The sequence below is a fragment of the Euprymna scolopes genome, chromosome 35, assembly GCF_053919585.1.
Source record: "Euprymna scolopes isolate OS-2025 chromosome 35, ASM5391958v1, whole genome shotgun sequence".
NCBI lineage: Eukaryota > Metazoa > Mollusca > Cephalopoda > Sepiida > Sepiolidae > Euprymna > Euprymna scolopes.
The window spans coordinates 6,495,800-6,567,888 of NC_136516.1; positions in this window are offsets into that span (position 1 = coordinate 6,495,800).

The window sequence follows — 72,089 nt, forward strand, 5'->3', positions numbered from 1 at the left end:
TAAAAAGAAGAAAGCAATTTAGAATGAGTTTCGAAAGTAAAGATTTTATTCCGGATGTTTTTTTTTTGTTGTTGTTCCACGGTATATCAACCCACTTTCAATTATTTAATGTCGAATCCAGTTATTTTTGGGGAAAAAATCTTATCAACTACATTATGATATCTTAAAATATGTATTAATAATGCTTGATTAAGTTTGTATGATTTTTTTACAGCATGTCAAACTTTTATTTATTGCTGTTTATTTAATGTGATTCAGTAATTGTTGAAAAAAAATCTTTTATGCTTCAAATTCTTTATAACTTCTTATATTTATTCATAACGTTTGGTGCGATTTTTATTATGGAATATCAACACCATTAGGGTAATATTATGCGTAATCCACTAAATGCAAAAAAGCAATTAATTCTTAAACTTATATATCTTTTCAAATATTGACTTAGTATGATAAGTTTAGTTGTTTTTTACGGTATTTCTATCGTTTTCTGTTTTTTTTCTACAAATTTACCACCTATCAAGGCCTAGAAACGGCTCAAGAATAAGATGTGACAATTTGTGTAACACTCGATGATAATCAGTAATGGTGAAATGTTGGGTAGGGCGTCGTTAATTAAAATGTTTATATAGGGCTTGAAAAGTTATTGACATCCCAGAAGCAGCTCTGCCCTATATTCTGTTACAGACAAACAGTGACAGTTCTAGAAAAGAAACTCTGCTCATGGAATTTATGTGTAGTTTTGGGCACGTATAGAGAGTAACGGAAACTGTTGCATGTTGTAGATAAACAAGTATTAGTAACAAAAAGTTTTACAGGGGGTCCTTGGATTTGAGCGCGGTTGAGCAGCTGTTATGAAAGTTGCAATAGGGAAGACTCTTAATATCTATTCTGTGAGAAAGAAGCATTAGGTGGGCGAAAAGGTCATCGTCAACTAAATTTCGAAAACAATTTTCGATCCTCTCAACAAAAGAGAAAGTACCCTTATGAGCTTTGTTGTATTTGATTTGAGCAGGGGTAGATGATAGCATCGAAAGATGAATATATTTGGAGCGGTAGAATGATCTTACTATTTCCCGGTGATTCTAACGACGTAGCTGATGTGGGAATTCTATTTCAGGTCATGACTGAAGTTCAGTATCAGAGGGTTGTCAAAGAAAGGTAAAGTAAATAAAGGAGAGTCGTTTATTTCTACTGAGGTCAAGTGGGGATTTGAGCGTTAGTAGTAAAAAGATACAAGTTTTGTTTTAAATACATTCAAAAGAACTAACCATTTTCACCACATTGTGCAACATGCTCAAGACCAGAGGAGAGAAAATCACAAAGATCCTCGTCATTGCCGGCCTTTGAGGTTTTTCATAACTGGTAGTATAGCCTGCGTAGATGTCGGTGAAAGATCTCAGAATGTAACTTGGGAGATATTTGATAATGACCGAGGAGTAAGTTGAACCCAGGATGGATCCCTGATGTACGCCTGTGTTTATATTATGCTTTCGAATTTTGCTCATTTTTTACATGGATTTCACCATGTATCAAGGCCCGGAGGCCACTCAGGGATAAGGGTTATTGCGTGTACAGTAATAAATGAGATAGTATTGTAGAAATCATTAGTATTGGAGATTCGATAGAATGTCTTACTTAAGGGGGCGTTTTGTCAGGAATTTGTTTACGTTGGTCATCAAGGACATCATTAATAAACGTATTGAAGAGAAAGGATCTGATGGCCAAGAAGAGATTTCGAGCAAGATCGTAGCTGGGAATCTTGTGAAGTAGACATGTGTGCCAAATCCGGTCAAATGCATTAGATATACCAAAAGCTATTGCTTTAGAAACAAAGTTATCGTAAATAGGTTCATTGATCATGTGTAATATTACCGTCAACACAGTAGCTGTTGATTTGTCAGAACGGAATATATCATACATGTCGCTGAGTAGGAAATTTTTATTGAGGAGGTTGACAATCTCTACATTTATCACAGACTCATGAAACTTACTGATGACGCATAGGAGACTGATTTGTCTGTACCAAGAAGCAAACGTATAATATCCTATATCTTTAAATGCTGGGCAGACTGTCGAAGGTTTTCAGAGGGTTGGAAAATATCACTCTTTGGTACAGCGTTTAAGTAACTTTTCTAGTATAGAAGCTAGTTCCAGTTATTTTTTGGGTCGCTATGATTACAATGTTATCTGTTAAGATCTGTTAGGAAATTCAGTTGGCATAAGGCCCTGGTCACTCAGGGTGGTATTAAAGCGAACTTTTTCGCGAATAGTTTGGATTTCTTGGTTGCTTACAGCATCTTTTCTTAAACGTTGATTATGGTTGAGATTGAAAATACTTATTTGTTCAGAACCCTTATTTTTTATCCACCAGAATTTGTAAAAAAAAAATAGCCTCTGCTTAGCTTATTTAGTTTTTTCGTTGTAAGCAAACGACTCTCTCCGCATTTATAAAACACTATGACAGTCGTTGCGACCATTCGTGAACGAAACTTTAGTTTCTGAACATATATTTTCTTTAAAGTAATTAAAATCCTGATTACTGTATGCAATGGCAGAGCAAATCTGGAAATGTAACACTATTGGCTGTTTTGTTTCGATTGAAGTTTTTTATTAGTATATAAATTTTAATACCATCTGTTTGTCAGTCTCTTAAATCGGATGCTATATATGGCACGTAATTTTTTTAATATGAAGCATAGTGTTATTACATATATATGTGTGTGTGTGTGTTAGGAAACTGTCACAGTCGGGCATCCAGTAGCGATACACAGTGGGATGGAGAGTGTCATTTGATGTCTTGTTAATCTTAATCTCGGCAGTCAAGTAGTCGTATGATCCAAGCAGAAACGGAATTTTAAAAAAATCACAGCTCGGAGCAATTTTATTTTTATTTCGGACTATTAGTCTCATCTTTATTAGTTGTTGTTTTTGGATCTTTTTATTGGTTCACAACGTTTCGGCCAACGTCCTCTGGCCTTCGTCAGGTGGTAACCGCGACGGATAGGAACTTCGAATCTCCTAACTGCATTCTCAGCCATCACTGCAATCCGTAGTTGTCGTCTCACCACATTTTTGACCAATTACCTCTGGCACGCTTTGGGTGGGATTGAAACCGCTATCTTCAGACAATGTTCATCTGGAACCGTAGAGATTCAACGTCTCTATCAACTGAGTCACGGGCCCCGAAGGCCAGAGGAAGTTGGCCGAAACGTTGTGAACCAATAAAAAGATCCAAAAACAACAACTAATAAAGATGAGACTTATAGTCCGAAATAAAAATAAAATTAACATATAATGCTCATCTCAAAAAAATGAATTCCAATTAAGGAATAATATATATATATATATATATATATATATATATATATATATATATATATATATATATATATAGCTCGGAGCAACTTTTCAGAAAATATCCAGAAGACTGGCAAGTGAAGTTTGAGCATTGTGAATGGAACTGCGTTCGTGAACAATCTGCGTCAAATCATAAGCAAAGAAAAAAAAATCACGAGAAATCTTTCATCATTTGTCTTGTTTGTAGTAGCTACTCAATGGTGTGACCGTTTAAGTCTCCACGGACATTAATGTTGGTAGTGGAGTGGACAGGCAGGGTATAATCAGTTCTCTTCGCGATACTCTCGAAGACAGTTGTGAGGGCGATACAGTGTAAATATGAAAGCGGTGCTGTGAGTAAGTTCTATTCGGCATCATATGTAAAGCAGTTAAGGATGTTCTTTGAAGATGTCCCCGCAACAATGGAAGTAATCTTTAATGTAGGCACAAAGTCCATGTCTGTGCCGATCTTTAATCTTCGGCTGTGAGGTTTAGTTAAAAAAAATTAATCGTTTTAATTACGATCGAATCTAGTAAGGTTGGAAAAATATTATCCTTCAGTTTCTTTATGTATTCAAAAATGAGTCTATATGTTTGGTTGGGTTGTTTTGTATCACGTACATCTTTAATGTTTTTACTTTTCTATATAATAATCCATCATATTTAGTTTGATGGTTTGTAGAGGACAGGTTTATTTTAGTTTTTACTTAGCAGAACATGACTTAATTTTGCAAACAGAAGAGAAAACAGAGAGCAACATCAATTTAAGTGTATTTTTGGTGAAAGTGCCAGTATCATCAGATAATCTGACCTGGTAGCTCATAGCAGACTTTGGACAACGCTAAAAAGAATGCAATGATAATGAAAAGGAAATAGAAAATACGAGTGAAATAAAATAGAAATTTGCTGAGTCAAGGGATGTTATAAGCGAGATAAAAATATCACATGAGAATCAAAATAAATAGAAATAAACATCTGTGAAATTGAAGGCTAAGAAAATAAACTATAAAGAATTCGGAGGATGAAAAAATAAAAGAAAGTTCAAAAGATGGAGTTTGGAAAAGAAGAAAAGAAAATCAGGAAACGATAAAAGTGATAAAAGAAAATAGAATTCTTTACACAAAATAGCAGACACAAAAAGAAAAATAATAAACAGAAATAATAAAAGAAAAAAGACGGAAAGAAAAGAAAGGAAAAACAAAGGGGGGGTAAACTGTTGCCTATGAATGTTAAGTGCGGAATTTTTAAGGACGAGTTATCGAGAAACGTCTTATTTATCATGGCAATATATTACGAAACTTAAAATTTCTGTGCAACTAGGACCGTTTTCCCCGAATTCGTACAGTGTTCTGCACCCTTTCACCTGTTCTTTCCTATAGAATGCAAACTGAGTCTTTAAGATATCTAAGATCTTTACAGGTTTTCACTACTTATGTTACATAGGGTTATCATTGAGGGGCACCATTTACGTTTGGTGTATAACATAAAAAGGATTCCGTGTGCGTATGATTGTCTCTAATATAAATGGTTGTGTGTTTGATTATCATAAAGGGAATCGTGTGTGTGACATGTATTTTCAGAACCTACCTCTGCTTCTTCGATGTTGGACCATCTGGAAATTTCTCATCCTGGAGGGAGACTTGATACCTGTTTTTTGGATGAAGATTCAATCACTCCAAGACAAGGAATTAGTTTTATAGTTTTTTTTATTTCACTTTCCACAGAGGTCCTGCAGAAGGTGAAAGTGAAATCGGCCTGTGTGGGTTCTTCTTCTACACACGTCAGCGTTCGTCCCCCCCCGTTGAGAGGAGGAGGCAACGGGAAGCCGTCCGTTGTCTTCTGTGTCCAAATCAAATCTCACAGATCTAGCCAACCTGACCACGTCACTCATACGTAATCTGGTCAGCTGACCCTCGGTTCTGGTAAACGTGTGTACACTCCACGTTTAATTCTCTCTCTCTCTCTCTCTCTCTCTCTCTCTCTCTCTCTCTCTCAATCCTTGTGTAACATTTAGTTTAGCTAATTGACCTGGAAACCCAAGAACATATTTTATCCTGAAAACTTTTTATTATGCCTTTTTCTCTTGCCTGTCTTCTATTATTTCTATAAATACCAGATAAACAATCGATTGACTTATTCGAGATAAAAACAATCTACAATAAAAAAGCTGATCAGTTAGGCTAGTTTCGAAAGATCCATGTTTTTCGTCGCTCAATTATAGATCACTTGCAACATATTTGCTATTATTTTATTTTTACATAATTAATTTTTGGGGGATGTATTTATTAACGTAACCGTGTTTTTTTTGTTATTTTTCATTTGTAGGGCCCTAATCTGTATAATGTAGTTGTAGACTGACAACATTAAATACATGTTATTATCAATATTTGCCAATAGGCTGAGACATAGAACAGACTGAATATAAAGAAATCAAAATTCATGAACCAAAATACAGTTATACTAAAGAATGATCGATGCCTCCGTTCAGACGAAAGAGATAATAGATACCTCTTTAAAGCGTAGCTGTGTGTGCAATTTTGAGGTAAGGCCTGCGTAATCCCTCACTACACCTATCCTGGATCGACCTTCGACCTTGCTTGAGTCCAGTGGAAAGAAAGAAGTGTTAGAAGATTAGAAATAGTGTCATTTTAACAACTCTCCTCATATCAAGTGTCATTCAGCATTTTGGTTGATGTACTCCTCGGTCTTCTGTAGGTGTATTTTGTTGAATTTTAAAATTTGCACGGAAATTCAAAAGACCCGTTTATTTAATGTGCGAGGGTAATATCATATGAATGTCTGGCAACAATTGAAATTAATGCCTCTCGTTTTGGGGAGACTCTATGTTTTAACAAGCTTCTGGGTTTGATCATTACTCCTGTTCTGAACTGAAAACGTACATTAAATCCGTTGAGAAAGTAGCTGCAAAAATGGTGGGATTATTCTACCGCTCCCGTAGATACCTCACTGCATAAAAGCAAAGTACATCCAAGGATGGAGCCCTGTTGCCACATTTGGGTAGGAGTTGCTAGAAAAACGTTATCCCGCCTTGACAGAGTTTAAAATAGGGTTGATAGCCTAGTGGAGGATGTCTTGTTTCACTTTCCTGCAAGCTTTTTCCAACAGAAAAGGCGTTGCGAGCTTGTCTCTGCTTCATCGTTATTTTCATGTCAAGTGCTCGTCTGAGTTCAAATCTATAATCCGTTCTTGCCAAACTTTCACGAAAACTATTCGTCTAACTGAAACCATTATCAACAATTATTCCCAATCTTTATCTGTGCCTAAACCTAAACGTAGATTCCTTGAACAAAGCTTCTTTTTATAACTGCACGCCTGTGGAACTTTCTTCCGTTTCCCTGCTTTCCAGCTTACTACAATATAGTTGTCTTCAAGTCTAACCTAAAAATGTTCTTGATGAGGTGTCCCCTTAAGTAATCCAATTTTTCAAATTTTCACCATTAATAACTATTACGATATTGTCCTATTAACAACTTTAAACTAATTAAACTCATCCTCGATTTGCCTCCGGGCCTTAATAAGTGATGAATTCATTGTAAAAACAAATATGCGATCCTTCTGTAATACAAGACTTTAGGAATGTTCTAATTAATTCTGCAATTGTATTTTGAGCGTCGCCTGCACTGACGATTGTATTTCACCGTCCAGAAAATTATAGCTTACAATTGAATGTGGGTGTTTGTCTTCATAATAAACGTATAGCGTTATATAACAGCGAGTGAGTTTCTTATTTGTTCATAATTGTTTCATTCTTTCATCATGTACTGCAAACACACCCACGTGATATCTGGACATCATGTTGTAAGATGTTTTATGTTATATTGATCCTAACGCATCTCACTATATAACGAACTGAATTTACTAAGTAATTAATTCATGACTGGATAGAGATCTTAAGTAATTCGAAAGTATTTTTCAACAAAAATATGACTTTTACAATTGATTTTTTCGAAGTATTCTAATCACTTTGTATCAGGTCTTTGCGGGCAGTTCGAGAAACAATTTTTGAAACATGAAACCTATTTTTTTTTCATTTTATATTCTTCTGAAGGTTGAAGATTCAAGTCTCAGTCTGGGCGACCGAAAAATATAATTGCGAATTACTTAGGACCTTTATCCAGCCATGGCTCACTTAACACGAACATGCTACCCCCGTGAAGTAAATAAAGGGTTACGTTCGAAATTCCGTCCAAACTTGTGCAAATAATTACAAATTACAATAACCCTTTTAATTAATGGCGAAAAAATTAGCATCACAATTTTGTATAAATTTCTTTTAGAAACAAACTCAGTTTTCTACAAATCTTTCAAAGTGCTGATGAAGCTAATTCAATTCATCATATACTAACAGGCCGCTCGGCGTTGCCCGGTCATAAAATACACAAAAATTTTATATTTTAATTCATACAAAAACTGAGACATGTGCATGCGAGTATTACGTTTTTTTTATAAACAGTTTACTTCTTGTAAGTAAAAAACAGTTTACTTCTTGTAAGTAAAAAAAAATATTTGAACTGAAATCAAAACCAAAACCGATAGATAGTGAGCCAACTACGATAAACATTAGGCCAGCTTGACATAATCTTTAAAAATTGTTTTCAAACCTACATATTCCGAGTCTGATAGTCTACATCTGAAGAAGATCGGAAGTTATATCTACCGAAACCATGTGAAAATCACACTAAAGATGAGAACAGTGAATCAAAATCAGACGAATTATCTATCTTCATCTCAAAAACTCAGAAACGTCAGGACATTCTTAATCAATATATGTATTTTTTCGCTGACATTTATTTTTATAAACTGTAGCATGGTGAACCGACAGACCGACGAAGAGAATAGTATAGATTGAGGGACGTATATTACAAAAGTAAAATCTATGAGGAGAAAAGGGAAATAAAATCGAATTAAAACGAGTTGAAAGGGAAAAGAAAGAAAAAAGCAAGTGGTAATACTGTTTGCAGAGAAACAAAGGAAGCTGCGCACCGGATATAAGGTTTTGGTTACTCTGTGCGCATGTCAGATTCGTAGACTTCTTGACGCTGTGCCTTCGAACAGTGATTGATAGATTTCGATAAAGATTCCCTCCGACCGACAAGAATGCAATTTGGCAGTTTTAAACAGTCTGTGGAAACGGTGTATTTGGACGAATTTCAGAAACAAAGACGAACAACATAAAAAGAGAGGCAGGGTCAGGTGGAAACAAATAGGAAGTCAACGTCGGCCAAACTTTCTGAATTGGCCACATTAAACCGGTAAAAAAGGCTGATGAATAAATAAAATAAAAAGCAATTAACGTAGAGTTTCCAAAATCTCACTGACATTGAAAATACGCTGTCTATATCTGAGAAACAAATAACCCTTATTCGTTTCAGGTGTAATTCTACATTCTATTTCATTTAATATACAAGGGTTGTTTTATAAATAAAGTTAATTAAAAAAAACACACATGTTTGAGCTGTTTTCTTATTCATACCAACATTCCCATCCTTCGCAACGTTTCGGCTTATATTACCTATTTTTATATATACCTTTTTATGTTTGTTTTTTTTTTACACAGGTATCACCACATTATCAAGACCAAGAGGCCACTCAAGGATAAGGGTTAAAGAGTGTACGGTAGAAATAGTATAGTAATCATCAGTAATGAAAATTCGGTAAATTTGTTAACTTATATGGAACGGCTCATCAAGAACTTATTTACTTTAGACTTGAACACAACCATATTGTAGTCAGCTGGAAAGCAAGAAAACAGAAGACAATTCCACAGGCGTGCAGTTCTAAGAAAGAAGCTTTGTTCATGGAATCTACGTTTAGGTTTAGGCACAGATAAAATAGTTGGGGAGAATTATTGATAGTGTTTTCAGCTAGACGAGTGTGTCTTGTGAAAGTTTGGCGAGGGGGGACCATAGACTGAAGCTCGGTCGAACACTTTCCGTGAAAATAACGATACACCAGAGACAATTCGCAACATCTCTTCTGTGAGATAGAAGTTGCAGGGAAGAGAAAAGGGCATCTCCTACGAGGCTACGAAGTCTATTTTGAACTCTATCAAGGCAGGACAAGTTCTTTCTAGCTGCTCCTGCCCAGATGTGGCAACAGTATTCCATCCTGTATATCTTATATCATTCAAACACTACCGTGTTTTGACATATGGCTACTTGGCAGTTTTAAATCATTTAGAACTGCTTTAAAAGCTTCATCGCTCACTCATCTTCCAACCAAATTCCAAACAATTATAACAGTTTATAGATCACTTTCTCAGCTATATTGGTAAAAAACGTAAATTTTATTCATTAAAACAGAAGTTATGATTAATTTACTGGTGGAAAAATCGTGAAAAAAAACGTAAGGAGGTGAACGTCATTTTTTATGATTGGTTTCCATAGCAACCACGTCGCATCAGAGACCACTATTGCTACTAATTCACTAATGTTGCGAAAAGAGAAATAACAAGTGAAATGGACAGAATAAAAGCAGGAAAGGGAGATAATTGGAGGAGGATTTTATTGGAAGCAGACGAGTGCCGTACATTATTCTTATAAATATGTGTATTTTATGTTTTTGGGGGGGGGGGCAAAACAAATAATACTGGAATTAAACAAAGAACAAATAGATTTATTGGAAGCCTGGAAAAATCGTGGATTACAATAGAAAAATGCAAGCATCAAAAGTAATATGTTTAAGCTTAAAAATGAAAAAGTAAAGGACTAGTTGTTAAAACTGGAAAAGAAAATGACAAGATATTCTAGTAAAATATATTAATAAATTTTTACTTAAAATATTGCAGCATTAAGAATCTTTTTAAAAATTATATTTGTAACATCATATAATCAATTTTTAATGCTGAAATATTTTAAGTTATGAATTTATTAATATTTTTTACTATAATATTTTTTCCATTTCTTTTCCAGTTTTAAAAACTAGTCCTTTACGTTTCCATGTTTAAGCTTAATCATATTATTTTTCATGCTCGCATTTTTCTATTGTAATATATATATATATATATATATATATATATATATATATATATATATATATATATATATATATATACAGGGTGACCCCCCTAAAAAATAATAAATGACAAAAGCATCCTAAAATAAAATTATTGAAAACAAGAAGAAGTGTTTTGATGGGATGTTTTGAATATTATAAATTAGTTATGACCAAAGTTTCATTTCATTCGAACAAAAAACTAAGAAAGAGCCTAATTAGAGCATGAGCCCGTTTCTTTTAGGTCACCCTATATATATATATATATATATATATATATATATATATATATATATATATATATATATTATGGCAGTGTAGCTTAGTAACCTAGAAGTACTTCTACTGAAACAATATGTGTCTACCAAAAAGTGCTCAATGTGTGAAAACCGAGCAGGTATATTAAATGCACATATGTAGACATCAATGTTTGTATAATGAATTTTATATATATATATATATACATTTTAAAATTTATATGCCAAACTCCATTATCTGTAGAAAGTTTTAAAGTTAACGCTGTATTTAGTTGTTTTTTTTTTAATCGTTCTCGCACTTGGTTCCCAGAGTATATTTGCTAGGAAATGTTTAAAATACTTTTCAACAATCTCATTAATGAAATCCTTTGAGATCAGTAATTTTTTTTTTTTTTCGGATTTTTATTTTCATAGTCGTTATTTCACCACGTTTTGGCCCTATTATTTTGGTCTTCGTTGGGTTGTTAACCGCTACGGTATATTAGTGCTGAGGGTTTTTTTTAACAGTGTCCTCAGTAATTACTGCCTTCCGTAGATTCTGTTGTCTCACCAGACGTTGGTCATTCAACTCTCTGACCGGCTTTTGTTAAGATTGAAACTGCTATCTTCAGACACTGTTCACCTGGAACCGTAGACATTCAACGGCTCTATCCACTGTGCTACGAACCAACAACTCTGAAAATGAAGATAACAGTTTGCAAATAAATAAATAATGTGATTTTTAATGAGTCCGATTGATTTTATAATTACTGGAATGGTGAAAAGATACGTTTCTTTTGATGTCGTTCACAGGACGTTGCCATATTGTTATCTTTTCACCCTCAGTATCATTCGGTAGGCACTTATTTTATTTCTACAGCAAAGATCAACACAGCAGCAGTAAAAGTAGTAGAGTAAACGAATGGAAGCCTGTGTTCATCAAACATTGTGATCGGCACAGAGCTATATAGACTTGTATTTGTATTGGCCTTTTAACATGGACTTCAGAATGTCGTTGTAAACAGTATTATAGAAAATGACATAGATATTTTAAGAAATACTGTATTTCTCGAGAAAGTAGTGGCAGAACTAGCGGAAAGTGAAGTTATTATATTTGCATTATCGTAAGGAGTGAGAAATATATTTAATTAACAAGTGTTTGGATAGAGCTGATATGTTTTTATGTGGAAAGATTTAGATTTTTTAGACAGTAAAACCAATAACACGTAGTAAATATGAATTTATGGACATTTCTATTAAAATAGTTTCCATTGTATTTGAAATTTAAAACGGACCCAAATAAGAGTACTCAATAACTAGTAAATACGTGTAGTCGACGTTTACACATCGACACACACACAATCAAAATTCATAAATGCGTTTGTACGCATATCGTTTGCGCATCCATTATCCTGAAATGAAGCAAATAATTATATTTTTGACCAATAAGAAACCTTTCTGAGTTTATTTGAAATGGTCTTTCTTGTAACTTAAACCTTTTAAAAGGCAACTGTTTCTTCAATAAACCAGTGGAACCCAGTCGACCAGAATATGCGGATTGATGTCGCTGGACGCACAATGGGTGGCCGCCTTGCAACATGTCTATCCACTGACACGCACATAAACATTAACGAACACACAGCCACTCATACAACTCATCAAAATTATTTTACTCAATCTGTTAAACTTTTCATTAATATGGTCCCAAACCTTTATCACTGAACTATTTTCTTATATGATGAACTAATGAACGTTATCTCTTATAAACCAAATTCAATAAATTCTAATGTATAAAAATAAACAGATAAGCTTTGAATACGATTTTCCTGGTCCTGAAACTCGCGGCTTTTAATATATCACCTCTGACTCCATCTAATGTCACAGCAAATGAATCCCTTTTTTTTACAAGATTCCTAAAAATATTCACGAACATTCCATGTTTTTTCTATTGCTATAAACCTTTCATTTTAAACACATATAAATGATGTCTTTTTGAATATATGACTTCTGGATTGATTATTTTGTTTTGTGTGCTCACATTTGATTATAAAACCCTGAAAACAATTTCACTGAAAATATTTCTAGGAATCCGGTTTATCCCAACAATATCCTCTCCCATATCAAAACTCCCTAAAGTAAGCCTCTATCACCGGCGTGAATCTATTCCTACATTGCTACACAGTATACTAGTAAAAATAAAATCACATTGTAAAAGAAAATATTTTATTTACAAATTCAGTCTAGCAGTCTTTTCTTTTTACTCTTTCTTTCGGGTGTTTAGTTTATACGTTTCTTTTTGTTAACTCTTTTCTTTTGTGAAGATCCGCTGAATTTTTACAAGTTTTTTTTTCAACGATGATCATATATTAAAATAATGATATTCGAAAACAAATCTACCCCTTTTTGCAAGGAATTTTTTTCAAAGACATCCGGTGTTAAAACCGGAACTGTATTAGATTACCTGAGGGATGACAAACCAATGTTATTTTGAATAATAGGGCAGACTTTATGGATCTTTATGAGAAAGTGACATGACAATCGCTTGTACAGAGCGTGTCTAGTAGGAGTTCAATTTTTCTCAGCATTTTATTTTTAATTTTCTTATTATTTTTTCCAAACTTGGTATTGGGGTATCTGCCTTGATGTCAGACATTCATCTGCTATCTCATAAATTTTAATCAAGAAATCACTTAAGACTTTTGGTATGATTTTAGGCTAGGCGTAGCGGAAGCTTTCCAATAGGGAAAACACCCAAAATAAAAATTGCAGAAAAGACAACCTGAGATTAGATTATTCCTTTGGATGGAACTTTCATTACAACTGTTTCTGGGGATCTGCTAATCAAGTTAAGGGATTGACAGGTATATTTCTCTGATTATCCTGATGTTACAACCTTTTGTTACATATATTTCTCTGATTATCCTGATGTTACAACCTCAGAGAATGTTATTTGTACCTTTTCTTACATATCTGTTGTTAAACTGTATCTGTTGTCATAATTTTCGTATCACCAGACATTACACGAGTTTAACACACGTATGTAATATATACACCCCTCCATGCGATACACACACACCTCGACAATACATATTCCTCCTAGTGCCGTATATACACGATCATATAGACCCCCCCCCCGAAACGTAATATTTTGACTGCGACACCATTTTCTGGAAATAAGACGAGAGGGGGGGGCATTAGAAATGTTTTCGTAAATAATGACTTCATTTGTTTGTTTTTATTTCTTAGTTTAGCGTATAAAACCTTAAGCTTTTCAACTACAGAAATTAACTTTGTAATGTAAAATAGAATTAAAACAATAAAACTTCTTGCAGTATTTTGTACAGACCTGAACCAGATGTCACAACCATGAGTAAAAACTGCAGTTTGTACAATGGATAGTTGTTAATATCGAAATAGCATAGAATGCTATCATGATTGTTGACAGCCTTGGTAATAGAGAGAAGCTGTCAACAAATATTGCCATGTCAATATTTATATGGCAGTAAACTTCTTAAAAACTCTTTCGCTTTAAATGCAATCTTTTAATATTTTTTGTTGTTAACCCATTGGGTATGTTATCCAGTTATTGTGTAAAATTCTTTGTTCTTGAGTCCGAACGCTTCTATAATTATATATGATTATCATAGTAGTTCGTGTATGATTGGTTTCCTGCTGTTCTTTCCTGTGTGGCAGATATAGCAGTTGTAATAATTGTTGAGCCAACTTTTTTTCCTAAAAGCATTGTCTATCAAGCCTTAATCGCAGATAGATATTATAATCCAATCCTGATCATAGTGGGTAGATTATTATTTTAATCATTTATTAAGTTTTCCTTATCAATAAAATTCTGAGTGAATTCATCCAGAAAATATTTAGCACGCTATTTTCTGGCCTATTCTTCCAGTATTTTGCAATGGAAGTTGTTGGTGTATTTTGATCTTTTTCCTATGATAGGCTTGTTTTGTGTTTCTGTCGCATTTACAAAACGGTCTTCTCAAATATGATTGCTCAGTTTTGTGATAGAGGTTATTTGGTTTACTTTTGTTTTGTGATGTTTATAGACGATCATCAGATTCTGAGAGATCATCAGATGAGTCATGGTGCTCACAATAATTTTTTTTAATTACATTTTCACCCCAAACAAGGCACATTGCCACTTTGATGTAGAGGTCTACTATCAGGGACATTATCTACAGGGGTACTATGTGGGGAGGTGGGCAGCAAGATGTCGGTTCACGTTACGCTTAAACTTCTGCATGTCAGTACAGTTGGGAAAGCAGGAACCCGGAAGGGAATTCCGAAATCTTGCAGTTCTGGAGAAGAAACTACTGGAGTAGAAGACTCTCTTACATCTAGGGATCTCTACTGTGAAGGGGTGGGATTTAGCTGCTTGTCGAGTTTGTCGGGGGTATTTACGTCGAGGGGGTATGAGTGCTTGCAGTTCGTCGGAGCATTCACCGTTAAAGTACTTGTAGAACAGGCAGGGGGATGCTACATTTCGTCGATAGGACAGAGGCTGAGTTTTAAATGACAGTTCAGGTTGGCTACTCTCTTTTGAACCTTGTCTAGGAGCAAGAGACTAGTAGCAGATGCACCAGCCCAAATATGGCAACAATACTCCATACATGGGCAACTGGTGCCCTTATATAGGTACAGGATACTTTCGGGCGTAAGTCACTTTCAAGCACGGCAGAGAAAACCTACCTTCTTCGCGGCAGTTCTGGCTATACTCTCAATGTAATTGTTACAACTCATGTTTCCTGTGAACGTTAGGCCGAGGAGTTTAAAAGATGTACTTTCAGATAAAGAGTTTTTGGATATTTCTATTTGTGGTAGAGAATGTGTAATTATTGAAGGAAACAAGGTTAGTCTTGGCAGCATTGAATGTGGCCATCCATTTTTGTTCCCATTCCACTACAGATTGGAGGTCATCCTCTGTTTTCTCTGCCATTTCTTTAGGTATGTGTTCATTTGTTTTCCTGTCGTGTCTATAATCGCAAGATATAATTCTTGCTTATTTTATTGCGTTATGTGCGAAAGTACAAAAGCAACGATCAAAACAGACAGCAGTAAACGTAATAGATGTAAGGAAAGAAAGCCTGTGTTGCTCACCGGTTAGGAGTGGTGTACAGCAACACAGACCCGCATTTGTACGGTACTTTTAACATGGAATTTAGAGCGTCGCTATACACAATGTTATAGCCTATCAACAGATTGAGTATCTCTTGAAATCTTACAAATATTAAATTTCTATCAGTAATAGCTGTGATTAGAAATCAGTACAAAACTTATTTGTGCAGCATGCAGTGTTCGCGCCAAGCAAAGAAAACGAAGAAATAATGACCGCTGTGTTTAGTTATAGGCTAACGAACTTATGAGGAAACTAGACTTTAGGGCATTTAACATGCATATCAAAGATCTAGAGTTTTAGTAAAATGTTTGCTGGTCAAAGAAGGTAGAGTTGTTTTGGAAGGTGTGTATAGAATTTTGTTATCAAAAATTGTGAATAGAAAAATTAGTTGTGCATTGAATTAGGATATCAAGAATTCTATAGAAGGAATAGAATAGTTTATATAAAGTGTTGAAAGACAGTAGTAGTAGTAGTAGTAGTAGTAGTAGTAGTAGTAGTAGTAGTAGTAAGAAACACTAGAGGATGACTTCCAATCTCTAGTTGAATGGGGACAAAAATGGACGGTCACATTCAATGCTGCAAGACTAAGCTTGTTTCCTTCAATAATTACAAGAAACCCTCTCTACTGCCAATAGCAATGGACAAGAACACATTACCTGAAAGTACTTCGTTTAAACTCTTCGGTCTAACGCTTCCATGGAAGAAGAACTGGAATAGATACATTGAGGGCATTGCCAAGGCGGTTGCGAAAGAAGGTGGGCTCTCTCTATCGTGCTAGAAAACTACTTACACCTGAAAGTATCCCGTACCTCTATAAGGTCACCATTCGCCGATGTATGGAGTACTGTTGTCACATTTGGGCTGGTGCATCTGCTGCTAGACTCTCACTCCCTGAGAAGTTTCAAAAGAGAATCGTCAACCTGATAGGTCCTGAACTGTTATCTAGGCTTCAGCCTCTGTTCCAATCGACGAAATGTTTCATCCCTCTGCCTGTTATATAAGTACATTTATAGTGAATGCTCTTACGAAGTATACGCACTTGTACACCCCTCGACGTGAATACCCCCGACAAACCCGACAAGCAGCTAAATCCCACCCCTTCACTGTAGATATCTCTAGGTGTAAGAGAGCCTTCTACTCTAATAGTTGGTTCCCCAGCACTGCTAAGACTTTGGAACTCACTTCCGGGGTTCTGCATTCCCAACTGTACTGACATGCAGAAGTTCAAGTGTAATGTGAACAATAATCTTGCTAGTCATCCCCCTTCATAATACCCCTGCAATTTATGCCCCCGATAGTAGCCCCCTTCTTCAAAGTTGAACTGTGCTTTGTTTGAGGTGAAAATTGGATTACAAAATGTACATGAATAGAGAAGAGGTAAAATAAGGGTAAATATAATAGCAGTAGTAATAGTTGTCTTTCAAATTCTAATAATCGTCGAGGCAATCGACATTTGAAATATTTGTCAAATATTAACAATTTTAATTAAAATTTCTGGAAGCAAGAATGCATGAAATACAGAGATGGGGGAGAAATTTCAAAGAGAAAGGGTTAATACAATAACGGAAAAAAATATTGTTTTCTTTTTATTTGTGCGCAAGCTTAAATTTAAATTCTCCACACGTTTTGCTCTGACGTCTTACCCTTCCGAACCCCTCAAGCTTCAAATCATGACAATTAATGAAAAAGTTAATCACAACACGTTTTCAGAAAAAAAAGGCCTTCATCTTTTTGCGAAATATTATTTTCAAAGATGGTCTCAACTATTTCTTTGCGTGCCGTATTTTACACAAATGTCGAAAGGGGAATTGCATACTAGTGTGGCCTCTTTGCAGAGGGCGTTATATATTTTTTTTTAATTTTTGGCAAGACATTCGGTTAAGTACAAAAAATTCTGTACACAAAGTTATAACGCTGAAAGTGAACTAGGTTGTTTTGCTAAATGTGAAGGGAAACGGAAGTAACTAAACATTAAACTAAATACGAAACTATATAGAAATAATTTATTTCTTAATTTCCGTAAACACTTACAATTCTTTAAAATAATTGTACAAAATGGCGTAATGTTACCTTAAAATAAGGTAATTTCAACTTCGCTGTTAATATTCGGACTTTGTATTTATGTCCAACTGCAGTTTATTTCTTTTGGTGGAGTGATATTTGCTACTTTTTTTCTGATGAGTTAAGGGGAAAATGATTCAAATGAACGATTTTGTGATACGAAACAGTTATTGTAAAGAATTGTAAGTGTATACGAAATTAAAGGAATAAATTGTAATATGGTCAACATCATAAAATTTGGAATATATACTTTTGCCATTTATTAGTTATATGCTCTGTAATCATATTGAGTTGTTGAATTAAGGATTTGTGTATATAAAAGTGAAATATAATTGAAAAAGCATATTTCCATGGATATATATATATATACATATATATATATGTATGTATCAAATTTTAATCATTTAATGAATTTAAAAATTTATGACTTGAAATGTTTGAATTTCAAATCAAAAGATTTTTATTATTCTATGTAAGACAAAGAATACATTTGAAATATTATAACTCTTTATCCTATAGGATTTCGATGTCTACCGTCTGTTCAGAGGCGAAATTATTAGCAAATAGTTATAATGGTTTACACCTTATTTGCTAAAGCCAGTGATACATGGAAGATCACAATTAAAAGTTGGTTAAGTATATAAATGCAATAAAGTAAGAGAGGTTAATGAAAAGGATATAAAAATTCACATCCAAATTGCATGGTAATTTGATTTGAAATTCAAACATTTCACGGCAGAAATTTTTAAATTCATTGAATAATTAAAATTTGATTTATTTGCTCTTTGTGTTACATGATAAGGGCTGTCCCCTGTTCATGTAAGTATAAAAATAGAGAGATTAGTTAAAGTGAAAATAAGAGAAAGCAGAAATCGAACCCTGAACATAAGTTTTAAAGAACAATAGGTTTAAATGGAATGTCCAGTAAATTGTTAATTCGGATGAAATAAATAATAAATAAACTATTCAATTGTTAAAAGAATGTGGATAATAAAATATGGGTTAAATAAATTACATATGAAGGTTGAATTCCTTTGTGGAAACAACACAAGAAAAAATAGGTTATTGGGAAATCAATGTCGGAAACGTGCAAGTCGCGCATGTTGAAACACGTGAATTTTGCTCATGTGGCCGGGATGCATGGATTTCTCAATATAGGAAGTGAGAGTTAGTTGGTCGGGGAGACGGTCAGTGAGAAAACTCAGAGACAGGCAGACGTCTGAAGCGAGACGTCACTTCAGAAACTAAAATGTGAAACTTTGAATTCTTGATGAGGAAACCCCGACCGGTCGTGAAGAAATAAATTCATGTGTTTTGTGATAAAGCTCATCTTTGTGTTTGTGATTTCTACAAAAAGGTAAATTGTATTGTTATTATATGTCTGTGTTATAAAATGTCATTACAACAACATCTCTCTCTCTCTAAGATACAACATCATATGTAATAAGACAAGAACTCTCACTAAGACTCATATCTTTACTAATAAGAACTCACGTAACATACGCGCACAAGTGGTATCGTCTAATACTAATAATAATAACTATATAACATTTGTATATTAAGCAATTCTCATGTAGGTGCGATAGTACTTATAGAATATTACTGCCAGTAATATCTTGTAAAATGTATAATCACAGGTCTCCATACTAGTTGATTATTAGATAATTTTATTCTGAAGTATATATGTATATGTATTTGTGTGTAACAGAGCGCGTATTAGCGTGGCAGAGAATCTGTAGCAGCTCTGTTGCAAAATTACGAGTAGCAGCAGCTGTTAAAACACGTCTGAAAATTAACAAGTGTGCGTGAGCTTGCGTCATAAGAGCGGAAGAGAGAAAAATACTCCACGTGGTCGATGGAAAAGAAAGGTGCGTCTGGGGGTGATGGACGTGTGGTGGCGGCGAGAGACTTTAAAGCTAGTGTCGAGACGGAAAGATATTTTTAATCTTATTGCAAACAAATTAAATTGTAAAAAATAAAAAAGAAGCAGGCATTGTTTGGAAAGTTACGGTAGTAAATATATATATATATATATATATATATATACATATATATATATATATATATATCATCAGTGCTTAAAAAACCGGACTACAACCGCTTACATACACACACACATATATGTATATATATATATGTGTGTGTGTGTGTGTGTGTGTGTGTGTGTGTGTGTGTGTGTGACTATAATGTTCCCTACCTTCGGTTGAGCATATTGGGAATCGATATACAAACTGCAACGCTCTTTGTGTAAACAAATCGTGCAGAGGCATTTGGACGATGTCAATCATCGTTAATTCATTGCCCCAAAAAGCAGCAGCCGTATAGCGCAATAGTGAGAAGCCTTGACTCTCATTTGAGCGGTCGGATTTCGATCCTGGCGTGAGACAGTTGGCTGTCTAGCCGCACTGATGAGCTGTGAAACACCGAAAGAGTACTGTATGTGGATGAATATAATATATATATATATATATATATATATATATATATATATATATATATATATATAGTGAATGAATGACAAAAACCTATATCCCAAAGTCCATGATGCTGACAATCTTATAATTTATTCGTTTAATTCAGTTGACAATTTTTGACATTATCTGTTTCCTAGCACAAATTCAATTACTTAATTCTTATATCAATTAGTGAATCTGTCTTGCACTTTACTCATCAGAAGAAATAACAAGAATTAGCCCATCAATAGGAAATGTGACACTTTAAAAAGACAACTCTTTTCAATGGACCTGTGTCAGAAGCAAAGGCGCGTTATGGAATTCCTGGGAAAGTGCATTGAGAATGTCGCAGATTACGTAGAAATATAAAATCTGGGGCAGAATTCGTCAACATTCTGAGAAAGGTAGGGGATTTTACTTGAGGAGCGGCCCTCGTATGACACAGCTCGCTCAAGATGTACATTGTTCATCACTGTAAAAATTGCATTAGGAATTGTGGGTACAATTTAGAAAATAGAATTCTGGATTACAATGAGAAAGTATTGCACAGTGATTGTGTAAATTAGCGGTATATGGTAGCGGTCGACGCGCAAAATCGTTAAGAGCCATTACGATGCACATGTATCCACTGCTGTCGTCACTTCTATCTTTTTATCATGTGTGATATTTGCCACAAAGGCCCTTGTAAGATAAGGCTGCTCTATAGTATCCTTACTTAAAGAACTACAACATATTATCCTTAAGGTAAAACAATTCGCGTGAACGTGTCTTGTCTATTTCGCAGGTGACCCTGTAAGGAGAATCATTTGATTAGTTTCATTATAAAGATCAGTGAGAAACAATGTTCATATGAATGATTTAACATTACGTAGAAATGGTAGAAATTTGATGGAAAGACGACACGAAGACGGATGTTACAAAAATATGAGATGTTCTTTTATTCCAATTGACCGGTTAAAATGATCACATCCAGGAATTCAAAGTTGTTTCTACATGTTTAAAACGAATCTGCTTTTCTGCCATGACGTCATGTATGGCTCTCAACGTGACCCACTCACGTGGCCTAAACATACGTGGTTCGCACATGTCCCTAAACATTTCTACAGACAAAACTTCTCAATAATCTATTTTTCGACCTAACCCATTTTTCAACATATTTAAATTGCATTGTTCTTTATTTTCTCTGACCTTATTTTAATTCAGTTTTCATAAAAAAAATTGAACAATTAAAATTATTTTTCCAACAACATCTCTAAACTATTTTATGTGAAACTGAACAATGCCAAATCCCTTTCTGAATCTATTTCTGAACCTTGCTTACAAAGTTCGAATCTCGGTCTATCTAATGTTTTTCTTACAAGAAAAGGGCTCTTTTCTTGTAACATAAGAAAGTCAATCTGATTATAGGCTTATGAGCGTTCAGAGAGTATAATTAATTCTGTATCAAAAAGGTCTGGTGTGTGTAATAAGTAATACATAGACGTTGTATCAAAGTTTACAGTTGCCCAAAGGTGCTGAGTTCAATCCTGAAGAAAGGCAGTGAAAAGTAACATTCAAAACAGAGAATCAGCAACTATGTCCCTGAGCCTAACTGGAGTCCGAACACGGTACCCCCGTAATAATAATAAAGGGTTGGGTTCGATACTCCTAACAAACGGTTCCCCAGTTCGATACAAAACACCTGACGAAGGCCGGAGGGCAAAACGGCCGAAACGTTGTGACTATAATATCTAAGATGAGGAAGTCAGTTCGACAATCTCAATAAATGAAAACACCTCATTTCAAAAATACAGACAATTACTATAATTCATAGAGCATTATGTTTCTGAGTTTCTGGTATATGTATGACATTATCGATTGGCGAAAAGTTTCTTAGTAAAGGAAAACAACTCCCCGATAACCGATATCAACCGATAGGCACATGGAAACCTCAACAGTCGATATGACGTCGGCTATAACTGGCTACCATGGGTCGCTTCTTGAGTCTCCATTGCGTGCAGTATTTTATTTTTGATAACAGCAACCGTTGAGCCGCAATAGAAAGCTGGGTAGGATAAAGCGAGCAATATTTTTTATATAAAAATAAAATTATTTTTTCTAACCATGAAGGAGCATATTTAGTTAAGATATGTTGAGAGCCGACGCGTGCGGCAAAACTGCTATTCGCGTCCGTCGCGCTTCAAATCTAAGTCTCAACTCTTAAAAAATAGAATTACAATTTAATTTCCTTCTTATTCTTTAATGAAGGGAAAAGAAATGGAGTGAAAGAGAGAAAGAGACGATCGATAGAACGAGAGAGAAGGGGAGGAGAGAGAGATAGAAATATATATCTTTTCGCCAATATTTTGTGTTTTAGATTCAGATATCATTATAACTTAACTCTCACTGTGCACCGAATTCATAACAGCTGACAATTTTCGTGTGGAAAGTGTCAACCTTTAATCATGTGTAATTATTGAAATGCATGCATGCTGCCTCCTCAAAAGTACAAATCAAGTTGGGCTCAAGGTTAGAAGTAAGGTATAAGGTTTATTAATGCAAAGGCTATAGCTACCTTAAAGGGGGGGCTTTCTTATTGTGCCACATTTTGCCCCTCCCTTCTTGTGACCTTTGCACCGAAGGTCATAACATCGTCGAGTTGTTAGCACAATGATTATTTCAAAAATTCTTTTTCTCTTCTCTCAATAATTTTTCAATATTATTCACGCTTTTTCTTTGAACCATTAATTATTTGGATGATTTTTTTTTCAATATATTTTATTAATTTCTTTTTTTTTGTTTAAGAAACGTTAGTCGTCCTTTGTTGATTTTTATAGTCATATCATTTTTATTGACTTTCATATTTCTTTGTTCTTCCTCTTTCTTTTAGAATTAATAAATCATATTGTCTTGATTGGTTTCGATTATTATTATTATTATAATTATTATTATTATTATTATTATTATTATTATTATTATTATTATTTTCTTTTAAATCATTCGATACTAGTGATTTCTGGTAAAGCTTTACTTATTCTGACTTTTTCAACATGTGTGTGTGTGTGTGTGTGTGTGACAATTTCTCTTTGCTCCTGGATCGTTTTTTTTTCAAATTTCTTGGCCGTTTTCACAAGGTCTTTTTTTGTAGTCTGCTTCTTATTATTATGAGGGGGAGGGGTAAATTCGAGAATCATCTAGGTTGTGGGGTGTCCAGATATTCTTTACGAATTCTAGAAGTACAAGTTCCATAGAATGTGGCACTATTTCCTTGTGCCACTATTTCTAACACACTCTGCAGCATGGACGGGTGGTAAATTGTCCATGAGCGTTGAGATACAAAGAAATCCCTTCCCATAATTCCCTTGCAATCTTTCTGTCTCTTTCCTTCACGACCACCATGATGTGAGGACGCATATTTTATCTCTCCGTAAATGAGGGGGGCACCCCCTCCCTCAACACTAGTTAGGGTAGTTAGTTTTGAAAAGCCAATCGTCCAATTTTAATTGTAAAAATTAATTGTAATATGCATTGTAATATATATTTTGTAAAATAAAATAGTTAGTTATACCTTATGTATATTACAATTGTGTCGCGTGTCATTTTTCTTGTGTCTGCCATGAATGCCTTCATAAATGTCTGAAGTCGAAAGGCGGCCCTGAGGACAAAGAGATGAAGATTCCCACCAGAATGCCACCAGGGTGAAGAGATCATCTTGAGAAAAGAAAGGAGCCACACCCAGATCCAACATCTCAGGTATGATTTTCTTCTTACTACACAGACCCTAATGACTGGCCCATCTTTATATCTTCATGAGACCGCTTTAAGACATTTACTATAACACGTCTGTCGGTCACACCTCAGTGACCGGCTGATAGTGGTATAAATGGTGCCGTGACCAGGATATATTGTTTCCCAGCATGGAAATAATTTCGACCCTTAAACCCACGGCACAACCAAAAATAATGACCACTAGACGAATCGAATAAAAAAAATTGTCCACGGTCTTTAAAAACGGAAAAAACTATTATTTCTGGCAAAATTTTAAAAAATGGCAGACCAGTACACACGCGCACAAAAAAACGCACTCAAAAAGAAAATTCAGAACCTGAACAAAAAATTGTCTTGCACCTACAAAAAAAAAACAGTTTACAAAAGATCGATTTTAAAAAAAGAGTATTGAAAGTAACCCTTCGAAAAAGAATGTAAGAAATGTGTCCTACACAAAAAAACAGAGACAAAAAGAAATTGTCTCTAAAATATGCAATATCTCTTTCTCTCTCACGCTTTCTCTCTTTCTGTCTCTCTCAGGATATATATCGATATGTGTGTATATCTATGCATCTTGGTATTACATGAAAGAAAAAGAAAAAAAATCCTTCAAACACGAAGCTCGAAAAATAAATTTTAAAGAGAAAAAAGGAAAGAAAAAAAGGATACCTAACATTTTTTATCTGATCTTTATTTCAGGCTTATCAGAATATAGGACTTTTAAAAATGTAAGAACCTTGTGGAATGTTGATGACTTCTTCCGTTTGGATTTGAGAAAGTTTAACTCTGTTTCGGCACTGTGTCATAAACAGTTGATATATCCTTTTTCAGGTTAGGTAACAATTAACGCTGAAACATAAGGGACATTTTTTAATTGATAATGTTTTTTTATTGATGTTTTGTCTGTTTAAAAAGAAAAGAAGAAAAAAATGTTACTGGTAAAAAAAAAATTGGGGTTAGATAATATGAAAGTTTTGTGTGAGAATGGATTTTACAAAATTGTTCAAAATAAGATTGTTTTTCTATTTTGTTATTTTTTTAAAACTCGTAGAAATGTTTAATGTCTACCTGTCACTCATTTGTTTAAAACAATGACCGCGCATGTGAAAGATAAGCGAAGATGACCTCGTCAAGGTGTTTGCGTGGGTGTTAAGGAATGGGTGGTAGAACAACGCTAGCTGCCTCTCTCTCTCTTCTTCTCTCTATCTCTCTCTCATTCCCTTACCTGTTAGCGTCTGTGAGGACGAGAGAGTGACTTTTAAAATTGTTGAAGATTCTTTTTTTTGTTATTACGTAATGATGTTATGAGGGTGGTGGGGTGTGTAATGGCATCGTTCTGTCTCTATCCCCTTCTCTTCCGCCTCATTATCTTTCTCTACTCTTGGGCTTTAGTTTTTGTATAGCTAAACTCCCATGGCTGATTGCAGGAGGGCATATAATAACGAATTTATTTGGAGTTTTTTAAATTTTTCTACCAAGTTTAAAGAACAAAATTATTTATGCTTCGTTAAATTACATTAAATGATGTCTTCAATTGGTTTTTATTAAAAATAAAAACAGAGACAATTATTCAAACAGCACTTGAAGTACTTTTTTGAAATCTTCGAGTGTTTGCAAAAGCCAACTCTTACATGATTACGTTATTTTTTTAAGAGTTCTCTGAAATGTTCATAGCTTTTTTTTAAAGAAAAATTACGCTATTACATTTCGAATATTCTCTGAATTTTTAATAATTTCTAAGGAAATATTATTTGACTAACGAAAGAAATTTTCCTGAATTCTATATTATTTTTAAGGGAGAATTATTCGAGCGAATTCTTTAATTGAAGGTTTATTTGAAATTGGACCGTATGATAGGGGTCCCTGAAATATTGACTGAGGAGTATATACGTAAAATGTAATTAATTCTTGAGAAAAAAAAGATTTCCTCAGTCTGGAAAGATCTCTCTTTAATTGAAACTTTAATTTTTTCGAGCTGTGTACTATACAAAACTGGTCGTTAACTAATGTGACTCCCAGGTGTGGCGGGAGTTTATTAATTCGAAATAATCCTTGTGAGTGAGTTTAGAAAAAGAGTTGCTTTTAAATAATAAAATAATTACTTTGAAAAAAAAGTTAATTAACGTGAAAAGTTTCTGAATTCGAAATGACCTTCATGATGGTCTAAAAGAAGAAATGATTTTTAAGAATCAATTAAATAATATTAAATGTACACTGAATTTTAAAAATAATAATTACGAAATGAAAAAGTTTTGGGATGTCTCTGAATCTCATTGTGAAGGGTAAATTGATTCAAAATGAATTTTCTATGATCTTTTCGGAAGATTAATTTTAATAATGAACCAAATGTTTGGAATAATTTTTGAATTGTATTACGAAAAATGGGTCTATTCGAAGTTTATGACCTTTTGAGAAGATTGTTTTTAAAATAATAAATGAATAACGATGAACCAAAATACTTGAAATAATTTTTAAATTTTGGAATTATATTTTGATGATCTTTTGTAAATCAAGTTTTGAAAAAAATACACATACTTTTTAAATGTACCCTGAAATTTGGGAAAAAGTTAATTATGAATGTAATAACTTGTAATGCGTTTGCATTGTGTAAACAAATTCTAATTGTGACTGAGGTGCTCTGAAATGATTTTTTAAAAATGTTTTCTTGTTAAAAAAAATATATTAACACCCTATTTCATTGGTTTAATGTATACCAGGTTTCTGAATTGTTTATTTTTGGAATGTTTTCCCCTAATTGAATATTCTAACTCATGAAGGCTGAGTGCCCTTCTTAATTCTTTATATAATTGATAAATATTCCGTGGTGCATAGTTTTTATTAGTCGTTCGGCGGCAGACTCCTTGCTCTAACAGAATTAAATTGGATTAGAACCTCTGAAGACCGAGGTTTTACTAAATCCATATAGGTCGGCGTGATGAGGTCACGTAACCCCGACATTTAAAATACATTATGCTGGTTGCTGAAGAGAGCGTAAGTCCAGTAACTGAAGTGATAACTTGGGATACATATAGGTCGGCGTGATGGGGTCACGTAACTCCGACTTGGTTAAAATACATTATACTGGTTGCTGAAGGGAGCGTAAATCCAGTTACAAAAATAATGTTATGCAGACTAAATTAAAAAAAACGTATAGGTCGGCGTGATAAACTCACGTAAAATCCGGCTTATTAAAATACGTATAGGTCGGCGTGATAAACTCACGTAGAATCCGGCTTAGTGAAATACGTATAGGTCGGCGTGATGAACTCACGTAAAATCCGGCTTTGTTAAAAAAATATACTGGTTGCTTAAGAAAGTATAAATCCAGTTACTGAAATCATGATGCCATTGCCTCGATGGAGGGCGAGGGTGATTACCCTCTCTGGTATTTGAAGCAGTATACCAGTCTACCAGGAGCCTGGTGGAAAAAGATAACTTGCTTCACTGAGTTCCTGATGGAACGTAGAGCATGGGGACATTGATTGCTGACGGCCGGTTGACGCACCATTCACGGAAAATTAGGGACTTCTGAAATTTATGAATACTCATAAATTTCGGATTGCATAGGGAGGGATGTGGCACTATTTCCTTGTGCCACTGTTTCTAACACACTCTGCAGCATGGACGGGTGGTAAATTGTCCATGAGCGTAGAGATACAAAGAAATCCCTTCCCATAATTCCCTTGCAATCTTTCTGTCTCTTTCCTTCACGACCACCATGATGTGAGGATGCATATTTTATCTCTCCGTAAATGAGGGGGGACCCCCTCCCTCAACACTAGTTAGGGTAGTTAGTTTTGAAAAGCCAATCGTCCAATTTTAATTGTAAAAATTAATTGTATTATGCATTGTAATATATATTTTGTAAAATAAAATAGTTAGTTATACCTTATGTATATTACAATTGTGTCGCGTGTCATTTTTCTTGTGTCTGCCATGAATGCCTTCATAAATGTCTGAAGCCGAAAGGCGGCCCTGAGGACAAAGAGATGAAGATTCCCACCAGAATGCCACCAGGGTGAAGAGATCATCTTGAGAAAAGAAAGGAGCCACACCCAGATCCAACATCTCAGGTATTATTTTCTTCTTACTACACAGACCCTAATGACTGGCCCATCTTTATATCTTCATGAGACCGCTTTAAGACATTTACTATAACACGTCTGTCGGTCACACATCAGTGACCGGCTGATAGTGGTATAGAAAGATGAGAACATTTTTTTACGGTTCACGTGTACTTGTGGTGCGGATAGATGGGCTATACAGGAATTGCTTCTATTACAGGTTTTCTTTGTTGGACTGAGATCCAAAGCTGATGGCGTGGATTCCTTTTATGCTTGTTATAAACTGCTCTAACAGTATACGTCGATGCAGTGCATGACGGTAAATGGTATTACTACTAAGTGGGATGTTCACCCCTTTAACTATTTGGGATCGGTTCCATTGCAACCAGTCCGAACAAATTATCAACTCCTGATCGTAGTCCGGGGTGATATAACACCTTTACGAAGTTTTCGCCTCTTCATGTTAATGAGTAAAGGGACATACATTTAATGCCATTTTTTGCCCATTTTCAAGGGTAACTGTAAGGTTAGAATCACTTAGCTTTTATGGGTTTTAAACTCTTTAAAACTGATGTTTTAAGGAGCTAGACTTTTGTTCCAGTGTAGATCAGGGCCTCTATCTGTCTACCTTTATTTTAACTATACATTCCATTCCGGCGCCTTATTTGGTGGGTTTATTTCTTCCGGTCTCTCGATCTTCCCAAACCCTCTTGACCAATTTATTCTTTGTGGGCCTGTTTAGGTCTGTTTACACCGCCTTCTGGACATCCATAACCTCTGGTGTTCATCCTTCCTAGGATTATTTCTTTTTTTTTTTTGAGGATTTGTATGTCCGAGTATTTGGCTTCTGGTTAGACCAGTGGTGAGTGGGTGTCGACGGTTATCTGGCTTTTCTTTTTCCTTATGTGAAGCTATTTTATTTTTCTTCAGGTGACCATTGCCAGTTTCGTTCTAGCCTATTATAGCTGAAATGCCCTCGTTGCGATCTTGCCAAAGCACAACCACAAAACTTACCTCTTACAACATTGATCGATTTGCTGCTGTGTAATTCAGTTTAAATCTACTTGCACCCCCTTTATCCTTGATATCTGTTAACGCTATTTTAATTTAAAGCCTGTTCCTTCTTGTGACTACTTCGGATCGCTCTTAGAGCGTTTCACTTCTACCACCAGACAATAATCTTTCCCGATTTGATATGACCACAGCCAACTTGATAATGGTGGTTCTTAAAGCATGTATGAAGAATTCAGCTAAGTGCACTTGCACAGCTGGACTTTCCCTCATCTCTGCGCCCCTATAAGCTAACTTTACAAGTTTGTTCATCATACTAGCACAATCTGCAGGTACCTCCCCTCTATCTTGTTTCATACTTATTAGAGCCGGGGCAGCGTCTGCGGAATTTGAGAATTTACCGGACTGGGCTGCTATTTGATAGAGCTGATCCTTACTGGTGCAGTTCGAGTGATCATCGAAAAATTCTCCAATTTCCGATACTAGACCATCCGTAAAATCATATGCTAGGTTTACTAGTTCTGAGTCTGCTGGTTCGTAGACCCGCTCCTTCTTTTGTAGAGATGCAAGCCATGGCTTAAAGTCATACAGTTTCCCAATATAGAGTGTAGTCTTCGATCCACCTGTAAGGACTCTATTAAATAGGGATTAGTTAGTATTAGACATTTTGTCTAAATATATATTTTTTAAATAGTTGACGCTTAAACAAAAAGCTCTATGCATAAAATAATTTTTACATTTTTTAAAGCCAATAAATTTGCAGATTAGCAAAATGAGCAAAGGAAATAGTCATCTACTTTGGCTTTTCTGGAGTTTTTATGGTGTCTTCTTTTTCCTCTGTAGATGCTGCGTTGAAGTGGCTGTTCTTCAGTTGAGTTCTTTCTTGTGTTTCCCTGGATTTTGATTTGTTTAATAGCGCTTTCTTTACTTGTTTTCGTTTGTTGATTTTTTTTTCTCAGGGTGTATCTTAGTTTTCAGGCACCAATATAACGCTATCGTTTGCCGGGGGAGTTATTTTGTTGAGGCAACCAGCTCCCCGATCAAGGATATCAAACGATAGGCACACGGAAACATCAACGAGTGGATATATCGTCGGCTATAAGGCTTTTTAAAACACTAACCCTAACCCTAACGGGCTGGCATAGGTCGCGTCTTTAATCTTCATTACGTGCAGGATTTTACCGGTTTTGATAACAGGAACCGTTGGGCTGAAATTGAACGCTGCATAGGATAAAGCAAATAATTAAAAAAAATTAAAATAACATTATTTATTTCCTATAATAAAGGAGCATATTTAGATATATTTGAGAGCCGACGCGTGCGATAAAAGTGCTGTGTGCGTCCGTCTCGCATTAGATCCAAGTTTGAACTCTTAGAAATAGATTTACAATTAAATCCCTAACTTTTTCTTTATTGAAGGAGAAAGTAAAGGAGTGAAAGAGAGAAAAAGGCAGATCGATAGAAAGAGAGAGAAAGAGAGATAAAGAGAGATAAAGAAATATATATATATATTTTTTTTAATTTAAATGTCAACATAGGTTAACCTTTACTGAACCGAATTCATAAGAGTTGACAGTCTTCGTGCGCCTTTTGCCAACCTTGTAGAATGTGTAATTATTGAAATGTGTGTGCTTTTGCCTCCTCACAAGTAAAAACAAGTTGGGCACAAACTTAAAAGTTAAGTATAAGGTTTATTAATACAAACGCCCTACCTACCCTGAAAAGGAGGGGGGAGAGTTCATCATTGTGCCACATAAGGACTAATTTTGTTTATTCTTTGGACGACTGTCCTACCGTCGGGTGTTAATTTTATAACGGTACGGTCGATGTAATCTCGTACTTTTTTTAGGAGTATCTTCTCAAAGTCCAGAAAAATTACAAATAACACGCAAAATGAGAACAGTCTTTCAAAGAATTAAAATATCATAAAATTCCGAACTATATATCTTTTATTCATCCATTATATAATAATGTGTCTGCAGAACTTCCCTTCTGTACCAGATGCCACGTATAAATTCAATACATCTAGCCTATTAGTCACTATTATACTTGGCTTTCGACAACAATTACATGCACATTCAGCCGTGATATTAAAATGCTACATTCCAACCGAGGAGCATCACCATCACAATCGAAACGTCTTAAGAAGAAGGAGGTCTTAAATTACTCTCTAGATATCTAGTCCTACCAGTACTAATAGTGGACCGGGTCCGATTCTACATTTTGCAACTATATTGTGATCATACCCTCTGTAACTGACTAAGAAAAACATAGACATAACATATTCCTTCTTAATACTAAATAATTAAAGCTCCCTAATAATGCTCCGACTTTTCCAATTAGCTGAGACTGGACATTCTTATATTCCAGAATAACACTGATTCCTAGATAAACGAAAACTTCTAAAACTTTACAAAAATGGTTTCGCTCTCCACATGAGGCACTAGTGCTAAAATACAAACATTTTAACCACTGATAAACGGACACTTAAATACTGATTACCTTAATTACTGAAACTAACGTGTACAAGTAAACAACGTTACACCGATACAGATATTTACTAAAGAAAACTTCCGGATTTTATTAAATATTCTCCCTTACACGAGCGATATACTTAGTCTGTTAGTGTAAAAAATGTTATTACAATAAACAATAACACTTTAGTCACAGTCGACATTATTTTTTGACAAATTCTTTAAGACTGAGACTTTTATTTTTAACCCAGTGTGCCACTTTTTTAATTGTTTAGTCTTTGTAAATAAATATATGACAGGCAAAATTTTAAGCCGAGAGACATTTTTCTTCTTTTTTTTTTTTTTTTGCAAATTAAATTTTACAAGTGACCTCGTTTTATAATTTGAATTTTGTAACTCAATAACAATGTTACAACAGAAAATCTTAGTAAAAAGTAGAATCCATTACAAGTTTTCAAATTTTTTTTTTTTTTTTTTTTTTACATTTGGGGGATATTTTTTTTGTTAAATACGAGTCAAAACAGAAAAAAAATTCCCCTTATATTAAAAGAAAAAATATTGATTACTTTTTTTAAGATAATAATTGCCATTTGTTATAACAAGCGTTTTTGTATGTGCGTATGTCTATTTATTTTTCTTTCAAGTTAATAAAATTCTGAGTTTATATTGGAGGTTTTGCTAAAATGAAATACGATTTTGTATAATTTTAATAGTTAATTATTTCTGAACATCAATACTAATAATAATAAAACTAATATTAATTTACTGGCAGAGGATAGAGTTATACATAAGCTCCGTTTTAGATGTGGACTAAATCAAGCCCTTCCAAAATTCGGAAAATTTCTTGTCTTTAAGAATTTCTATATAAAAATAGTTACGTGTCTATTTATTCTGTTTACTTTCTGCCTTAAGAGAGAATATTTTTTAAAGGGTTTTTTTGCACATATTTTTAAGTATGAAGATATTTGACCAAAAATAGCTCGACTGAAACTTGAATAAATTTGTTTTATTGTTTATTTTATAATACGTTTAGTAAACCCGCTTATATACGATCGAAACCAGCACTACTAAATCTCCGATTCGGCTTCTGCTGATTCAAGTAACTTTACACGTTGTTTCTAAATGACAAAAAGGAGGAGCAGTCAGTCGTACATTGGTCGGCAACAATTTTGGCCGTACATTATCACCAAACGATTTTTGCTTTTTTTTCTTTTAAAACATTTTGGGGGTGGGTTAATTTTTACATTAGGTTCACCTCCACAATTTTCTTTAGAATGACGACTTTTAGACCTTTTCGGCTCTGCTGATTACGAAAATCCCATTCTAAGTGTACGGAGACAAATACTTCTAGAGATCGCTGTCTGCCAGGTTTGTGCGCACGCGGATAAAAAAAAATTCTCTCTTACTGACATTGCCAGCTCAAATTGTTTTAGCATTTGCTGGTGGATATGCTGACATCGATTATCATGGAAAAATTTGGGGGAATTACTCCCTCTTTAATGCGGTTGTATACTTCGACAGCCGTTCTTAACATGGGGATGTTATAAGTGTCTATTCCAAACGCCGTTCCTAAGATTCAGACGTTCGTCGATTCTATTGTGAAATCTGTGCTTAACATGGGTTGCTTTGGATGCTTATTCAAAACGTCATATTTTACATGACAATACTCAAAGAATGAAGTTAAAAAAGTCGTAATTATTTACACGTTAAAAAAGACAACACAAAAGTTCAATTTAATTTAATACTATTGAAGGAAGAGTTAGAAAGACAAGGAAGTCTTGAACTAAACCGGAAACAGCTAGGACTTGTACCATTTATTTCGATCACTCTAACCAGTTTATATACAGTAAGAATCTAAAACTTCTGTTTTTCTTCCTATTATTTTAATGGACTATCTTTTTAGTGTTAATCATTCATACTGATTTACGCACTATTTAATTATTTTTTCTTAGATTCAAATAGTACCTGCAGGTTATCGCCCCAAACAAGCACTGCCAGTAAATGGCAGATTATTTCATTTCGGCCAGGGCCGCCAGTGTCCGCAATTTTTTCAGGGACCGCAATGGCCACCAACAACAACCGTAGTCTACTTTTTTGCGAGGGGATGGGGCAGGCTTTAACCGGACAGCGTGGGTTAACTGGTTCTGCTAGTTTATTTATATTTATTTTTATATTCTTTTTTTATTTTATTTCATTTTGTTGTGTTGTTTAAAGGCATTTGATTCCTGGCATAAAATTTACCAAACTGTATTATTTTCCTTTTCTCTTTTTAAAACTTCAAAGTTAAAGACTAAAACATCAAGTTTACTCCACAAAACAACCGAACGAAAGACTATGAAAAAATATTTAAGGATTAAAAGAACTTAGAGCATAGAAATATCCTTCATAAATTACTAGATTTGACAGTAAGTAACTCGAGAAAGGATGACAGATATATACCCCCTCCGGCGGTTTAATGCGATACAAGTTCGACAGATGGCAAAATGAGCCAACGCTCCTTAATGGTATTGCAATAAATCTGAGTAGCCCCCTCGATATTCCCCGATGAAAGTTCCTAAGACAACTTGCTCCACCAAAAACTGGGGAGGCAAGGCCAAGGTAGGTCGACATCTTAGGTCTCTCCATAATATTTGCCACAACTCTACAACTAAAATGCCACCGAAATGGCCTAGTTTCTGTCCGAATGCTTGTTGAGGTCGAAACCTCAAATTATGTGCAACCGCAATCGCACGAAAATGGCAAATGAATCGCACCAACTGATGGCGTAATATTGTGGATATGCCGTTAAAAAACAATTTAAGAAAACAACACACTATTGAACTTTAGCGGAGGTATACAGCCTTCTGAGTGCCTATCTAATTGTCATTAACTTTTATATTTTTTTACAAAGAACGTTTTCATTTTTCTTTCTTTCAGATTTTTTGCAATTTCTTTCTATTTTTTAGTTCACGCGTTAATTAATTCATTCTTTCTATTCTTTATGGTGATTTATTTTTTCTTGATTAAAACCTTTGTTCGGTGAAGCCAAGTTTGTTCATACTTTTCATTTTATCTTTTTTATGACGAAACGAATTTAGAAGAATAAAATAAAATATATAAGAATCCTTTAAGGAAAATTAATCAAAAACGCTGCAAAAATCTACAAATTCCAACGCTGAAATCCATGAAAAAAAAATGTAAATTGAAGCAACGATAATTACGCATCTCGTTCGTTTCTCAGATTTTTTTGTTTGTTTTGCTAAGAGAAAAAGGTCCTTAACTTGCGTTACTTCTTCTCACAGGGGAGATCTAATGTCTTACAGTGTAATTACCAAGTAAATTATGATAGCGTTCAAAAAACTACTCTGCCTTTCTCACGTTCAACCAAATAATCCTTCGTGAATGAGGTAGTAATTCATCGATCTCGTTGGAAGGAATTCTTTTTAGACGTAAAGTTTACACAACAACGCCAATAAAAGAGCATTTCGAGGAAATAGACGTTTATTGAGATGTCGTTATTGTCTTTCTTCTTCCAGTGCGGGAATGCGTTCTGGCTACGGATCTTTTAGACTATTTTAACGTTCTCTTCTCGTGCGGTTCGTCTAAAGAACGCCCAACTAAATACCTACTCATCTCTTTGTCTCTTTTGAAACATGCGATCTTGCCATATCTGAAAGACTTAAAACAATAATTAGTATACTTGAACGACAGTCGCGAACAAATAACAGACATAAAAGTAGATATTCAAAAACGATGTCCTGAACAGAATTATCAGCCGCATATAATACATGTCCAGATCTTTTTAGTATCGACAGTACAGTACACATATAAAACTCTTATCCTCTTCGAAATAATATCCTCCATCTGCAATGCACTGGCTGTACCGTTTCAACAACTTCTGAAAATTCTCATGGAAGTCCTTTCTGTGTGAGCCTCAATGACCCTCGTCACAGCTTCTTGCATCTCCTCAATTGTCTCATAAGGACAGCCTTTAAGGTTTTACCTAAGGTTAGAGAGTAACTAAAAGTAACAATGCACAAGGTGTGGACTATAGGGATGATGAGAGACTGTCCTGATACCTATTTTGGCCTAATAGTCTAATCTTCTCTGCGTACCCTTGGGACAAACTTCGTACAAGTCTTCCGCATCTTTCTCGCGAATAAGTGTGTGTATAGTTCCAAAACAGTCACCAAACTATGCATTTATTGTCTCTATAGACACATGACAGTTTTTATTCATGAAAGTCTTTAATTTGCTAATAAACTTTGTTTTTGACATATGTTTTACCCTCCCACAAGTCTTATCATCCATCAGAGACTCCGTGCTTTTCTTAAATCCTTTATACACTAAAAAAAACTTATGCTCGATTCATGCAAGATGCTTTAAAACCAGTATGAAGCATTTCATACCTTACTGTGGCATTTCTATCAAGTATAAATCAAACTTTTATTGCATATCATATTTCTAAATTATCCCCTCGTCCAGATCGCAGGTTTTATAGCTCTGACAATCAAGTTTTATAAGATGTATTCCAATATCATTTGTAGATGTTCAATTCGAACCTGAAATAATAAAAAAAAAAAAATTAGCCGTTATCTTATAAGATCTACAGCAATAACACAGTGAATGTTGAAGAGTCTACAACAATTTTCAATGTCTGTACAAAGCATTTCTGGAAAAATATTGTAAGCATCGCGTGTTACCGTGATGGGTATATTTTTTGATTAAAAGTACCCTCTAATATACATGAAAGAAATACGGATATCCGCTTATCTAATCTATCGCAACAATTTTAGAAAATGAAATTCAGTCTATGATAGAATAGTGCCTTAAATAGATGATAACTTTTAATGCTACTGAAACTAAGCTTATTTCCTGTAACAATTACACGAAGCCCTTTCGACCACTGATAGCTTTGATTAATTGCATCACATTTGGTAGTAATTACTTCCAACTCTTCTGCTTAGCCATCACAGGCAACATGAACTAGAACAAATACATTGAAAATATTTCCAAGGCGGTTGCAAATAATATGAGTTCCGTTTATCGTTCTAAAAAATTACTCAAACTAGAGATGATTCTATATCTCAACAGATCTACCATTTGTCCACGCACAGAGTACTGTTGTCACATCTGGGATGGTGCATATTTTTTTTTACAAGGTGGTCACCACTTATCAAGGCCCGGAAGCCACTCAGGGATAAGGGTTATTGTAAGTACAGAACGTTAGTGTGGATATTTTAGAGTGTCTACTTATGTGGATGGTTCATTAGGAATCTGTTTACGATGGACTTGAAGACATCCAAGTTGTAGTCAGGAGGGAAGCAGGCAGACGGAACAGAGTTCCACAGGCGTGCAGTTCTAAGAAAAAAGCTTCGTTCATGGAATCTACGTTTTGATTTAGGCATAGATAAGAGTGGGGGAAATTTTTGACAGTGGATTCAGCTAGACGGGTGTTTTTCGTGAATGATTGGCGAGGGGGGCCAGAGATTGGAGTTCAGACGAATACCTGTCATGGAAATAACGATAAAGCAAAGATAGGCTTGCAACGTCTCTTCTGTGGGAGAGAGGTTGCAGGGAAGAGAAAAGGGCATCCCTCACTAAGCCACGAAGTCTATTTTGTACTCTGTCAAGGCAGGATAGGCTGTTTTTAGCAGCTCCTGCCCAGATATGGCAGCAGTATTTCCATCCTTGGACGTACTTGGCTTTTATATAGATAGAGAATTGCATCAACAGTGAGATATCTTCTGGAGCGGTAGACGGATCCCACCATCTTTCCAGTGGCCTTGGCAACAGACTTGATGTATGTGTCTCCAGTGATCACGTACTATTGCACAATCTAATACCTCTGTGTTATTCCCGCAATGTTATATCTATTCGTCGATATTGCATGTATGTTAATGGAATGTTCTCTGATTGATTTGAATTGAATTTCCTCGACATATATCTCCTCAAAACAACCGTTTCGCAACTAAATCCAACACACTTTTATGTTAAGATCACTTTATACCAGACAACTGTCTAATAGATTCTTCCCTAAAACTGTTGGACTTTGGAATTCCTTTCTTGTTTTCTGCTTCTCTGATAAAATTGAGCTGCAGACGTTTAAATCTAATGTAAACAATTATCTGGCTACATAGTCTTCTATAAACTATATTACCACTTATCAAGGCCCATAGGACACTCGAGGATGAGAGATGAAAACCCCACAGTAGTCAAATTCGGGAAAGAGGATGGAACCGCTTTAACGGGAGGATGAGTTATTCAGCGACTCCAACCTATATTAATCCTTTACGTCCAAGATGTAACATGTCTTGTTTGGAATGGGCAAGAGTAATTAAAAGTAAATACAGTTATTGAAATTCCGTAAAAACTGTATGTAGCATATTTCGAGTTCGTCAATGGTTTGGAAACTGTGAAGCTCTTTAATCTATTGATGCTGAAAAAAAAAACTTTCTTGCCTATACTAGTTGACGCTGGAATAAGCATAACATTTTCATGTTAGTACAGGAATACTAACAAATTAATTTTTAATTCATCTTTTTTATTTTTTTGTGGCACAAGAGAACAACAAAAGTTAACATACTAACTTACTTCACGTACTAATTATAAGGAGTATTTTTTTTTATTTCTTCTTGGCACGCTTCCCAATCGAGTCCACGTGATTGTATGATTTTTTTAATATATAAATTGATGTCACGTTATTTACGCACTTTCTTTGTCCACTTTCAAACGTTTCTTTTTCTACTTCGGAGTAACCATTTATCAAGACCCGATAGCCACTCGAGGATAAGGAGTAATTAAGATAAGGCAGTAGTGTAGTAATCGATAATGATGAGAATTGGGTAGAATTTGATTATTCATTGTGACGGTTAAACAAGAATTTGTTTACATTGGATTTGAAGGCTAGCATGTTGTATTCAACCGTGAAGCCGGCCAACGAAACCATATTCCACAGACGGCCAGTTTAGGAAAGATGCTTTATTCATGAAATTTGGGTTTCGATTTAGGCATAGCTAGAGAGTGATGGAAATATTATATTGTGGTTGTAGCTAGTCAGGTGTCCTTTTGACCATGGAGAAAGATTCCACCAAGACATTACGAAGATGGAGAGCAACTATCAAGCCAAATAGAACGCCGGCATGATGGGAGACTTTTGCTGGATGCTCTTGCGTGACATCCCGGAGGCAAAATCAGATCTTCTAAGAAAACACACGTTTGACTGTTTTTGGTATTTGAATTGTGTAATTGTTGTCATCAAAGTATATTGATTCAATCAGTGGTCTTTATCTATCCTCACTTATCTGTTATAAGCTGCTGCAACTCTTGAAATATGCACATTATATTCTCTGTTTATATTAAAATGAGATTATTTAAAAGCCAGAAAACTAGAGGTGATAGAGCAAAACCATTTGTAAATTTGAATTCAGCCCAAATTAGCAGAAAACATCCCCATTCTTGCCTCAGACAAAATTTATTTTTATAAATCAGTGTTATTAAAGTAGAAAGATTATTAGCATTTAAGCGTCCTCAGCAGTAGAGGTATGCGATTTTGTTGCTAAGCGGATATGTGGGAGATATATACGTCGAAGGGTCACAAATGCAATTAGTTCATCAGAGCATATTTTATTAAATAACATTGCGGTTATGAGACATAGGTAATAGTTTAGTTGACAGAGTGGGACCTATTAGATTGCAAACTTTTTTTTACCCTATCCTAGAAAGAAGAAATTGCTTAGATGTGGCAACAATACTCCATGCGTGGGCGAATGGTGACCTTGTACATAGAATACTCATAGCTGTGAGTAGCCTTCTAGCACAAGAAAAGAAATCAATTGCTTTGATGCATCCTTCGCAATGTCCGCAATATGTTTGTTCCTGTTCATAATGCCCGTGAATGTTAAGCTGAAGAGATTGAAGGAGGAATCCCCAGGCAGAGTGTTACTTGTTATAAATATGGGTGGTTGAAGAGACATCTTGTAATTGTTAAAATATAGAAGCTTGTCTAATTAGCATTAAATGTTACCATCCATTTACAGGCCCATTCCACTCCGGTCTGGAGGTCATTTTCTAACAATTCTGCCATTGTCTTAGATGTGTATGCATTCGTTCTTCCAGTGTGCATGTTATAGTGTGTTGTATAATCAGCAAATATACCCAACTCAGACATAATTTTCTGTTTGGATGTACGTCCACCAATTACTAGCTAGATTATCTTTTTGTCGAAAAAGGATCTAATTATAATTATACGTCAAGTCAATGAATATAAACTTTCGTACATCCTATTAACTTATAAATGGTTTTATTTTAAATACTTCGTATGTGTGTATATATTACATTGCGTTAACTGTTGTTAGTTTATATTATCACGAAGATGGTTTACTTTCTTTTTGGCAATTAAAACTTGAAACTAGAGTTCAGAAGTTGTTGATTAAAACTAACTTAAAAACGTTTCTAGATTTCGGAGATGAGGATTGGTTATTCGTAGTAAAGACATGTGGCGCAATGGTCTAAGTACTTAGGAGAATTAACTGTAAAAAGTGATATCATCCTAAAAGTTGAACGTTCACTCCTAAGGATAAACGACCGAAAAATACAATTACCAATTACTTAGGAACTCTATCCAGTCATGACTGACGGAACAAGAGCACACGATCCCCGTGGAGTAAAAAAATGTTTCCGCTAAAAATTCCGTCAAATTCCAGAGTTCGACAGAAACTTTCCCGAGTTCAATAAGATACACCTAAAGAAGGGCACATCGACTAAAATGTTATTAACAAATATCACACCCAAGACGAGAACAGTAGTCCGATGAATCTAAATAATATGAACACTGATTTAATACCTGAAATATTTAAAAAAAAACTCGAACATTTAATTGCCGATCGTTTCACTATTGCTTCTCTAATCTGGTTCTTGGATCTTGCCTATTGGAACTTCCTTTCATAGCAGTTGAAAAAATGGGTCTTGTGTCGCATTCGATATTCCAGTGGTGATATTGATTGTTAGGGGTGAACGTGAGTAAAAAAAAAAAAAAACTAAGGCGTACGTGTGGAATATAGGTTTTCAATGTCGGATCTGTCTACTTTCAAAGATAGAAGAGACTGATTCGAAATGTGTGTATTTCTTTTTTTTTTCATTGCACAAATGTAATAATAATGTATAGAGTCTCAGCAGTACTCGCCCACGACTGGCGTTTGCTTATTTTAGAGAAAAAACTCGCACTTGAACGTGGAATCCTACTCGATATAACAGACAATGTGAATGCCAATTTAGACTTTATCGGCGTTTGAGGCGGCTGATTAAAATTACGTTTTTATTTTTAATATTTTTTTTTTATTTCGGGAAGCGTTATCACGGGATTTCTTTGTCAATTAGAAAGAAGAGAAAAATAAAAGCACGATTGCTGCTTGGGCAAATACGCTAGAGAATCGTGAAAGAGAAACGTGGAAAGGATTTTGTGCCGGCTAAGGACAACTTTGAGAATTATGAAGTTCGCCCCCTTTTCCTCCTCTACTTTCAGCTTCAATCTATGGTCTGTCTCCGTAAAACGTTCACAACAAATACTTACTTATATAAAATAACCGCCAACAACTTTCCTCAGTCACTATATGTGCACCTAATTAAACGAATAATCTATTTCTCGAGTTGCTTGTCTGTTTAGATAATTCGCACTACCAGAGATCCACAGTGTCTGGTCTTATTTCTCTATCTATACCTTAACCCTTATCTTTGTGTGGCCTTCATTCTTTGATAAATGGTGACTGCACTAATACAAAAGCAAGTTCATTCATGCAAGTGTTTACATTATCTTGGTACCCAAGTTTTTTTTTTATAAAAGAGTTTTCCAAAATACAGGGCGAACGATAAATGTTTCGCCCTAAAGAAAACAATAACACCGCTTTATTTTAACACTTTTCTTGGGAAAATCAATTCACGTATCTTGACTATGTAGTAAATCTGATATCCAATCAATGTAGCCGCCTTCAGCCTCAATGAGAGAAGACGTAGCATACTTCTGAAGCCAAGCCTCGGTCTCTTTATACTTGTGGTCTGAAGCCGAGTTCGTCTACGACACCCGGGGGCTGGCAGCAGGGAGCGTATTGTACTAAAGAATCACCACACTCTTTAGCACGTCAAGGTACACTTTGCTGTTTTACTTAGGAAATGTGAGCTGGCATGATGTAGATCTCGGTTGAAACGACACCGAAACAAATGTTGCGTGATCGCCCTTGGGAGTGGTGGAGTTCCCCATTCGGGGAGAATTGAGACCCTTGAAACACTGAGTAAGGCCGGGCAACTATGCTGGTATTCACTGTTAAGCATCATTGGATGCTCGTGCAACGGCGTGTAACCTAGCTGAAAGGATTTATTGTGTTTCTGTAAAACAGACATATACTTTTATTGTTTGGGAAAAATGACAAGGGATGTCATTTGAAAACTAGAACGAAATATAATTTTGTTCTTGACATGACGGACTCCAACTCAAGGACTCTGACTTTTGAGTACGACGTCAGCCCAGGGGTCACACTGTCAACCCTTCTGAGCGTGTGAATAGGATTGAGTTGTGATCACAGATTATCAGACCGTGAAAGGCATCGGAACTTCCTCGGAATGACGTGCTGATCGATGTTTGGTTTAACAGACTACCCTAACCAACCCTTCCGTCGAAATGTAAGCGTATGCCCGCGCCAAAAATCTCAGATTGGAGCCGAATGTCGGGAGTAGTAAAGAGATGCCAGCCATTCGCCGCCGAAAAATAATATTCAGGGATGTTTTTTGTGTAGCAAGATCGGACCTAACAATTGTACATATGTTACACACTTTGTAAATTGCGTGAATTAATTTGATTAGATTAGAAATATTGTCTTCTTTTGGCTTACATGAAAAGCTAATTATTTTCAGCGGACGCATATCAACCCGATAAAGAGGCGTGCGACGCGGAAGAATCTTGGAAAGAACTTTTGGAGGAAAGACGATCACGAGTCTTGCGACTTGGACGGGGTCAGAGGTCACACAATAACCGTAGCCAGAAATTCAGTTGAGCTGTGTGCTCAAGTGTTGAACCGTCAGGATTTGAATTTTGAGTGATCTGATAATGGCACTGTTGTTGGATAACTTAGATTGATAAAGAGCGTGAGTTTACGGCGGCGCATCTCAAATCTCGCTCGTTAAACATTGTGTCACTTTCTGACATGATAGAATCTTCATATAACTCTTGGAATCTTTACACAACTGGCCAACTAGTAGATGGGCTTGCAACAAAAATGTAACGCGTTTTATTAAACAAAAATGGAATCATGTCGTCTTTTCCAGGGTGATTTTGGTCTCAACTTTCGTTTTATAAGTATAAAGATTGTGTCAAGGTTAGTGGTTAGGTTAAGATTAAGATTAAAATGGCGTTAAAATTGATATGAAGATAAGTTTCGTTTAAGTTCATGCATTACGTTATGTTGTACAAAATTCAGTATGAATACCACTCTGTCACGCATTGCGGAATGTTGTTAGAAATCAGTATTAAGTTATCTTCTACTATATATAAATCTCATCTCTCTGTTTAAATGTATGTTTGTATATATGTTTGTATATCTGCCTAAAACTTTCGACAATTGCGACGCATTTTACGAAATCAGTATTGTTTTTCAAGCTCGACCTTTCGGGCAACAAATATCGAAAAATTGGCTACATTCCTCCACCCTCACCTGGGCATTTTTCTACAAGGAAGGGTCCCTTTTCTCGTCCATGATTTCGAAAGTTCCCACCTCTTTTCGAGTAACTAGCTTTAATTAAAATATTTGTTACTTCCGACAGCAAAGCCGTTACGTTTTTCTTTTTCACGTCCTCCTATGCGGTACAGGTTCGAGCCTGCCTTCCTCATACAACTTTCTTTTTTTTGTTTTGCTTAATACACCCCTTCAAACACACGGGAAACGCCGGAAACTGAGGCTAGTTTCAAATAAGAATACAAACAAAACATCCGTTTCTTGATGATCTGTATATCTTTTAATTGGTATGTGAAAAAGGATTTGAACAAAAAAAAATTGGTAAGTTTTCAAAATTGAAAAATTGGTACTTGGCGGCGTCATCCGATTGTTTGGAAGCTGTTTCATTACCATTATATTATAAGAAAGAGATTTGCAAACACTTTTTAAAATTCGTGGCAAGCCGGTCTGATGGTCATCGTATAGACACAATGTCTTTAGGTTCCGGTTTCGATCGCAACTTGCGTGTTTTGTTTAGTGGCATGTTTAGATCAACATAATACTTGCATGTTAGTAAATGCTTTAAAATGAAATTGGTTCAAACCTGTTTTATGCAGCCTGTAGTGTTCGTCGGCAGGTAAAAATAAACAAAATTGCACATGCCTCTCTTCATATGTATGCGATCTTTTCACGTGATATGCAAATGAAGACATAAGATTTTAAATAAAAAAGTGATTTTTTAACGACTAGCGCAGTCTGGACATGGATGTTAAAGTAGCAAGATTTAACAGCCGAATTACGAGATTTGGAGATGCTTATTTTGACATCAGAATTATTTTTTTTTTTTTTAAGTAGAGAGTTTTGCCAGCGGAGTGCTGAATTTGGAATAATGAATGTGACAGCAGAGTGTGGGATTTGGAGCAGGGAGTTTTGCCAAAAGAGTGTCAAGTTTTTTAGTAGCAAGGTTTGACAACAATGTGACGGAATTGAGGTACTGAGTTTTGACAGCAGAATGTCAAGTTTGGGGATAGCAAGGTTTAACGGTAATCTGATGGATTTGGAGTAGTAAAATTGTACAGGAGAAATTGTTATTGGAAAGTGGAGATTAGTAAACGTGTGAATATTTAACCACATTCTGTTTATGTGTCGAGACTAATGTGGATTTTAGACACCTTTATAAAATATATCGCTGCATTACGATTTGTATACCTGAGTTATATCTTGTTTAATAAGTACATCTCCTATCCTTGTATTAGTAAAGCTTTATCACGTCTGAAAAGTTGGAATTAATCTCTTTGCTTTGAGCAATCTTTCCGGCGTGTACATACAATAACAAAAAGCTATGACTTTGATGTCCCTTTTCTTTTCGAGAGAGAGTTTAGCGTTCTTCATAATGGTTATAAATGCACTCATTTGCATTAGCGCGCTTAGTTCAAATCACGTCTTTGGAGATATTATTAATATATTTATAATTATAATTGCTGCAAACTCCTAAACAATTAATCAAATAAGTAATTAATAAAAACACTGATAACTAATAATGTTCTAACGAAGACATTTCATAAATTACAGTCTCTATTCTCAAAATATTAATTGCAATTTGTATACTGTCGTCTCTTTCTCTTTATTATAAATTAATACTCTTGTAACAAATATCCGCAAAATATTCATTTAAGTATCTGTAAAACCTCTTTAATTAAAACGTGTTCAGTTGTTTGCAATTACAGCGTAGAATAATAAAATTGGCGCCATGGAAAAGAAGACGTGCGTCTTTTTTCCGTTAGAGTAAAACCTTTTTTTTTGTTGTTTTTTTGCAAACCCTATTCTAGTTGTCCAGTTGTGTACAAATCCTTAGAGTTCTAGGAGCCTTCTATCACAATGTTCAATGAGCAAGATCAGAGATGCGCTGCTGTGCAACTCATGTTCTTTACCGATCAAAACTATGACAACAGAAATATTGCGAACGCTTTCAACATGCATCGCTCGATTGCCACGAATAACAAGAATGGACCCAGGGAGATAAAAACAAAGTTTCTGGCCACTGTTAAGTCTTTGGTGTTGTTTCAAGCGAATGCAACATCATGCAACTTCACAACTTCGCAGTAAGCTTGGAGGTCAACATCAAAAAGTGGCTGGATGGTCTGAAGAGAGTGGTGAGCTTGAGTGCAACCAAGTGGCCGTTGGATGCCCGTGGGCGTGGCAGAAAGACACGGCGCCGGTCCACAAATCTAAAGAGACCAAGGCTTGGCTACAGAAGGAGTGCTATAATTCTGTAACTACTAGCCTCTTCCTCACCGACCTTGACTTGCTAGAATGCTTCGTTTATTCATACGCCGAAATCATCACCAACATGACCTCACCAAAATCAAAGCTAGTTTGATTGCCAAGTATTCCCCGAGAATCTACCGGCGATTATGGAAAAGGCATGCTCCTAGTTTAGGACCAGTATCGAGGTGTTTATTAAGGTCGATATCTACCAGTTAGTTCTTCTTATAAATCTTTCCCCTAAATTACATTAGCCCTTTCCATTACTTTTGCAACATGCCATAGGTTGGGTGAATAAAAGTATTAGAAAAATACAAGAAAGTAAGTATCCTCTATACTGATTCTCCTTCCTGGAATCGCTGACCAAGAACGATCATGATTATCCATACTTTATTCAAGATTAATATCGCTAGTCTCTCTCTCTCTCTTTCTCTTTCTCTATCTATCTATCTATCTATATATATATATATATATATATATGTATATATATATATATATATATGTATATATACTGTTTATTGGTTTTAAAATATGTTCTTCTTCACAAATTTTCAAAACATTTAACCATATAATAATATTATAATCGTCAAAACGCCTGCAAATTCTCATTCATATATATATATATATATATATATATATATATATATATATACTTCATATATATATATATACATATATATATATATATATATATATATATATATATATATAATTGTTATTACTAACATACTAACATATTTGTTTAATTTTTTCATTAAATCATCAGAGCAGGGTGACACAATTATTAAGGGTCAGGAGATTCGAACCCGGTCACAATGCTATCTCTGATTCCATTAGCGAGGAAGAACCCTCTCTCTCTTTCTCTCTCTCTCTCTCTCTCTATATATATATATATATGTATATATATATAATTTCTTATCAAGATAACAAAAGCTGAACACTATAAAAGGGAAGCAAAAAACAGTAACGTTAAATGAGAGATGAGGAATAAAAGTTGTATATAACTTTATTATGTCATATGATCAATAGAACTGATTACAAATCTTACGAGGCAAAAATTCTTAGGCTTCACTAAAATATGTATCTTTTTCCTTTTATTTTTTTTTTTCATTTATTTTTGCATTTATTTTATAGACATTTGGAACATTTTCTTCTGTTTCGGATTTTTTTTTTTATTGGAACGTTTATTTTTTATCCACTTATATACATAATTTTGTATCCCCGTATTTTTCTTCCTCTATTATTATTGGCGTTTATTTAATGATTCCAATTATCTCATTGTAACCTATATATATATATATATATATATATATATATATATATATATATATATATATATATATATATATATTAATTTTACATACATATATACTATCCTTTCGATTCACCCCCGTATATTTTCTACTTTTAATTACTATTCGAAATAATATGATATAAATGCGGGTTCACATCAGGGATCAATCCTTGGATCTTTATTATTTCTGATATTCATAAATGACTTACCTGATAAAGTTGTCTCTGAGATGGGTATATTTGCCGACGACACCATAGGTGGGGAAAACTAATGAGCACATATCTAAGGTAATGGTCGAAACCCTAGAGAAAGATCTGTAGTAGAATGGGGTCATAAATGGATGGTAACGTTCAACGCTGCAAACACAAAGCTAGTTTCCTTTAATAATTACATGAAACCTTACCAAGCACAAATAGCTATGGCTAGAGACATTTTACCTGAAAGCACTTCGTCCAAGCTCTTTGGTTTAACGTTCACAGGAAACATGAGTTGGAATAGATACATTGAGATCATTGCTAAGGCTGCTGCAGAGAATGTGGGTTCTCTCTATTTTGTTAGGAAGTTACTTACGCCTGAAAGTATCCTGTACGTCTACAAAGCCACCATTCACCTATGTCTGAAGTACTGCTGTCACATTTGGGTTGGTGCATCTGCTACTAGTCTCTTACTCCTGGACAGAGTCCAAAAGAGAGTCGCCAACCTAATAGGTCCTGAATTGTCATCTAAACTTCAGCCCCTGTCCCATTGATGAAATGTTGCATCCCTCTGCCTGTTTTACAAGTATTTAAATAGTAACTGCTCTGACGAACTACAGGTACTTGTACCCCCTCGATGAAAATACCCCCCAACAAACCCGACAAGCAGCGAAGTCACATCCCTTTTTCCCTCCTTTTTTGGGAAAATCGACGTGATCGGTTTTTGGCCAGAAATATGACGATTAAGGGATCAAAGTTCAACGATTAAAGCTTTGAGAACTCTACTAAACCCCTCTGACAATTTTGGGTCTAATCACTTGAATTTTTAGATATAAGTTTCTCGGACATGGATCTAACTTAATAACTTATTTTAATCCCAAAACAATAAATTTTAAGGGGTCATAATAGAGGTCAAAGTTAAAAAACTGACGCTTTTTTTATCAACATACACCTTCAAATACCCGGGTAACGCCGGGCATCCATGCTAGTATATATATATATATATATATATATATATATATATATATATATATATATATATATATATATATATATATATATATATAAGCAATAATTGTACTTTTCAGACATTATTAATCTTATTATTGTCTAAAGTTCACCCAGAGACTAAGTAAGTCCAGGAGAAACTCATTAGTAGACATTATTACATTTCGTGTGAAATGACGATAATATAATCATTACTAGTTTGTCTGATCCCTTGTACCAATAAAGCCGGGAATATTTTTTCTTTGTTTTTGTTTTGATAACCTAAAACGGAGCTCAGTTTAAGATAAGCTTAAGGGGCTAATGTGATCGGGGTTAAAGTTATCTAACGGAACCATGTAGGGAACTGCGAAGTTTTTTTTCACATTACATTTAAATTTCTGGAAAAATAAGAAGATTGAAGATCCACAAACGGGGCTATGACATGTGAGCAAGAAGATTACATACAATGAGTCGGAGTAGACACTACTAATACTAATACTACTGCTGCTTCTGCTTCTACTACTATTAATGCTACTAGTAATTTTAAAAAAAAATGTGATCGATCTTAACAAAGCAGAGTGGTACTGGCGAGAGAGCTACTGTTATATGGGTCGTATTAATAGATGTTTTTTTCTATTGCATTTACATTTCTGATGCTGGTTGGGAGGGGAAACAGAACGCAGAGTGGGATTTCCAAAGCGAACCATCTTGAAGAAAGAAGATGTAAAAGCAAAAATAGTAAGACGTTTCTATTTACTTACCTCCCCATGAGGGTAGATTAAGACACAAGGTCGGTTTTTTTATGTGGGAAAATCCAGCTCACAAAACTGGCACTTTGGATAGGAACGAAAATTAAAATTACCTCAGTCATAAAGCATTTCTCCTGACCGAAGAAAGAAAAGGTGAAGTGTAGTATCGGAACAGATACTATACTTTGTTCCTAGCTAAAAGGGTTGAAGCAGTGGGGGTTTGCTACTAGTCGGACGGTTTGGAGAGGGGTTTACTGAGAAGCTAAGAGTATAATACATTCATCATAACACAATCCGATTTAATACTTGTGAAAGAATCACAAAGAATTACACCTTCAGGAATGATGAGGCGCGTTGAGCATATTAAAGAATAAAATGTTCCCCTTGACGTACATATATTCGACAAACCCTTTAGCAACACAAACACACCTCTTCACTGTTGAGGTCCCTAAATGCTAGACAGCTTTCTACTCTAAAAGTTTTGTTCCATCAAACAATTAAACTTTGGAGTTTCCTTCCTTCTACTTGCTTCCATTACTGTACCGATATGCAGAATGTTTAAATGTAATGTAAACAAACAACTTGTTAATATTCCTAAAGCATGGTCCAAAATAGTAGCCCCCATCACAGCCAAGTGGCGATATGCCTTGTCAGAGTTGAACGTGAGTAAAAAAAGGATCCCCGCGTAATCGTCGACACTCAAGATAAAAATGATTTATTTTCTTGAGTTGGCTTTCATAGAGCAGATCTAATAGATCTTGAACTATTCGAGGAGTTAGGCTTTTGGGCTATCTCCAGGATGTCACATATTAAATAAATTTAGGCGAGGTATTAATTAGAGTCTAAATTAAAATAAAACTTCCATGTTGATTTTTGATTGTGATAGTACAATTGTGTTTCATAGGGTGAAAGAAACAAATACTGAGATAATTGCTCTCTCTCTCTCTCTCTCTCTCTCTCACACACACACACACACACACATCTACTCTCTCTCTCTCACACACACACATCTACTCTCTCTCTCACACACACACACACATACATCTACTCTCTCTCTCTCACACACACACACACACATCTACTCTCTCTCTCACACACACACACACATCTACTCTCTCTCTCTCACACACACACTCACACACATCTACTCTCTCTCTCTCACACACACACACACACACATTTACTCTCTCTCACACACATACACACATCTACTCTCTCTCTCTCTCGTATTGAAATCCTATTTAAAACGGATACTAATTTCACCTACAACTTTTACTCGGTACTCTTACAGTATTTAACCAGGATCCTGGGGATTTTTCCTCAATCCTGGCTTGGGCTCGACCGGCAGTCACCGGATTAAGCCAAGCATTGTTCAAATGTTGAAACGCTAAATGGTACCAAATATATACGCTTAAATCCTCCTTCCAATAAACAACAAACGTATTCTGGGAACCAGTGTCGTATCTGAGTGTTGGAAGGTCCATAACAAAGTTGGAGGAGATTGATTCCACTAACTGACAGTGGATCATAGTCTGCATTTTGTAGAGTATGTTACGAAAACAACTACGAATTACGTTGAGAGAATGTAGAAGAAAGCAAAACGGGGGAAACATAAAGAATGTGGAACCGGGATAATCTAGGTAATAATATCTAATTGAATTTATTTGGAGACAAAATTTCGTTGGAAAAAAATGTAAGTTTTCTTGATTTTTTTTTCTGTGCCTCATAATTTACAGTTTTCATAAAAATCATTTTTTTTCTCATGAAAACAACTTCTGTTGATAAATAAAAACTTGTAATGCAAATATTCTTGGAAAACCCCTAAAATGTATGTTTTCTTGAAAAAAAAAGAACTGTATTTTCATCTAATTATACACGGTGAAAAAAAAAACATTTATCTTTTCTTACAAAAGACATTTTTGTTGAATAAACAAAAATTGCAAAGGATTACAATTTAATAAGCAATATAAAATGCAACTATTCTTGAAAAACAATATGCATATATACACACACACACACACATATATACACATATATATATATACATATATGTATTTATATATATACGTAAGCATATTTACAAATATATATACACACACACACATATATATATATATATATATATATATATATATATATATATATATATTGACCGATTTTGTTATTTGTATATTTGCATTTTATTGTATTTTCATTTTTCCGGTTTGTTTATTTTGAAATTCATCGGTAATTGCCGTTGGAGCCGGTGTCATGATTGACGGAAAATTCTGAAAAGCTGTGTCAAATACTGCAAGAATACCTTTAAGTCTTCTCCTAAAACCCTAACCCTAACCCTAACCGAACTTTAAGCTTAAGTAAACTCAATCATTAACACTTACCCTAACACTGGTCTTAAAATCCTTACCTTATAATCTTACCCAAACCCTAACTCTTACATTATTCATAAACCTGACCCAACATTAACCCTAATTAAAAATACTCACCTATTATGGAAATTATTACCATACATAGCCATAAACCTAATCCTGTTAAACTGAAAAATATTAACCTCACCGTAACTTTTAATCTCTTACTCTACGCACATCTAAACGCTAATCAAGATCCTAAACTACAACCCTAACCAACCCTATAAATTATTAAACTTCATTCAAACACTTTTGGTCGACAATCATATCATAATACTAACATTTATCCTCAAGTCGATCTTGGCTTTGATAAGTTATAATTAAATTGAAAAGTAGGACAATAAGAAAGTCTGGGATGCGAAGAAACCCCATATTCGCTTTTATGTAAACTAAGAAAAAGGCAAGGTGATAGTTATTAGCATCCGACATTTAAAAAGGAAGATATCATAAAAGTTGGCAACAAGTCGACTACTTGCTTCTTTATTCAAGGTGTCGACTTATTAAAGAGCAATTTACTTCTAGCTAATATAAATGGCCGAGCGCGGCTTTTATGGCCCTTAAATTTGTTTGGCAATAAGGACTAAATAATTGTGACATAGACACACATACGCGCATATATAAATGTATATGTGTTAAAAGGGGTGGAGTTGGCGTGGTAGCGAAAGTGTTTATAGTGGAATTGAACAAAACACTCTCATGCGTCGAATGAGAAAATAGACTTTAAATGTAGTCGCTTATAACAAAAGGGATAAAAAAAAGTGGCCGCTTACGACCAAGGAAAATTGTCAACCGATTTTAAGGACATTTATTGGTTTGGCTTCTGTCCAGACAGCTGCGTTCCTTGTAAGAGTGTTTTGCCCGCACTTATTATTTAAGTGTTGAAAATTAAACGTACCCACTTTTGTGTGATTTATATATATATATATATATGTATTAATTTACTTGATATATATATGCACTTGATATATATACACACACATATATATATATGATTATATATTTATATATATGAACATATGTATAATAATATATATATATATGTATGTATTGTGTATATAAAAATATGCATATATATAAATATACATATACACACACCCAACGAAGACATAGATTAACAAAGTGGAAATGATAAAGAGGAGAGATAGATAGGTAGAGAGAGAGAGAGGGGGGAGAGGGAGAGATAGAGCATTAGAGTAAGTGATGAAAGATAGATTACCTAGAATGTAATTTTTGAACTCCAAAAATGTATTATTTAAATATATATATAATGAGTGGAACGATAAATGTGTCGCCCCGAAGAAAAAAAATCTTACAGCTTTATTTTAAAACTTTTATTGAAAAAAATCAATTCAGGTAACTTGATTATTCGGTAGAGCTGAAATCTATTCAATATAGCCGCCTTCAGCCTCAATTCCACCTCGATACGCGTCCGGAACTATTAGCCTGACATTTCAGCAAGCACCGGCGGGAGCTCGGTGCATACGGGGAAGATGGCGGAGATGAGGTTGGTTTAGATATTGTCGGAGGTCATGTGGGAGATGTTTTCGATATATGACCAAACGAAGTTTTCCAACAGGTTATGGTCGGGAGAGTAGGGGACCAATGAGTGAAGGGCATCTGATTGCACTAGAGGATCTCCATACTCTTCTGAATATCCAGGTGCACTTTGGTGTTAACTTTCAAGCTGACTTCGAATATGTGCGGTTGGCATAATATGACTCTTACTTGAAACGACACTAAAACCATAACAGTGACTGGATACATTGGTTTCATCACAATCAGCACGTCTTTGTAATTGTGGCAGTCCAGCGAGGCATTTAGATGGTGCCGGCAATGGTCCTGTTGTCATAAGTTGAGTCGATGGAGAGAGAGTTAGTTATACAGCGGTACATCTTGCTCATGGAATATTGTGTCACTTTCAGACGTAATAGAAGGCTCCTATCGCTTTTGGGATGTGTACACTACTGACCAACTAGTAGATGCTCTGTAACTAAAAAGAAAATTGGTTTTCATCTAACGGAAATGGAATAATGTCGTGTTTTCTAGGGCGCCAATTTTATTGTTTCGCCCCATAATTGTTTTCTATATGAAGTTTAATACTTATGATAGTTTATTTTACAAGAGAGTTCCAACTTATTAAGGCACATAGGCCACTCGAGTACAAGTGGTTATTAAGTGTACGGTGGTCAATGGGGCAAAAGCGTAGTAATAATTAGTAGTAGAAATTTAATAAGTTGGATAACTGAAGGGGGGGGCTTATCAAGAACTTCTTTATGGTTAACTTTAAGACGACTATATTGTAGTTAGCTGGAAAGTAGGGGAACAGAAGAGAGTTCAAAAGGCGTGCACTTCTAGGGATTAAGATTTGTTCATGGAATCTACGTTTAAGTTGAGGCACTCATATAGAATAGGGGAAATTATTGACAGTGATTCTGGGTAGACGAGTGTTTTTCGTGAATGTTTAGCAACGGGGGCATAGATTGGAGCTCAGACGAGCAGTTGTCAGTAAAATGACGACAAAGCAGAGACTAACTAATAATTGAAAAGACCTTTTCTGTAGCTGGAGCTCTTGTGGAGTAGACCTTTTGGTCATGCCCTATCAAAGATCTTAGATATGTCAAGAGAAATTGCCCTTGAGAGGAAGCCTCCCTCGAGAGATTTGCTTATCCCACGAGATATAACCCTTAGTACATCTGCTGTAGATCTTGTAGAATGGAAACCATATTGCATGTCACGAAGAAGGCTTTTTTGCTGAGGTGTTTGAATACTTCGCTATTTAACACAAATTTCAGCAACTTAGTCATGACGCACAGGAAACTTATTAATCTATACTGAGAGGGAGATAACCGATCACCTTTAATTTAAATACGATAATACCTAATATGTAATATAAATCTATAACTATAAATATGTAAATACATAAATATTATATATTATATTATATAAAATATAATAATAAATATATTAATAAATTTAAAAAATTTTAATTTTTATTTATATTTTTTATTTGATTGTGTTTATTAAATGTATAATTATTTTTCTCGTCCAAGAATGTACTTATTTTATCGGACAAGTTGGTTTTTAAATATAAGATAAATAGATGTGAAAATTCTATTCTCTGCTCTAATCTGCAACTCGTACGTATTTTATAAAGCTTTTCGAATGCAGAACTGTATCGAGCTAAAATTATCCTTAAGAGTTATGCACTGAAGATGGACGTTTTTAGCAGAAAATTATGAATTTGCGATATTTATTTTCGTTTATATTAGATGCAAATGTTACAATTAATTAACCTTTAACTGAGATAATTGAGTATTGCAGTAATAGAACTATAAACACTTCTTCAGTGTTACCGCTTGATAAAGAACAGGCATTCTTAATGTGCATTTTTCTAATATTTTTTTTTATTGATAATAAAGTTTGCACAAATGTTTCGGTACAATGTTGGATACATGTACATCACAATTTATAAATTATTACTTTCTACAACTGGGCAATCTCACCAGCGAATTTAAAGAAAATTATTTTCAAGATTTTTCTTAGAACATGTCTTTAATATAATATGTATTTATCCATCCATTTACATCTTTCCATTGCGTATATATAATCCATCAAGCAAATATTATCAGAATATTAAAATGTATTGAACTTGCATGTGTAACGATTTTATTTTGCGTAATTTCTACATTTTTTTTTAAATTTCCTTTTCTTAATTTTTCCATAATGAATCGAATTTTTCAGTAGCATTTAAAACGCAGTTTCCCGGTAATTTAAATATTTTTCATTACTTAAATTACAATATTGATATTTAATTAAATTCTTATGACATAACTTATTAATTACATATTCTATTTTAGTGGGTTTGAGCAGAAAATGTTCTCTTATAGAAACCGTTTTTAATGTGTGTGTGTGTTTTTTAAGTTTAGTGTCATATAGGGACGGAGTTACTAAACATAGTCTCGCAGCAAATTGTTAATCATTTCTATTAAAAAGTATCCGCGTTTTTACGTATTATTAATATTTTAGTAGTATTAGTTTATTAAAACTGATCCATACATAACATTAATTATAATCGGTTTAAATATTTTATTTTTCAGCAACTCTCTCTCTCTCTCTCTCTCTCTATATATATATATATTATATATATATATATATATATATATATATATATATATATATATAGGGTGGCCCATAAAAACGGGCCCCAGCTCTAATTCGGCCAGTCCGAATGAAATGAAATTTTCGTCATAACGAGTTTATTATATCCAAAACATCACATCAAAACACTAGGGTCTTTGGCCTTTTATACTTTTTTTCTCCGTTCTACAGCATATGTTCTAGATGGCCTCTTTTGTTTTTTGGAGTCACCCTGTATATATATATATATATATATATATATATATATATATATATATATATATATATATATATATATATATATATACATATATATATATATATACATTGGATTTGCGTGTGTAATGTATATATATATATATATATTTATATATATATATATATATACATATATATATGCAAGTATTACATATGCAAGCATTTATATATATATATATATATATATATATATATATATATATATATATATATAAGGTGAGACAGGGGAGGAGTAACGAGAAAGATTAAAAAGAATGGTACAATATAGTGTTTTCATTCATTCATATATATATATATATATATATATATATATATATATATATATATATATGTATGTATGTATGTATTAATGTAGAGGTTAGAGAAGAAGAGGAGCGGAAAAATGAGAAACAAAAGAGAAAGCTGAGACGAAAGACAGAACGAGAGGGGGATGGCTAAAGTGTTAATTAGAAGTGATTACAGCCAAACAGATATATTTTGGAAAAATAAAGAATGCACATTGAATGAATAAATAATAATGGAAGAAATAGAAAATGAAAAATATTACCATAAAAATAGAAATAAAAATAATAATTTACAAGAAAATTTATAGCAAAGATAATATTAAAAAAATACATAATTATAAATATTCGAATGATCATGAAATCGATGTTTACAAAACAAAGTAATTTCGTCAGCTATATTCAAAATATTAGAAAAATAAAACTATCATTATCCCTTGAATGGGGAAGAGATTGCCAAATTTGCTGCAAAGAATGTTCGCTCTTCCTTTCGTGATTATAAATATCCTACACATACGAGTATCTAATATTCCTACCAAACCAATATTAGCTCAAACCATTGTTGTCATACCTTGCGTAGGGTATCTATTACTAGGCTCCCACTCGAAGTCAGAGTCCAAAAAAGTATCTAACCTAGTAGGTCCCGAACTATAACGAAACTCAAACTCTTACCCCTTCGCCGAAATGTTGCAACGCTTGTACCTTTTTTACAAGAATATCAATAGATTATGCTCTGGCGAATACGTAGCACTTTTGCCTTTTTTGTGTAAACTCCCGACTTACGCGACAAGTAGAAAGACCCCATCCTTAAATTTAAGATTTCCCTAGATACTCTAAAGTCTTTAATTCTGATAGCTTCTTTCCTGTAAAGCTAGACTTCGAGATAGAGAGAGAGAAATATTTATGTACGTGTCGTATGCGTTTGGCAAGTTAGGGGTTCATTTTCGAATGTTCTTAGCAACCACGATAAGTCCATTCGTTCAGTTGGCAATGAACGGTTTTTGGTCAGTTAAGAGTGAATACATATGCCAATATACGCGCATATACGCATATATACACACATAGATACATATATATATATATATATATACATACATGCACACAGCCACATACGTACATACATATATATACAAAATATACATGCAAACATACATATATGCACACTCACCCACATACACCCATATACATATATACATACACACATATATATACATATACGTATATATATACACATACAGATACATACATACATACATATATGTAGATATACAGATCTCCAGCAGGATATTGATGTACATATACATGCATCCATACATACACACACATGTCCACACATACACGCATAAACATATATATATAAACATACATATCAATAAATATACACATCCATATGCAGACATATACATATATACACAGACATGTGTATATTTATACTAAGTAAATAAAATAAAGTTAGGATAAATAAATGGGTGTACTTAATAATGGGAGGTTTGGTAGACGCATGATAAAATATGTTCCAATACACACACACACACACACACACACACACACACACACACACACACACACACACATATATATATATATATATATATATATATATATATATATATATATATATATAATATCCATTCATGTGTAATCACCTTTTTCTTTACCATATTCCCTCTGCTTCACCTTTTTTTGTTTTCAAGTAAGATCTTTGACTTACTTGTAGTTTCATCAAATACTTTTGCATGCAAACCCTCTGATGAGAAGGAAAGTATTTCTTCGAAACTTCGCGGATTAAGGACTATCCACTTTTCTAGTGTTTCCTTTTCAGATTAAATATGTTTTTAACTCATTTCAAAGTGTTTTTTAACATGTTTTATTAACTGTTTGCTCGTATATATATATATATATATATATATATATATATATATATATATATATATATATATATATATATATGAGCAGGGAGATCACTGTTGTCTGTGACTGAATTAGGATCAACAAATGTTCCATATTTGTTGTCATCGAAATCGTCAATGTTTTCATTACCTGCTCGGATGACCACGATTATGCGAAATAAGGTATCACATCCTCTACGCAGGGCATTGTCCATAGTTCATTGTAATCTACATTGCACTGTCGAAAACATACTTTTAATTTTATCAAATAACTTTTATATAAAGATTTGAATCAATGTTTAAAATGAAATGCTAATTATCACTGTAAAGTTGTGCTATAAAAAAAAACATCTATTTCAAACGCGTTTCTGTCTTATGAAAGAATCTTGTCCTAATTTTACACGCCGTAATTTCTGGACATGTTATGGCAAACTGATGCACATGTTATGCAAACTGTATCAGGTGAAAATTTTTTAACATAAATGGAATTTTTCTTCTTTGATCAGGTGTATTACTGGATGAATTTTTATAATTATGGCATTCTTATGCAAAAATCTTACTAGGAACTCTCTAAGATACATAAAGTAATTTTGTGAAATTTCAACCAAAAAGAAAACGCCCATATGTTTCATGGTGCATAGGAGACGAAAATACACACATACATACAAATGTAACGTTCCCTGATAATATATATATATATATATATATATATATATATATATATATATATATATACTCGGGTTTTTTATATTCAAAAGTAATGGACTAATGAATTCAACGAGGTTGTTAGATAGTGTTCAATAAAAGAGCTGATAATACTTGTTTATTGTTATATAAACATGCTCACATCCCGCTGCTACAGATAGCCACTTGTTTCAATCAAACAACAGATATCATCAGGCAGCGACTTGACTATTCAAAAGTTCAATGAATAAATCAGTTTATTCATTGAACTTTTGAATAGTCAAGTCGCTGCCTGATGATATCTGTTGTTTGATTGAAACAAGTGGCTATTTGTAGCAGCGGGATGTGAGCATGTTTATATTACAATAAACAAGTATATATATATATATATATATATATATATATATATATATATATGTCATGACATTTTATATAGAAATATATGTATTTTAAACTTCATACGTAAAGATATATATATATATACACGCAAAAGACACACACCTAAATTAAAGCACACACACATACAACTACACACATGCACACACAAAGACAAACACACACACACACACACACACACATATATATATATATATATATATATGTATATATATATCGTTTTATAACGCCTTGAAATATGTGTTAGTAATATTTTCATGCCTAATAGATGAGGTTCGCTGTTTTGATCGCTAGTAAAACGGCATTTTGTAATGAGAAATTATCGGGTTCATTCGATTGGAAAATAAGGTAGCGCCATGAAAATATTAATTTCTTGGTAGCTATCCGGTCGTTTCCGTGATTGAAAGATTAGACGCTGATAGAAAAAAAAAACTTTTTTTCTATCGGAGCTAAAGCAGCTTTTTAAGTGTACGAATATCAGGTAATTGGAATGCGTGGTGATTGTACTCTTTAGTGAACCCCCAAAAATATTATTGCAAATAAGCATGGTTCGACAATTTGTATTGTTTAATCTACGTTTTACCATTGGTTTATCTGATTTTTTTACGAATCCCTTCGTTAAAAGATGGTAAGACGAACGAAGCATAAGTGAAAGTAATGTTCTGGAAGTGGCAGGATTCAGAACAGGGAAAGCACCGATCGACATTCTTATTCAATTCTCACTCTCATCTTCTTAAACTATAAATCACTCGCCTCGGTGCCGGGCGTTGTCAAAGTATCGAAGGTGTGTATTGAGCAAAAAGAAAATAAGTTGTAGTAGGCAGGTAGGCTCGAACCCGTATTGCGAAGGAGGAAACGAACGTAAAACTTCTCCTCTACGGCAATGCCCGATGGCACGTTGCTACACCAAAAATTTAACGAATTGGCCTACGAAACTATTCCTCATTCGCCATACTCTTAAGTCCTCTCCACTGCCGACTACCACTTTTCAAGTATCTAGACAATTTTCCGCGTGAGAAATGCTTCTGGACCAAAAGCCATACCAAAACATTTCAGCGATTATCGATTATTTTTACGTTAGTGGCATAAGTAAACTTGTCTACGTTGGCAAAATTAGGTTTGTTTGAGCCGAGATATGTTCATATGAATTTTCAGGTAAAAAAACGTAAGACTTTTCTGTTCTACCTGATATATATATATATATATATATATATATATATATATATATATATATATATATATATATATAAGTGTATATACCGATGTAATAAAGAACAATACTGGAATCGCCTCATCATTTATGAACGTATACATATATATATATATATATATATATATATATATATATATATATATATATATATATATATGTGTGTGTGTGTGTGTGTGTGTGTGTGTGTATTTATTAAAGAAAATTAATAATTGTGAATTATAAATAAGTTTCAAAAGGACAAACAAACAAAATTTACTTGAGTGTACGTTCGTTTTGGAAAACGATGTTCAGTTTAATTAAAATCGACAATAGTTATTGACAATAATTATTGTCAAAGAATTGTAATTGGCAAAGGTTTTGTCTTGGAACATCATCTCTTTATCAGCAAAAATGTGTGTGGGGGGGTCAAGACACCAAAATAAAACCAGTATTTTTGTTGTAAGTATAGCGGATATTTCTTATTTAGTTCCATAAGTTCAGTTAGTATATTTTTGTGTATGCTATTGTATTTTTCTCCGATTTGTGAATAATTATTGTCAATTTTAATTAAAATAAACATCGTTTCCGAAAGATCGTACACCCAAGTTGATTTTGTTCTTTTTTTTTTGTTTTTTTTTAATCTGATTTATAATTCGAAATTCTTATTTTTTTTTACTCCTTAATAATATAGCTCTAGGATATATATATATATATATATATATATATATATATATATATATATATATATATATATATTTTGTGTACAGAAAGTTGTTAGTTGAGACAGGTCATTGGTACCGTCGGTTTCAAGCCCGATAATAAGGCCCGTTTAAGGTATCCTTATCGAGCTCTCTTCAGCCAATATTCGTCTATCTTAAACGGGCCTTATTATCGGGCTTGAAACCGACGGTACCAATGACCTGTCTCAACTAACAACTTTCTGTACACAAAATATAAGTACGCTCTTAAAATTTGGATTTTCCTTTTAATTGAGCACTCTGCTGGAATTCTTTTTCCAAAAAAACTAATCATATATATATATATATATATATATATATATATATATATATATATATATATATATATATATATATATATATATATAGAGAGAGAGAGAGAGAGAGAGAGAGAGTTTATTATATATCTACAGTACTATGGACAATGTTATTTATACAGGTCTTATTCTCTCTATAAAATATAGAATATATATATATGCACATATATATACACAGATATATATATAAATATATATAAATATATATACGCGTAAATATATATTTAATAACATATATATATATATTCATATGAATATACATATATATATATATATCAATATGAATATATATATGAATAAATATATATTTATATTAATATATAATGTTGTACCTATGGATACGAATTTAATCAATTGCATGATCGGCAACGGATATCAAATATCCTGTCTTACAATAATTATTTCCATTTAAGTTAAAAGAAACACGTGTAAGAAATAGAGACGAGACAAGTTTGAATTATTCTCAAATTACAATTAATTTAACATCGATAAATACAACAGTACCAACCTATAATTTTATATATGATAACAAATTTCAAGTAACACAATAAAAATTCAGTTTGTTTACCGCCTAGGCAAGTGCTACAGCACGGGATGTATGCAAGGAGGAGGGGGAAGAAGCAATGTAACCACACTCACACGCATACACAAAACATTGTAATCTAAAAGGGGTAATATTATATTCAATCATAAGCTTCACCGATGTATAAAATACTCAATCATTCGAGGATGAGCGACTAAGGAAAATGATCCTGGAGAGTGAGCAGGGGAAGGAAAGGATCTGTGATGGTGTAGCCTACGACACACAGACAGTAGCACATACAAACACATACTTTTATCTTATCAGAGAGTCGGTGACGAAAAATATTTTTGTATATGATATTATAATTAATGAGTTAGTATTTATTGTTATAGCGGCAATTAACTATTAATTAATATATTATATTCTATCCATTTCATATATTATAGTGCGTCCGCTGTCCCTCACCTGCAAAATTTTAATAAGGTATTTTAACCATTCAGATGTAGTGTTTATTATTATGCAGCTAATAATCCATTCATTATTATATTGTCCTTAATAAATAGTAGTGATTTCTAAAGTAAAAAAAATATGGCTTGAATTCCATCAGCTCCAAGAGAAATAAAAACTTATAGCTCTCTAGCCGTATTACTTACCATTTTATTTAAACAAATTTACTAATAAAAACCTATTCAAAATAATGTTTTCAATATATAACGGTATGCATGCATATGTGCAGAAATAATATGTTAAGTTGGCTTACGCCTGACAAGTTTCAATTTTTTAAATTTTGACTCCTTAGAAAATTCTTTTACCAACTAAAAACCAATTCAATTTTTACACACACACTCAAAATCCGATGAATAAAATTTGTAAGTCTTTAGACCAAAATTAAGAGAGTAGTTTAGTACAGAACATTCCTTATACAGAAAGACATACATTTTTACTTAACAAACAAACACACACAAAAACACACTCAAACACACGCACATACACACACACACACACACACACACACACACACACACATATATATATATATATATATATATATATATATATATATACTGGTCGTACAGATTGGTTTCCTAGATGTAAATCCGATGAAACCCGCGAGATTATTACTACAGAGCCAATACGCTATTAATTATTATTTCGTCCTTAAAAAATAGTACAGATTTCAAAAGTAAAAGATATGGCTTGAATTCGCTCAGCTAAAATCGATAATAAAGATACCACCAAAGTAAGAAAAACATAAAAATAACCACAAAATCCTAAAACAGAGAAGTAACGGCAAAGAGAGTACAATATTACTTCAAATCCAAGCGAAATCTTAGGCCAATAAACAACCGCCAAGTAAAAATAATAGCAATACTTTCACGCTGCTTTACCTTGACTACATGCGATGATACTTCCCTATTCTTTCTTCACCGCCATCCCACCCCTTCCTTTACCATACCTCCCTCCAAAATTAACTGCTCGCATCACGAAGAAAATACTCCACTTTCTTCCAGAGCGTAAAACACACCCTAATATCTTACAACAAAAGAATAGCATTTTTACTCTCGTTTCAATATCGCGACTTTTTTCGTCTGATGAAATGGTATCTTAGTAATTTGGATTCACTGAAACATGTATGCACATATGTAATCAATTGTGTTTGTATAAAAAAAACAGATTATATATATACCGTGTTTTAGCATAATTATTGAATTCTATCATATGACTGATATAATGTAAGACTCATGTAGTGTTATTTTAATTTTAATATTTCGAGTGATCGTTACCATACTTTATATATATAGGGAGAGAGAGAGAGCGGGGGGGAGAAGAAGAGAGATAATAAATGACAAAAAGTTATATTCAAAAATGCATGATGTTGACAATCTTATGATGTATTCCTTTAATTCAATTGACTTATGAAATTCTTGACATTATCCGTTTCGTATCGCAAAATCAATCACTTAATTATCATATCAATCAGTGAATCTATTATGCCCTTAACTCATCAGAAGTAATAGCAATAGTCAATCCCTCAAAAGGAAATGTAGTGTGATTTGAAATGATTAAAGAAGAGAAGCTGCAAATATATTTATATTTTCCATTACGCCATATTGAATTTTTATCAAACAAATCATTAAACCCAATTATTCGTACTAACAATTTCAATTAATTTATGAATCTTCTATCGAAATGTTCTATTTAATAATTGGTAGATTTAATGTTTGATGTGTGTATACATAATTATGAAAATAATATCAATAAATTGTAAACTATTTTACATGTTAGTATATACGAAACTAAATTAAGCTAAAAAAATGATTGATCCTATATATATATATATATATATATGTGTGTGTGTGTGTGTGTGTCTATATATACATTATATATAAACACACACACACACATAGAGAGAGAGACAGACAGACAGAGAGGGAGAGAGAGAGACAGAGAGAGTGAGACCAAATTTATTTAACATGACTAATTAAAAATGTAAGATATATAACAAATTGGAACCTTCTGATGGGAAAATTTAGGTACCTCCACTAGTTTAGGTACACAATTTGTATTGTTAACGAAAACAGAAGCCAATTAATATTTGAAGCAAATTATAAAAGGTAAAAATATTTAACAGATAAGGGAAAATAACAGTGAATAAGAAGGTATTATGAACAACAGTAAAAGACGGGAAACGAAAATTTATCTTTTATAAACCTAAGAGATTACGTGATGAGGTTTTAAGAACAAAAGAGACGTTTTGATAAATATTAGATTGGCGACCACATCGGAGTTTTTTTTTACATACTCACGTTCACCTCTAACAAGGAATATAGCCACTTGGACGTAAGGAGCTACTAATTAGGACTATGTCTGAGAAAGATTAACAGGATGTTGGTTCACGTTACATTTAAATTTCTGCATATCAGGGAAGTCAGGGAAGTGGGTCACAGGAAAGGGAATTCCAAATCTAGCTATTAGAGTAAATAAGAATAGAAAGTTTTTTGGTATTTAACGACCTCAACTGTGAAGGGGGTTTATTTTGTTGCTAAGCGGGTTTGTTGGGGGTAAGTACGTCGAGGGGGCACGAATGCAACGAGTCCATTTAAGGTCGTTCCATTAAAATACTTGTAAAACAGACACGGAGATGTAACCTTGCGGAAATGAGACAACGTTTTAAGCTAAGTTGATAAAGTTGGACCTATTAGAGTGAACAAGAGAGAGAGAAAAAGAGAGAGAGAGAGAGAAAGACTAGCGGTAGATGCATCAGCCCATATGTGTCAAAAATAGTCCATGCATGGGATAATGCTAGCTTTGTAGATGTGCAGGAAACTCCAAGATGTGAGTAGTTTTCTAGCACGATAGAGGAAACCCACATTATTTGCAGCAGCCGTCGCAATGTCCTCAAATGATTTTTCCAGTTAATATAGTCTGTAAATTTTAAGCTGAGGAGTTTGAATGAATAATCCTCAGGTAGGATGGTATTTGTCATGGATATCAATGGACCGAGAGATTGACAACATACGTCGTAGGAAACCATACTTGTAAATTGTTAGATTATGTCGGGCGACATCGAGTAATCTTGCTGATAGTGGATTTAGAAAAATCGACTATTATTATTAAAAGTTTAAATATTTGGAAAATGAACATTGTTATTTGTCGGTATGCAGAATTAGTTTGGTACATATTTTCCGGCTTATAGGGCGACCGTCAGATGAGACGATGTACAAAATTATAGCAAATTTTAATAAATTTATCATATATCGGTTGTATAAGACGATTGCTAAATCACGAAACCATGTTTGTTTAGCCGAGACTAGAGATTGCAACATCCGGTATCTTATGAAATATTGGTTTTTAAGCGTGATTTTAAGTATTTTAATCGTGTTTGCTTTGACGAACTCATAGCATTTTTTATTGTTCTTTTTTTGCTGTTTGTTTTTTACATAGTCACAACTTATCAAGGTCCGGAGGCCACTCGATGATAAGGGTTATTGCGTGTACAGTATCAATACGACAACATCGTAGCAATCGTAAGTAATTGAAATGGAGATTTGATTAATTGGATTACTTAAGGGGGCGGTTTACGGTTTATCAGGTATTTGTTTATGTTGGACTTGAAGACATCAAGTTGTAGTCAGGTGGGAAACAGGCAAACGGAAGAGAGTTACACAAGAAAGAAGCTTTGTTCATGGAATGTACGTTTTGATTTAGGCACAGATAAAGAATGGGGAAATTATTGACAGTGGTTTACGCTAGACGGGTGTTTTTCGTGAAAGATTGGCGAAGGGGCATAAGAGATTAAATCTCAGACGCGCACCTACCATGGAAATAACGATAAACCAAATACAGGCTAGTAACCTCTCTTCTGTGGGACCGAGGTGCAGGTAGGAGAAAGGGCATCCTCTACGAAGTCTATTTTGTACTCTGTCAAGGTAGGATAAGCTGTTTTAGCAGCTCCTTCCCAGATATGGCAGCAGTACTCCATCCTTGGACGTACTTGGCTTTTATATAGATAGAGAATTGAATCAGTAGCGAAGTATTTACTGGAGTGATAGAAGGATTCCACTGTTTTTCTGGCGACCTTAGCAATAGATTTGATGTACATGTTCCGTTTCAGATCAGGAGTAAAGGTCAATCCCAGACGCTTGTTAAAACATGGAGCCTCCCCAAGACGAAAGCCATCCATTTCAATTGTTGCCAGATAAGGATCAGAGCGTTGATAATGTAAAGATAGAAGCTTGGTTTTAGATGCACGGCCAGCTCCATTGCACCACGCGCTCAAGATCAGAGGAGAGAGAATCAGAGAGAACTTCGTCATTTACGGCCTTTGATGCGTTGCCATAGTGGGTAGTGTCATCAGCATAGATGTCAACGAGTGATTTAAGTATGTGTTTTGGGATATCATTTATGTATATCAGGAAGTGAGTTGGGCCAAGGATGGACCCCTGAGAGACTCTAGCCTTAATACTGTGGGCTTCTGATTTCTGCCCATCAACGACTACTCTTCTTAACCTATAAGAGAGAAATGATTTAATAATTTTTCGGCGTAAATATCCACGAGCAACCTGAAAAGCAACAAAATTCCACCTTTTCATTATAAAGATCTTTAGATGCGTGAAAAAAAAAAACTCTATTCTTTTGAACTTCTAGATTCTGGAAATCCCTCTCAGTCTTCTTCCTGACTGATCTTCAGAAGATTAAATGTAATTTCGCTGCTCAACTGCATATATAGTACTACTGTACATATTTCCCAGCTAGTAGTCTTTAACGTGCAGGTGATTTTTGGAGTGAATACAAGTAGCAAAAATTTACTGGACAGATGTTATAAAATAATTCCAGCCAATGTAAGCCTTTCATGGATAGACAACGCTTTCGGCTTTTTTGTTGTTATTTTGACTCTGACTGCGGTAAGCTTGGTCACTTGAAATTCAGGCGATTTTCGCTTGGGAAGAAAATGCTCTTAGCTGTAATTTTCTGTTTCCAAATCAAATATAAAATCCAATTTTTAGTTTCTAAATTGGAAACGGTTGAATTCGTTCCGATCGAGTTCTAGCAAGATTACGTTTTGTTAAACACGACAGGCTGCTTTTGCTTCTGGGCAGTTCGAACCAGTAAACACGCGTACTGCACAACGCGAGCAATAGTAATTTCATTATTTACCTTAAGCGAAGAATATGGTGTGAGTTTTAATAATGCGATTTTATCAAATATGGTTGCATTTCTTTTTTTTTTTTGCTACAAAGGAGTCACCAGTTATTAAGACCCGGACGCTACTCGAGTATAATGGTTAATGAATGTACGATGGTAGTTTAGTATTCGTTTATGGTACAGATTGTGAATCATTAGATTATATAAGGGAACGATGCAACAAGAACTTGATAAACATTGGATTTGAAGGCTACCATAATGTAATTGGGGGGGGGGGAGATCAGCTACTAAGTTTTGATGCCGGTTTGGAACTTTATCAAGGCAAGATATAGCGTGCTGAGCAGCTACTGCCCAGATGTAGCAACAATAATTCATCCTACGTCGTACTTGTCTCTTATAAAATGAAATACCTGCTGGAGCAGTAGAGTGATCCAACCATTTTTCCAGGGATCCTGGGAACAGATTTGATGTATGTGTTTCATTATACAACAGGAGTGAAGGTCATGCACAGAAGCTCGTCATGACATGGTTCTTCCCATTTTTCATTGTTTATACGGTCCCGAGCAACGCCGGGTAGCCCTGCTAGTATATATAAGAGGCGTCCATTTCGTTTGGGGGCTGAGGGAAATCAAAGCAATTAGGATGAAAAGAGAGAAGTTTAGTTTTAAATGCATTTAATTAACCAGACAACATTTCCCTAATAGCACCATTTGCTGAAGACCAGAACAAAGAGAATAAGAAAGATCTTGGTCATTGCCCTCATTTGAACTGTTTCCATAGAGTGCTGAATAGTCTGCATAAATGTCTATCGGTGATCTAAGAATGTAATCGTTCGAGGCGATGTTGGCAAAAACGTTGATTCTAGAGAATCTTAAATCATGTCCGCGCGTTCAATGTTGAAACCGCTTTTTAATTTTAACCATGAGATAAAGACGTTGCTGTCGTAAGCTGAAGTACAATAATCCGTGTTGTCAATTTTGTGGATTTCCCTAGAGATTTGGAGATTTTGTTTGCAACCTAGCCGATAAATGTTTGATCTAACGTCTGCAGGGTTTTTTTTCTACAAAACATAGAGATATTGGACAACCACAAACAGGTAATTTACTATTTCACATATAAAGAAAAGCGCTGGATGCAGTTAAATGGGCTGGTAAACAGCAAAACAAAATAAAATACATACAATAAGCAAAAGCTCAGCTAGAATTCGTCACTGTCAACTTTCTCTCTCCAGCACATGTTCCCCACCACCTCTGCCAACAAGCATTTTATTAGAAAGCTAACCCTATTTTCAATTTGCATATGTGTGTAGTGGGAGATGAGATTCCATGAAACTACACCATATAAATCCATGGCTGCCATCTTTAATTTCTCTCTCTCTCTCTCTCTCTCTCTCTCTCTCTCTCTCTCTCTCTCAGATTCCATCCGAAGGTAAGTTGTATGACCGCACACTACACACACGTGCGAGCGCTTTCTTCTTTGATTATTACATTCAACTCTACACTCCCCCATGATCTCCAGGCCACACATGTGGCATGGTGGACGTAGTCATTTGTTGCGGGCACTCCTACGAAGGGGGTTTGGCTGGGCTACTTTCTTCTTTGATTATTACATTCAAGTCTATACTGGAGAATATTTTAAACAAAACTAAACTTATTCACTTGCTAGAAAAGTAGCATTTATTGCCTTTCGTAATAATTATTTATTTCCTCTTCTTTTAGCATTTTTGTAGGTTTAAAACTCGCTATAACGACGATTATTCAAAGTACTTTTTACAGGGAGACTACCAAACATTGTATACTAAAATACGATCTGAGCACTCCCCTTAATTTCAAAGTATATATTCACTTCGTAAAAGTGTAGAAAGCTTAACAGTCTAACATTATAAAAAAATAGAAACAGCAGAAACTTATACCAAACGCAATAGAATTTTGTTATTTACTGGCATGTATACTTTTAACGTAATTAAACTACTTTTTTTTCTAATTTCAAAATCTTATGTGCGATGTTGTTTTTACTTAATTCAATAAAAAATAAACAATGACCGCTTATCGCTTAACGGGTGAAGAGACTTAATTCCTGAAAAGTTGTGAGAAATTACTTATTCTACAATAAACTCTAATTCTTGATAAGTGGTGACTGCTACGTGAATAAATGTTGGTTGGTTGTTTTTGTTTTACGGCATATCAACCTTTTTAAGGTTATTTAATGCCGAATCTAGTTATTCTGAGGAACAATTTTTAATGGAGTATATTTATTTTTTAAGTCGGATTCTATTTAACCCAAAGTTTGGATCCAACAGGTACTACCACTCCGGATCAGTAGACATGGGAGCAATGGCAATTAAAGGGTGGCTCCACACTCCTCAAGGCCCGCAAGGATATAGTTTTAGGTCATATGCAGGACTGTGAATATATGTTCGAGTTTCACTCTGAAATTTAAAGTTAGTCCTAGTCATATATATTTTTTTAAATATAATCTTTCTAGAATAAAGTCTCTAATGGTTAAGCGACAAGTAACGAGTTATTTGTTGAAAATACAGTTGAAATAAATAGAATAAGCACGAGTGAAAAACGTTATCGTCAAACAATGCTCTCTTGTATATATCTCTGTTTATATCGACTGCGCTACGGGCCCTGAAGAGCGATCAAACTTGAACTTTTTGGTTTTATAAATCCGTGTTTATTTGTTATCTGATCTTTTGTTGTGGCGAGTCCGTAGCGAAAGGTATATTATTGAATTAATTAGAATTCTTATTGAGATGCGTCATTTGTTTATTCATCCATTATTTATCCATTTATTTACTGCAAACTATTATCCTCATCTAGTAGCTGTTCCCCGACGTTTCGCCCAATTATTCCTCTGGCCTTCGCCAGTAACAACTATGGAAGACAGTAATTGATGAGTTAGGAGATTCGGCGTTCTTATCTCGTCGCACTTAACGACCTGACGAAGGCCAGAGGAGTAGTTTGCTGAAACGTCGTGAAACACCAGCTAAAGAAAGATGAGGATAATAGTCCGCAATAAATAAATGAATAAATAATCTACTGAACATCTCAAGAAGAATTCCAATGAATTCAATTACTTTAGTAGATTGTTGGGATTGAGGAAAAATAAATGGTAATTAGAGGAAGACGCAGTCTGCAAGGGTTTGCAGACTCCACCATAGTACAACTAATGGAAAGAAAAGAAAAAGAACAAAAATTACGATCACGCCCCCCGTACAAAGGTACGTATATCTATACATAAGCACACTCAAATGCACACATGAATACAAGAATTAGAGCGCATATTGACGTAAGATCATAGATGTCCATGTCTTCCTAAACACAGAAGATAAATACATGCACACATTCGTAAGTATTCTGGAAGAGGCCGCGGGTGGGGGGATGGCCAGCAGATCAATAGGGAGAGATAAAAGGGTACGGAATATATAAATTAATGGAGTTACATGAGGTACTGAGGAAGTTAAAGGGAGAAAATCTGGAATTGATGTAAAAGAGATTTTAACGGGATTATTTAAAGTTAAGTAATCTCAAATAATAAAAAATAGGGTTTCCTTTGAAGTATGTATATATCAACATGTTTAACCATTCATAAACTTCATTTTACATCTCAATGAATGCATTGACGATGATACTTACGGGATTTAAAGGCGGACGATTAAAAGATATATCTGCCTTACTTAAAAAATGCTAGTTTTATTTTTGGTATCATTAAACCCTCAGACACACTTTTTGGAGATGAGGAGGCTTTGTTTTATTAAAATCAAATGATAAAATTATTGTCCAAGACTTATTGCCCATCTCAATAAAAACATCGTCTCTGAAACTATCGTACAATTTATTAGTTTTGTTTTTTCTTCCTTGTGAAACCGATTTTTTATTTTTTATTTTAATTATAAATTATCAATAATTTTAATCAATATATATATATATATATATATATATATATATATATATATATATATATATACTAGGTGTACCCGGCCTCGCGTTGCTGTGGCTCAGCTTGTTAAAATGGAACATATTCCTCAAGAAAAATTGCATTTTGTTCGTTTATTTACTTTTATTATTTTTTGCAATTTTTTTAATCAATAAAAGTTGTTACTTTTTTCCACAAAAAAAGATTAATTTTTTGCCATAAATTGTTAGGTGAATATATTTTCAGGTAAACTTGCACTTTTTTTTTTAAAGAAATCTGTCAGTAAACGTTTCTCTTTGAAAACGGATTTTTTTATTATAAAAAGAACAGATGAATGCTTTATATGAACACTGTAAATAGTTATGTGAATGTAGAAAAAAGTTTGATTTTTTTTCAAGAGAATGTACAAATTATTTTTTTAACAGATGTTCAGAAAATAAACAGAAAAAATACTTCCATCATTAATTATGCAGAAAAATTAATAAAATGTTGATTTAGTGTTTCAACATTATGCTTATAAATTACGATAAAACTTGCTGAGTATGCGCTGTTTTACAGTTGTTGTAAAAATGAAACGGAAAGTTCAATTTCGCTCCGTTTTAATCTTTCTTATTTTTTTAATTGTGCCCCCCAAACCAACATAATCAAAACAGTAACATTCAACAAGTGTACTTTATGTATATAAAACACAAAATATAAAAAAAAGTTAATAACGAACGGGAAATAATTCCATTTTTAAACCAAAAAGTCAGTTTATTATATATCTTTTTGTTATTTTTTACCAGTCCAGCTTACCATTCACATTGGAAATGTCGACATTTATAGGTTGTCGGGTACGTTTACAACGAATAAACACTCCAATCTAGTAGATGTATCAGAATTTTTGTAGGAATTTTTGACACCCCAAACACGAAACTGCGAATAAAATATAAAAAACTCGTAATTTCTCGTTTAAAAGTGGGTTGTTTATTTTCTTTATGGATTATACTTTCAAAATAAACTATTAAAA